The sequence below is a fragment of the Megascapheus bottae genome, chromosome 14, assembly GCF_031878675.1.
Source record: "Megascapheus bottae isolate mThoBot1 chromosome 14, mThoBot2.hap1, whole genome shotgun sequence".
Taxonomy (NCBI): domain Eukaryota; kingdom Metazoa; phylum Chordata; class Mammalia; order Rodentia; family Geomyidae; genus Megascapheus; species Megascapheus bottae.
In genome coordinates, this window is record NC_143522.1 from 3167865 (window position 1) to 3226797 (window position 58933).

The 58933-nt window shown below is 40.2% G+C and overlaps 1 protein-coding gene across 2 annotated transcripts; it reads left to right on the forward strand.

The window, feature by feature from the left end:
* Window positions 1-4480: 4480 nt before the first annotated feature.
* Hif1a (hypoxia inducible factor 1 subunit alpha) lies at window positions 4481-49384 on the forward strand. 2 transcript variants are annotated; one of them, XM_090344238.1, is made up of 15 exons: window positions 4481-4779; window positions 26955-27148; window positions 28756-28901; window positions 28985-29069; window positions 31500-31612; window positions 33123-33325; window positions 35477-35583; window positions 37173-37320; window positions 39467-39687; window positions 40336-40622; window positions 42164-42274; window positions 42394-42818; window positions 46674-46776; window positions 47340-47466; window positions 48049-49384. In XM_090344238.1, the coding sequence occupies exons 1-15, from the start codon at window positions 4745-4747 to the stop codon at window positions 48198-48200; spliced, it is 2457 nt and encodes an 818-aa protein (XP_090200364.1). In that variant the 5' UTR covers window positions 4481-4744; the 3' UTR covers window positions 48201-49384. The 2 variants fall into 2 exon arrangements, with proteins under 2 accessions (XP_090200364.1, XP_090200365.1); XM_090344239.1 differs by having other exon boundaries at window positions 26958-27148.
* The last annotated feature ends 9549 nt before the right edge of the window (window positions 49385-58933 follow it).

Consider the following 58933-nt stretch of genomic DNA (forward strand, 5'->3'; position numbering starts at 1 on the left):
ACCACTAGGCCATGTTCCCAGCTCCCACATAATATCTCCACATAAAGACTCTTTTTTCTCTAGTAAATTATATATTGCAGAAAGTTTCTTATGGTTCTCAAGCACTTTTACCATAATATGTATACAATCATAAACACACACACTCACCATGTAAGACATACTAAGCAAGTGTTCACATTATAAAACATTCAGTTAACAATTCAGTTGGGAGTCAAATATACATGAATGTGTGTGTGTGTGTGTGTGTGTGCCGTTACTGGGCTTGAATTCAGGATCTTGCTCTGTTATTTGGGGTTTTTTTGCTCAAGGCTGGTACTCTACCACTTGAGTCACATCTCTACTTCCCACTTTTACTAGTTAATTGGAGACAAGCGTCTCTGGAATTTGTCTGCTCAGGTTGGCTTTGAACCTCCATATTCAGTTTTCTGAGTAGGATTATAGTCATGAGCCACCAGCTTGCTTGCAGCTGTTGTGCATGAATTTTCCACTGGGAGGTGGAAAATACCCCAAACGCCAGCATTGTTCAACTGTCAACTGTAACAGGTAACAGCAGATACTTTTAGGAGGGATGAATAGGCAAAGGATGTCAGAAGAACTTTCCTGTATTTGTTCATCCGCTGTATTTGGGGATGTTTTTAATCAAATACATAACAAACACAAAAATGCATGAGTATGATTGTATCTCTCTATTCTCCCTTGTCCTGAAATTGACACTGCAGGAAGAGCCTGTTCTCCCTAGTACTTGTATTTGATATCATGAGCACTCCCCACACAGTTATCACAGTTTGGGCAGCGCAAATGAGTGACATCGTCTATAATCCTGCTTCCTTGCCATCTGGCATTTCTACCTCCTTAGTTATTAACTTACGATGTAGAATATGATTATAATACCTACCTCATAGGGCCGTCTTGGTGCTAAATGAAAGAGCACATCTTGTCAGGCACATTGGCTCACACCTGTAATCCTAGCTACTCAGGAGGCTGAGGATCACGGTTCAAAGCCAGTTAAACACCAGAAAACCAGAAGTGGTGCTGTGGCTCAAGGGGTAGGGTGGTAACCTTGAGCTGAAGAGCTCAGGGACAGTGCTCAGGCCCAGACTTCAAGTCCCATGACTGACAAAAAAAAAACACATCTAAAGTGCCTAACAGTGTTTAGAGCATAGCAGATGCATGAGACAGGACTGATTTGTGTGCTGGTTGCCAGATGCAGAATGCAAGGCTTCCCAGATAAAAGTATTCCTGCCCCAAGGCAGGTCATGGCGCAGCAGTATACAAACCTAAATAACCAATTATATGTCCGACACAAAATAGAATGGGTACTTAACAGCTACCCTGGCTACTCTGGTATTCCCAGATTGGTAGTTTGGTTTTTGTCATTAAATTTGGAGAAATGTCAGCTATTGTTTTGTTTTTTCAAATATATTTTCTTACCTCCATCTTCTCTGACATTCCCATCATAATTAGGTTGTACCTTTTGCCATTATCCTATACCTGTTGGTGCTGGACGTTATTTTCCATATTTTTCTTTGCAGTTTCAGTTTTAGAGATTTGTCTTGACATACCTTCAATCTCACTCTTTTTTTTTCCTGGGATGTATCCAGTTCATTGATGAGCCCATTGAAGGCATTCTTTATTTTTGTTTTTTTTTCTATTAATTCTTTTTTATTATCATAGGTTAATAGTGAAGGAGAACTTCATTGCATCACTTCTCTTTTCTTCTGTCTAAATGCTATACTGTGCTTTCAGTATTCATCTGGTTTTGTAAGCTGTCCTCTTTTGAATTTTACTAATGTATTAATTCATTCTGTAAAAACTCCTGTTCTCTGCTATATGTGGGTCTGATTCTGATGTTTGTTTTTTCTTCAGACTTTTTTTTGCCTTTGGCATATCTTATTGAAAATCGAGGTAGACGTGCCAGATGAGAGGAATGCAGTAGATAGGCCTTGAGTGTGAAGTGCCCTGTTTATCTGTGATGACTTAGATGATTACTGTTTACACTGTAGCAAACACACCAATAATTCTTTCCATTTCTTTGTTTTGGGGGGATTTTTTTTGTTTCTTGTGTTGTCTTTAGATGTTCCTCATGAATCCTGAAATAGGGTCAGAGGCTGAAGTTCTTTTAGTTGGACTACACTATCATGCAGGAACATGCTAGCTCTTTGACTATATCTCGGTCCTTTCATGAACGTGAGACCGAGCTGTTTCTCTTCTCCCATGGAGATGGCTGGAGTTTGATATTGCTCTTTGCCAAGTTGGTTAGGTTTTGGTAAACACACGTTGGTAAGTCTCTGATCAACAAAATTCTTTGAGAGCAGGTTTTACTGAGAAGCACAGACTTATAAGAACATTTGAAAATGGTTTCCCCCACTCACACACACACACACAGAGACTGTGGTCAGATTTTTATAGTGAGAAATTGAAAAGCTAGTGTTTCAAAGGTAAACTCAGAAAAGTAAAAACAGCAATAGCAAAAACTCAAGGAAAGTGTTACAGGTCCTAAGGATTGTCTACTTGGTTTTTAATTCTCAAGCTAGTCTTCACTGAGCCTCCATTAATTCCTCGATTACCACTTAACGTGTGGTTGTTATTGTTACGACTACAAAGAAGATGAAGAAGAAACAAGGAGAATATGTCAAGGATCACTTAGTGAATACGGCTCTTCCTCACATAGTCTGCTGTAGTTTAAAGTATACATGTGACAGATAGCAGTACCATAGTTTTGAGTACTAATCCAGAATTCAGGTCTTAACCTGACTCCTTCTGAATCATTGCCCAATGTCTTACTAAATCTGGGGTAAGAGTCAACAGAGTCACTTTGCAAGTAATCTGAACTACTTAGGAAGTTCTACCAAGTCAGTTGTGGAGTGAACCTTGGACACTTACACAGATTAAAAAGTGATTAAGACTTTATCAGGTTATACTTACATAGCAGTGACCTAAATGCATTTATTAATAGGAAATGATTTATTTAGTAAAGGGAGTGATTTTAAATTTTATTCCATCAGAAATTTTGCTCTTTAAGATTCTATTTTAAGGGCTGGGAGTTTAGCCTAGTGGTAGAGGGCTTTCCTAGCTTTCATGAAGACTCAGATTTGATTCTTCAGACCCACATACATAGAAAAAGGTGAGAAGGATGCTGTGGCTCTAGCCTTGAGAAAGCCCCAGGACAGTGTTCAGGCCCTGAGTTCAAGCCCCAGGACTGGCAAAAAAAAAAAAATCCACTTTAAAAGTTTGCTTGAATTAGGAGATAGTTTTGGCTTGTACTTATGTAAAACTATTTGGTTGAGCCAAGTGCCAGTGGCTCGAACCAACTACCCAGGAAGCTAAAATCTGAGGATTGTGATTCCAAACCATCCTGGTAATCCTCAGCCAGTCAGGGCAGGAAAGTCCAAGAAACTCCTCTCTCCAATTAACCACCAAAAAAAAAAAAAAAAAAAAAAAAAGCAGAAATGGAGCTGTGGCTCAAGTCGTACAACCCTAGCCTTGAGCAAGATGGCTGAGGGACAGTGCCCAGGCCCTGAGTTCAAGCCCCAGTACCAACACACACACACTCACACACCCTATCTAGTCATTTTCCGGCCCTGGAACTTGGGTACCTGACGTTTTCACCTCTTAAAAGCCTTCACTTTATATACCTATTTGCAAATGCTTAACGCAGTTTCGGATCCTAAGGTTTCCCGTGGAGAATTTTACTTCCCTTGAGACGTTTACCACGCAGGTAACCTGGTTTTTATTGACATTTGGCTCAGTAAGCAAACTTCTACACACAACTTAATGGGCAACGGAAGCGTTCCCAATGGTGTTCCAGGGCAGAAGGCAGTCGGACTGCGACTGGCCCGCGTCGGGTCACCTGGGCAGGTGAGACCCCGCCGCCACACACGCGTGCGGAGACGGAGCGGGGCTCGGCTGCCGCGGGCCGAGCCGGCTGGCTGCCACGGCCCCGCCAGAAGGGGCGGGAGACCGCCGGCGACTCGCCCGAGCGCTCCCGGAGCAGGAAAAAGTGATGCCGGCTGCGGCCTCGGCCTCCGAATCTCTTCTCAGCAGCGCCTCCCCGAGCCAGACGCCGCCTTCCGGAGCAGAAGGCGCAGAGACCCCCCAGACCCCCGCGCCTCGCACCCCCCTTTTCCTCTCTCCTCCTCCTCGGCTGCACACAGACGAGCACGTGAGCGGGGCAGCGCGTCCCAGCTGTGCCTCAGCTGACCGCCTCCTGATTGGTTGAGAGCAACGTGGGCTGGGGTGGGGCCCGGCCGCCTGCGTCGCTCGCTATTGGCTGTCCGGGCACCCGCCTCCCCCTCAGGTGAGGCGGGCCCGCGGGCGCGCGCGCCCGGCTCGGCGGGCGGGGCGTGGGCGCGCTCGAGCGCGCTCCTCCCAAGTCCCCACCTCTCCCCCCCCCTCCGTCCGTCCCCGCGCGCCGACGCGCGCCCCCGCCCTGGCCCGCCCCCCGCCGCTGCCTCCGGAGCTCAGAGCACAGAGCCGCCTCGTCTGAGGGGGACGCGCGGACCGTCCTCGCTACCGGGCCTGGCCCTGACACGCCGCGGGAGGAGAGGTTCGAGCACGGGCCCGGACCCTCGCGCCCGCCGCCCGCTCCTCCCGCCTCGGGGCGCACGAGAGGCTTCCCGCCTGGCCCCGCCGCCCGCGGACTCGCCGGTCCTTTTCTCTCGGGGTGTGGAGGGAGCCCCGGCACTTAGGCCGGAGCGAGCCCGGGGGCCGCCGGCCGCGCAGGCATCGCGGGGACCGATCCGCCATGGAGGGCGCCGGCGGCGCGAACGACAAGAAAAAGTAAGCCCCCCTCCCTCGCTCCCTCCTCGGCCGGCGGCCCGGGCCCGGTGCCCGCCCGGGCTCCGGCCCCGCCGTCCCGCGCCCCCCGGCAGGGAGCGGGGAGAGCGGCCTTTTTTTTTTTTTTGTCTCTGCCTCTTCTCCCCTCCCCTTTTTCCCCCCTAACCTTGCGGGCAGGGCTCCCCCGCTGTCCACGTCGCCATCTTGTCGTGGGGGGTGGGAGACGCCTGGAAAGTGCTTTCTGGGGTTCGGGGGGTTCCCTGCCCCGATCGCCCTCCCCCTCCTCCACAGCCCCGGGCCGCGGGGGCCTTTGCGCCCCCCACCCGGCCCTCCTCGGGTACCCAAGCCCGCTCGGGGGGTCGTCGGGGTGTAGGAGGGGGGGCTCCGCCCGGAGGGGGTTTCACCCAGCCTAGAAACCCCGGGCCGGGGAGAAGTGAGCTGGAGCCCAGGGGCCGCCGCCGAGCGCATCCGAAGCTTCCGCTCCTTCCCGCCCCCATCCTCTCCAGTTAGGCGGAAAACTCGGCCTCCGGGCAGACCCCGCGCGCCGGGGCCGGCTTCCCGGTGGGCTCTGGCGGAGTCGGCGGCGCGGGGGGCAGAGGGGAGGGGTCTCTTCCCGACCCGGGGGGCTCCGGTGCTCCGAGGAGGCGGCCCGGCTCGGCCGCTCGCCGCCTTTGTGCCAGCGGGGTTTGCCTGGACGGTCTGAAGATGCTAACTTTTTTCCCCCCCTCCCCGTCTGCACGTGCAGGTTTTGTTTCGTTTTTGTGCTGGTCTGGTGGCCTTGACAAAACTTGCCTCCGAGTCACACCGTAACGGGGATTTGAGGGGAACAGGGACCTTGCCAGCACAACTTCCAAATCCGATACTTGGAGTTTTCTTGGTTTTTTTTTTTGGGGGGGGGGGTGGAATGGATATCACCTGTCTGTCATGCAAGGGCCCAGACCTTATGAGTGACTATCTGCTTCATCCATTATCTTAAAAATACCTCCGTGAAAATGTAGATAGTGTGGGTTACATTTAGGCCATTTTCTTATGTGTGTGGGGGGGTGGAGTATGTGGGCAAGGAAAATGCAGTGCAAAAGAAAAAAACGTTGCAGCATTTTTAGGACCCTGCTTCATTTTTCTGTAGCTATATCAAAAGAATATATCCGAAGTCAACCTTCTGTTAGAACTTAATGGAAGTTTATAAAACACCTTGAAGTTTTGAGTCCAAGGAGCCCAGGTACAAAAAGCGTTAAGAATTGTGGGCACTGCCTATACAATGAAGATTCTGCCTGCTTAAAAATTTTAACTTTGAGGAAATCCTCTGAAAGAATTGGAGATTTATAGTAGGGGTTGTGGTTATTTGACTGGCTTTCATGTTAAGACCTTCTACTCTTCTGGGAGAGATTAATTTCCCTTATCAGTACCAGCAGAAGATAAACGTGTTTATTTTATTTTACTATTTTGTAGATCCAGTGTATTGGTCTTTATTCAAAGATTAAGCTCTTGGTTTGAATACCCCAGAGAAGGCACTTCAGTTTGTTTTTGTTTTTTTTTAATAACAAGTCTAAACTAAATTCCCATACTTACCAGAATTAGTTGCAATTAATTTTGCAGAAGTGATTACAAAGCTTTTGATGAACTGTTGAGTCTGGTATATTATAAACCTAAAACAGATTATACTGCCAATTTTCTGTCCTTATGTGTTGAATTATATTTAGTGCATGAAGTTACACTCAGGTTACTTCCTTTCTGTATGTAATATTATACTAAGATCTTTGCCATTTGTTAGAATATTAGAAGCTGCTTTAAAATGAATGAATGAATTAGCTACTGTGGATAAGCACCAACCCTAAATGAAATTTTAGATTTTTAAAAAATTCCTTCTGTTATTTAAAGATTTTCTCATTTGAAAATTTAGTAACAGGATCAGATGTAAAATGTATTTCTTACTACAAATATTAATTTAACCGAAAATACAAACAAGTCATTGTTACTCAACAATCTTCAGTTACTATTTACTAAAGCTGTTCTTTTGTTATTATTTTGAGTTTTCATTGAAAGGTAACAAGAAATTGGAGGGGGATCATTTTCTTCTTATGATGTTTCCATTTTAAGTAAGTTCCCCAAGTCAGGATGGAGAGAATGAGAGCTTGTTGGAGTTTTTTTCCTTTTTTTTTCTTTTTCGAGGATTGCCTACAAAACTCAAACTGAAGAATAAAATGAACAGAAAATACCTGATATATTTAACATAGGCATTTCATGTTCAGGTCTTATAGATTTTTTTTTTAAGAGTTCAAAGGGATGTCAAAAAAAATTGTTCTGGTTCAGGCTTCATTCATATCAAGTTTCCAAAATATAGTTAATGGATCATTAATGTAAATGTCTGAATAAACATTTTAGAAGTCTCCTTGTTTACCTTTATCCATTAAAAATGAACTCACGTATATTACTATACTTTCTCTTGTTTTAATTTTCCCCTCATTTGGAGAATCATCGTGTGTAGTAATTTAAAGCATAAGATGTGGCAGCGGATAGGCATGGAATTAGAGTTCCAGTGTTACTTCCTGTGAGCTTTGGGAGGTTACTGATGCTTCTGTACCCCCTCCCCATTGGAGATGATGATAATAATAACTCTCTTAGCAGTTACTGTGAAGGCTAAATGAGATCATCATTTAGAATATTTAGGTCAGTGTCTGGAATAGGAGTTCGGTTAACACTTTGAGAACTGGATGGTAGGTGTTACTACTTGTAGTTCAGCCTTCCATAGTGTTTGTAACTCTTGTTTGCAAATCCTTTCCAGCATTGCTTTGAGTTTCTCTTCTCTCTGTCTTATGTACCTTCTTTATATCCTCAAATGAAAATACTTAGCATTGGACTTGGTTTGAAAAGAAATTCTTTCCTGTTACAACAGTTTCCCTGGTCAGGTTGACATCCAGCATCAGTTTTACTGAGTTTCTGATATACCTAGTGCTCCCCCCCCATTCCCTTCACAATTCTGCCTTTTTTTTTCTTTGCCAGTCCTGGGTCTTGAACTTAGGGCCTGAGCACTGTCCCTGAACACATTTTGCTCAAGGCTAGCACTCTGCCACTTGAACCACAACACCACTTCTGGCTTTTTTTTTCTGTGTATGTGGTACCAAAGAATCGGACATAGGGCTTCATGCATGATAGGTGAGCACTCTATCATTAGGCCACGCTCCTGGGCCCTGATGGACCATTTTTTAATTTGTTCTGGACCACCCAGTTGTAAATATATATGCTGCCTCCTGCATTTTATCAAGACATATGCAAAATTTGTAGTTTTATAGAACTAGTGGTAAGACATTTCTGTCAGATAATCATGATTTCACAAGTTTAGAGTAGATAATCATGAGTATTCATTTTGAGGGGAACATAGTAGAAAAACTGTCCTTTGCTTATGAGCACTACCTGAGTTTGAACCATTAGCTTCTGCTTCAATGCAAGACTTCTATCTTGTTTTTCTGTAGCTCAGTGTGTGAAATCTGTTAGTACGGGGTTGTCCCTGTATGTTTACTGAGCTCTCAGATTGTTAAAGTGTTCCAGTTTACTTCTGTTACCTACTGCAGTTTGGAAACTATCCGGTCTTCCTGCCTGTTACTTTCCATTGTCTTTGTAGCTCTAATGGTATTAGTGCTCAGAGTTGAGATATTGTAGTTATATTCCATTATTGTATTGTCAAGAGTGATGTGTAGTGCGTTGACAAGGATTAGTCTCCATAGATTTCTTTTTCTTTTTAAAGGACTTAAAATAGTGTATAATGTTGAATAGTGAAATTAAAAAACCAAAACTAAACCGCTACCATGCATGAATGTTGGAGATTTAATTTAAACTACTGTTCTTGTATCTAAAATTGTTGTATAGATCTGCTTCTCAACCAGAAGAAAATAATCTAAATTTATATGTGTTGTTGGATTTGTTCCTGTTGAGAAACTTATTTGATTAATGGAAAAGGTTTGTTGTTGTTGTTGTTGTTGTTGCTTGTTTCCTTTTTATTTGGGAACTAGTTACCTAAGTAGTAGATTTTACCTAGCATTTGCTGCTTGTGCTATAGGTGTTTAATGTGTTTTCTGATTGATTCTAAAAGGTCAGAAAGAGAATTTGGAACTAAGATAAGCCAATTTCCTTGTTGCTCTGTATTTTTGGCATAGTGAGAATTTTATTTTATTTATTTATTTATTTATTTTTGCAGTCCTGGGGCTTGAACTCAGGGCCTGGGCACTGTCCTTGGACACATTTTGTCCAAGGTTAGCTAGCGCTCTGCCTCTTGAGCCATAGCACCAATTCTGGCTTTTCCTGTGTATGTGGTACTGAGGAATGGCTTCGTGCATGCTAGGTAAGCACTCTACCACTAGGCTACGCTCCTGGCCCTAGTGAGAATTTTCAAATAGAAGTCCTGAAATTTAAAAAAATACTTTATCCCTCTATTGAAATATCAGAAATAACTGTTTTCTTTATACATTGAGCCTGATGTTAATGTTTTATGCTCTAAATTAATAAACCCATGTCTGTTTGCCAAACATGATTCCTTAAAAAAAAAATCTAGTCTATGCAATTAAAAATTATATAAAAATGGGGCCGAGAGTTTGGCCTACTGGTAGAGTGCTTGCCTAGCATGCATGAAGAGACCCAGGTTTGATTCCTCAGTACCACATACATTAAAAAAAAAAAAAGCCAGAAGTGGTGCTGTGGCTCAGAGCTTTAGCCTTGAGAAAAACCCAAGGACAGTGCTCAGGCCCTGAGCTCAAGACCCAGGATTAGGGGGAAAAAATTATACAAAAATGTTAAGTGATTACTTCATTATCTGGGTCATTTTTAAGGTAAGTGATTGTGTGGCTCCTAGTTTAATTGTTAAAAATAACACAAACAAACAAAAAATGTAAGATGAGACTGAATGAAAGGATCTCTAGAATATGGAAACTAGAGCCTTATCTTGTGTGATTGTTGTTTTTAATGTACTGTGTTATTTCTCTTCTCTTTGGTCGTCCTTTGGTTAATTTCATGTTGTTAATGTATCTGACTTTGTTCCCTGGTATATTGTATATGGGTTTATTTGTTAATTTGAAATAGGAAAGGAAAGGAAGGGGAAAACAAGATGATTGGTACGGGGTTGGGGGAAGGAAATGGGGACAAAAAACATGAGAAGGGGTATCAGCCTGTAAGAAGTAATGCCCCTACTATCTGGAGAAAGTAACTGTAACCCCTGTATAGATTACCCCGACAATAAAAAATAAAATCAAAAAAGAAACATATTCTTCAAAGTATTGTTCTCAATGCCAGAAAAATACACTTTGAAAAATAGTTTTTAAAAAAATATTTCCCACCTGCCAGGATTACAAGTATGAGCCACTGTGCTACCCTTGATCATTTCTAAGAGTGAAGTTCAGTACTGGCAACTGTATTCAAATTGCTGTACAGTATAACCAATCTTGAGAGAACTTTTCATCTTGCAGAACTGAAACTTTACCCATTGAACAACTTCCAGTTTGTGGCAACCACTGTTCTACTTTGTCTGCAGATTCAAGTAATCTAGAATCTTCTAGAATCTTCTTATAGTAGAATCACAAATTTTTGTTTGTGACTAATTTCATATGAGCTGATGGCCATTCATGTTCACCAGTGTTGCAGCATGTCTGAATTTACCTCCTTTTAACAACTGAATAATATCCTTTGGAGGAACAGTGACACAGGTCACTTCTATCTCTCGACTGTTGTTCTGTTATTAACATGGTAATGCAAATATCTCTTCAAGGTCCTGCTTTTAGTTCTTTGGATACATATTTAGAAGTAAGGCTACTGAATCATATGAAAACTCCTTTTAAATTTTTTTTTTTTTTTTTGCCAGTCCTGGGCTTGAGCTCAGGGCCTGAGCACTGTCCTTGGACTTTCTCAAGGCTAGAGCTCTACCACTTGAGCCTCAGCACCACTTCGGGCTTTTTTCTATGTACGTGGTACCGAGGAATCGAACCCTGGTATTCGTGAATGGTAGCAAGCACTCTACCATTAGGCCAAACTCCCAGCCCCTTCTTTTCATTTTTTTTAAGGAACCACCATACTGTTTTCCAAAGCACATACACCATTTTACATTTCCCTTAGTGGTGTGCAAAGATTCTTAGGTACTTATTTGTTCATGTTCTCTCCGTGTGTGTGTGTGTGTGTGTGTGTGTGTGTGTGTGTGTGGAGAGGGGGAGGAAGAGGGAGAGAGGGAGGGAAGGAGGCCATTCTAGGGGATGTGTTAAAGTGGTGATCTCTTTAAGGGTTTGTTTGTAGATCAGCAAACTTGAAGCAGCTATAAAAATTTGCCAGTGGAATCTTTAACACAAATGATGTTAACTCTAAAGTAGGAGTTATTTTTTTCCTAGTGATTTGAAAGGAATTGGTTTACTGGTACTTTTTCAGAAAACGAAAATTTTCATTTCAAAATAGTATATGCTTTAAGGCCATATAGGATGATGCTAAAGGAAAGGACCTCCAGGATATAGAAACAAAAGCCTTATAATGAGTGATTGTTGTCCTTAGTGTACTGTGTTAACTCTCATCTCTTTTGCTGTCCCTTGGTTATCTCATATTGGTTTACTATTTTACCTTGTTATCTGATATATTGTATATATGAGTATTTGGTTATTTGAAATAGGATAGAGAAGGGGGGAAAGCAAGATGAGGGGCGAGGGTGAGGGGAGGGATATGGGGACCCAGGACATGAGAAAGAGTATCAATAAAAATATATGGAAAAAAAGAAAAAAGGATGGGAAGAAGGAAGGAAGCGACAGAGGGAGGGAGGAAGGAAGAAGGAAAGAGAATGAGAGAAGGCAAGGCGATAAAAAAAGAAAGGAAGAAAGACTATTATCTTTTCATTATTATGCCGGTGAAACATATTTGAAACCATTAAAATTTATTTTAAATAACTAAAAAAATAGCATATGCTTGTTGAATTGTTTATAAAGCCCCACTTAAATTTGTTTACAAAAGATTAATTGAAGTGACTTTATTTTTATACAAGATCTGTCTTTATTATTGTAATGATCTCACTGCTTTTTATGAGAACTTTTTTCATTTAAAAATTTTACTTAGTGTTAGACACCAGTGGCTCAGGCCTGTAATCCTAGCTGCTTAAGAAGCTGAGATCTGAGGATCCAGGCTTGAAGCCAGATTGGGCAGAAAAAACCAATGAGACTCTTATTCCAGTTAACCACCAAAAGCCAGAAAGCTCAGGGTCTAATGCCCAGTCTGAGTTAAAGCCTCAGGATAGGTTTAATTTTTTTTTTTTTTTTAAACTTGGAGGCTACACATCAGTGACTATTTCTGGTAGCTCCAATTTGTAATCCTTGCTACTTGGGTGGCTAAGATAGGACTGTGGTTTCATGCCAGATCCAGAAAAAGGAAAAAAAATCCACAAGACTCCTGGTCTCTGGAGGGAAGCCAGAAGCCAGCTGCCTGTCATCTCAAAAGGAAAGGAAGCCTAAAGCAGACAGATGGCAGTCCAGGAGCACCCCAGAGTGAGAAATGAGGACCTAGCCTAAAAATAATAGAGAAAAACAGGGCTGGATGCAAGAGGGTTTAGTACTCTTATACCAGCCTAGCAAGCTCCAAGGTCTTGAATTCAAAACTAATACTGCCAAAAATAAAAAGTAACATTTCATTTAGTTACTATGTTAAACATGAAGATTATTTCAAGGTATGATTTCTTAAATTTCCTGCCTCATTAATGGGAAAGTGTAGCAGTGTGACACAGCTTATTTTACTTCTTCACTTGGATGTTTGAAAGTCATGGTATACTTTAAGTCAAAAGTATCTAGGGCTGGGAGTTTGGCCTAGTGGTAGAGTGCTTGCCTAGCATGCACGAAGACCCGGGTTCGATTCCTCGGTACCACATACGTAGCAAAAAGCCAGAAGTGGTGCTGTGGCTCAAGTGGTGGAGCTCTAGCCTTGAGAAAACCCAGGGACAGTGCTCAAGCCCTGAGCCCAAGCCCAGGACTGGGGAAAAAAAAGAAGTATCTATTAATACAGAAGTCTTTTAGATTAAAATGCTAAGCAAATTTCTTTAAAGGAATTCTTTTCCTTTTTTCCATTATAAAATTGGGGCATATTTACTTGGACAAAATTGCACATAGACTGCATTTGAAATGTATAATAGAAAATGGAATAGTGGCACATACTGAACTCAGTGCATGTTTGAATGAAAAAAATGAGTTATTGGATAATCAAAGAGAATGCACAAAAGTATTTTCTTCTTTAAGAGTGCTTTTTAAATAAAGTATTTATTTACTTTAGGTACTGGAGTTTGAACTCTGCCTCAACTTGTTTGACTGATACTTTACTGCTTGGGCCATATGACCAGCCATACTTTTTGCTCATTATTTTGGACTTGGAGGGTAGCCTATATTTCTGTCCAGCCTACCATTTTCTGGACTTCAGCCCTCTTAAGTAGGACTACCATTATGAGCTACTTTCTCAGCTACAGGTGCTTTAAAAAAAAAAAAAGTGCTCATTATCCATGTCTTCCTTTTTGTAGAAAAGTGTGATTCAGTTCTCTATGCTCAGAACACTGAGTAAAAATGTTTGCTACAATAGGCATCTGTGTAGTTCTGGGAAGTATGCTAGATAAATGTGTGAAAAGTATATTTACCCTGTGCCACCTATAGTAAACATTTATTAAATAAGTGTGATAATCTGGTATGTCCTAGCAGTGAAGTGCATACCCTGCAGAACTGACAGGTTCCACTGTACATGACTGGATATTTCATTTCCCTGTTGTTTCCTCTGTTGTGAACCCCATGGTTGAGGTTGGGAGGAGGTCATTAAGGTTATAAATGATACCAGTCATTTTGCAGATTCTGGATGCAGGTAATACAACAATGACTGAAGTAGAAATCCTAAAAATATCTGAAGAGTCAGCTGACAGATACATTTAAATAAATAATAAGTTGACAAACTGTTACACCTTGTTAACGGCCTTAAGTAAAGCAAGGGTGTTGTAGAGAAGTCAGAAAATTCTGGAATCTCTAGAAGAAATTAGATGCACTTTTCAGATCTGCCTTTAGATTTTTATACAGTCTGTTTTCAGAGAGTGCTTGAGGGAACAAGGCACACCCTTGTTTTTAATGTCTGTAAAATAGTTAACGTTGCCATAGTAACATTTTTCTTTTTTAAAAAATTCTGCAAATAATGCACTTTCTTAAAACTTATTAAACTCTAAATACAGAGTAAAACATGAAAGTCTTCTTTACTTCCACTGTTGTATTTACCAGTGCCAGAGTGATCAAGAAATAATCTAATAGTGTATGTAGCAAGACTCTTGATAGAGACTTTTTGTTTGTTTGTTTGTTTTTGTTTGCCAGTCCTGGGCTTGAGCTCAGGGCCTGAGCACTGTCCTTGGACTTTCTCAAGGCTAGAGCTCTACCACTTGAGCCTCAGCACCACTTCTGGCTTTTTTCTATGTATGTGGTACCGAGGAATCGAACCCGGGTCTTCGTGCATGCTAGGCAAACACTTTTACCACTAGGCCAAACTCCCGGCCCCAGATAGAGACTTCTTATGGTGTAATTTACCCAGTGCTGGGTGGCTCATGCCTGTAATCCTAACTTCTCAGTAGGTTGAGATCTGAGGATTGCAGTTTCAAACCGGCCCAAGCAGGAAAGTTCATGAAACTTTTTTTTTTTTGCTTTTCCACTTTTATTTATTTTTAATTTTATTGTTGATAATGTATAGAGGGATTACAGTTAGATTCTTTAGGTAGTAGGTGCATTACTTCTCTCACATTGATACCCCTTCTCAGGTTTTTGTCCCCATTTCCCTCTCCCCCCTTTCCAATCATCTTGTTCCTTGTGTGTTTACAAGGTTAGCCCTCTACTACTTGAGCCATAGCACCACTTCCAGCTTTTTTTGTATGTTTGGTACCAAGGAATCAAACCCAGGACTTCATGCACGCTAGGCAGGCACTCTACTACTAGCCTGTGCTCCCAGCTTCCAAGTTCATGAAACTCTGATCTCCAGTTAACCATGAAAAAAACATAAAAGTAGAGCTGTGGCTCGTGTAGTAGAATGCTATACTTGGGTAAATAAAAGCTCAGGGCCAGCATTAAAAAAATGTTGCCCCTGACTGGGGGTTTTCCATGTATTGACTTCACTTAATTTTTTTCGTTTAACATTATGTCTTTCCTGCTAGTATAAGAGCTCCTTTTCTTTATGACTGTGTTACTTAATCATCCCAACTGAAGAACATTTAAGATGTTTCAAATTACTACTGTTATGAACAAGGCACATTGAATATCTCTGAATATATGTATGTATATATAATGTTTGGCTTTAAAGTTATTCAAAATAAAAACAAAACATTAGAATATATAGAAAAGTATGCTTGTTTCCACAGTTTACAGATAACAAGTGCTAACATTTTGAATTTATTTTATCCCTTTTTTTTATGTGTATCTACAGTAGGGTTGCTTCCTAGTTAAAGCCCTGGAATAGTAGAGCCCCTGGGTTTGAGCCTCAGTTCTGTCACTAACTAGTTTTTACCCAATTGTTATGTAATTACCCAGTGTTTTAGCTTTTTTTTTTTTGGTCTGCTTTTTGGTTTACACTTGCAAATTCCTGCAAACAATACAATACCCAGGCTGATATGTAAGGGTGGCTCTGGCCAGAACTCCTAGCCACTCCTGAGGCTGTTGTGAGGGTAGAGGCCCTAGCCTGGGGATTAGACAAATCTGAGAGACTCTTATCTCCAGTTAACCACAAATAGCTGGAAGTGGAGATGTGGCTCTAGTTTTAGAGCAGCAGCCTGGAATGAAAAGAAGTTAGAAGTCCCTCACTTGGAAGCACAAGTACTAATGTGCATGAACACACACACTCACATTCTTCTCCCCAAAACTACAGACATTTGCAAAATACTAGTAGGCTATTGTTCTATTTGATGGTATTCTTTAGAGTTATTTGCTTTATTAGCCAGTGTTTCTAACTTTTTATTGTAAACTTAGATAAATATCTTATTTCATAATCAGCAAAGATTTTAAAAGTCAAGGTTTTTGATACTTTATGATTGCCTAATTTATCATAGAGTTCTAAGATTGGCTTATGGAAAATGGGAAAATAAAATTCTCAAAAGAACTACTTTAGAGAAGCTGGCATGTTAACATTCTGAGGTCTATTCAGCATTTTGATCCACTGAAAATGTCTCCTCTTCCCGAATAAATTCTTTGTAATTTTGTGGATATCTTTGTGAAGAATAAGAGAGTGCTTTTAGGTAGTACAAATGAATGTCATTTAGTATCTACTATGAAATAGTGGTTTCTCTAATTTTGAGCGTGCATGTCATACAAGTTATTTAATGTTAGTTATTTGAAGCATATCTGTTGATCTTTGCTGCAGACCAAGTTCATTGTATAATAATTAAATTACATTTGGTAAACATAATCTGAGATAAGAGGCTTACAAATCTCTAGGACTTGATTTTTGAAAATCTGTTAAGTGTATACCATAACGTAATTTTGTTTTGATGCTGTGAAGAAGCCTTGCTATTGTTTAAGCACATGAGGCATTTCATTTTCAGACCTATGATTAATTTATGTAGAAGCGGGGAGGGTCCTCTGCTGCATGTTGTGATTGAACATGCCATCACTATACAAAGTCCTGGAGCCACCCTCCCTTCCCTAGGGTGGAATGCCTACTGCAGGATCTTCTGTCAGATAAACCCAGTCTTTCTCCCAAACTTGGAGCCATCTTACCCAGTCAGACTATTCTTTCTACCTCTCATTCTTACATGCCCAAGCCCTTTCTTATTTCATCTTAATTTTTCATTTTGTTTCAGTTTACTTCTTTTTTCTCCTTTAATCCAGCTGTCTTTGAAGTTTATTGATGGGGAAGAAAATTATAGGATATAAATCCTTTGGTTTTTATTGATATTTGAATTCTGATCCTTTCTAATTTTTCCTTAAAATGAACTTAGCTTTCTTTCCTAAGGGTTAAGAGCAAGTGTGATGCCATTGCTTCCTCCTACACTCATAGCAGTCATTAGCATCACTTTACATTGATACTGGGGATTCTTTTCAGAATTTTACTCAATAAAGGATTCCAGGAATTAAACCAGTCGTGGAGCTGGCCATACTTGTTTGCCACTCTAGTCATATTGTGATAGTAATATTGCTAATAATTTTAAAATGCAATGTTTAATAGGTCCAGATGTGGGTTGTAACAAATGTTATAAAGTTGGAGCATAATGGTTTCCATGGCTTTAGAATGACATCGAAGTAGACATTCCATGAGCATATTCAAAATCATTTGCTTTAGCTATTTTTCAAAAAGCTTAGTCCAGGGAGGAAATGTAATTACTAACATATAGTCTACTTTTTTAAGGCACAGTTGAATCTAGAATCTTAAGTGATGTCCTCAGAGTTTTACACCTGGCTTTGTCTTCACTATTAGGTCATTTATATTTTCCTGCTACATCTGAGGACTATTGTAACTGTCACTCCCCAGCTTCTTCATCCATACAAAAAGGAACTTGCTCTTTCTTCTAGTCTCCTGGAGGACTGGCCAATTTCCCTACTTGGACTTTTCATTATTAATCATGTGAATGGTGTTTCCTGATTACATGAGCTAAGTGTCTTACTGTAGATTGTTCGGTTGTCTTGTAGATTATTCATCATCACCTCCCACACAGAACTCTTAATCTATGTTGGCATTGTAATAATGGGCTGTGTGTTTTTGTTGCAAATGACCTGCATTCGTATTCCACAGTTTTCTATCAAGCATAGTCACACTGGAAATAACTGCTATTATTTGGGAAATTGAGAGTCTCTTCTACTTCTAGGTTAGTGTGTTAAATATCTACCACCACAAAATAAAGCCCAGTTGCCATATTCTTGGTTTGGTTATCTTTGAGCCCTAATTATGCACTTATATTTTTGAGACAGTGTTACTGTGTTTCTTTTAATTTTTTCCCCCTAGTCCTGGAGCTTGAACTCAGTGGTACTAGTAGTTCACACTTGTATCCTAGCTATACTCACAGTGCTGAGATCTGAAGATCTGGTTCAAAGCCTGCCTAGGTAGGAGAGTCTGTGAGATTCTTCTCTGCAGTTAACCCCCAGAAAATGGGAAATAGTTCTGTGTCTCAAAGTGATGGAGCACTAACCTCAAGTAAATTCTCAGGAATAACAGGTAGGCCCTGAGTTCAAGCCCCAGAACTGGTGGGACGGGGTGGGGGTGAGGGGAAGCAGGTACTCTAAGATCCATCTCAAGCCTAGATAGCATTCAGATTTTTCTGAAAAAATGTGGACACAGCATAATATCATATCAGCTTAGTAATGAATTTTTCTTAAAGTACAAAATATTCTATGATGCTATCTTGAAGCTGCTGTTGTTAATATTTGTAACACTGTCTATCATTGAATCATTTTTGTTTGTGTATTATGCATATAGATGTATATACACATGCACAAAGAAGTAGATTCATATTCTGAAGTTTTCACGTAATCTGCTCTTCTCACATCATACATTATATTTTATATGAACAAAAATTATTATTATTTTTTTGTCGGTCATAGGGCTTGAACTCTGGGTCTCGGTGTTGTCCCTGAGCTCTTCAGCTCAAGGTACCACCCTAACCCCTGAGCCATATCCAGTTTTCTGGAGGTTAATTGGAGATAAGAGTTCAAGAAGTAATGTACCCACTACTTGAAGAATGTAACTGTAACCCCTCCACTGTACCTCACCCTGACAATAAAATACAACTGAAAAAAAAAAGAGTCTCATGGACTTTCAGTGCCTGGGGGCTGGCTTTGAACTGCTCCTCAAATCTCAGCCTCCAGAGTAGCTAGGATTATAGGCATGAGCCACGAACACCTGACACAAAAACTAATTTTTGTACACTGACTTTATCCTGAAATTTGTGAGATTGCTGTTTATTTTGTTTTGAATTTCAGGGTTGAATCAATACCCTTGGATATACTAGGCACACATATTCCCATTTTAATTACACCCTAGCGGTTTTGTTTTTGAGAGTCTTGCTAGCTTTATCCTGGCTGGCCTTGTGCTCTCCTGGAAATCACAAACCTCTTGACAAATTAGCATTACAGGTTGTGCTTCACAACAGCTGGCTACTGTTGTGTCAGTTAGGAAATGACCTTAGTAACTGCTATTAAATAAAGACAAGCAAGGTGGGCAAGGTGGCTCACATAATTCTAGCAACTCAGGAGGCTGAGATCTGAGGACTGTGGTTCAAAGCCAGCCCAGGCTCTAAAGACTGTGAAACTCTTATCTCTAATTAATTACTAGAAAATAGGAAGGGGGCCTTAGCTCCAGGGGTAGGGTGGTAACCTTGAGCTGAAGAGCTCAGGAACAATGCCCAGGCTTAGGAGTAGGGCCAAACCCTTGATCTAAAGAGCCCAGGGACAGCAAGCACCTAGGCCCAGAGTTCAAACCCCATGACCCACAAAAAAGTAAAAGTAAAATAAAAGAAAGAAAGACACGCAGTGTAAAGATGGATAGCACAAGGACTCTGAGCCTTATGAATGCTGGCCTTGTACATGTTAGGCAAATGCTCTGCACCCCCAATCCTCTTTTATTTTTGTGTCATGCTGCTGCTACCTTTGTCCAAGCTGGCCTCAAACTTCTGATCTTCCTTCTTCCAGCGCCCAAGTAGCTGGGATTGATAGCACTGTGACAATATTTTCTTAGAAAAGGCGTAATTTTTTTTTTTTGCAACTTTGTATCTTTCGTACTTTTATTTATACCGAGGTTTGAATTCAGGGCCTTAAACTTGCTAGGCAGGCACTCTGCTACTTTAGCCACGCCTCTAGTCCTTGAAAAAGATTGTAGAAAACAAAATTAGTCAGCTGGCCCCAGAAGGCATACTTATAATGAAGATGTTGATTTGTCAAGAATATTATCTACAACTCATGTATCTTACTAACCACATTATAGGGCAAAACAATAAAAGACATCATAAGCTGGGCATGCCAGTGCAAACTTGTAATCTCAACATTTGGGAAGCTGAGGCAGGAAGACTGATCTCCAGGATAGCCTGTATTACCTGGGCAGACTCGTATCTGAAAAAAACAAAGGAAAAGAAAAAAAAAAGGCGTGTAGACTGTAGAAACAATGGGGCAACTCATCTAAACATTAAACCTCTTTAGCATATTGCTATTCCAGTGTATCAGCTCTCTACTAGTACATGAGTTGCTTCCTTGGCAAGATCCCTGATAACAAAGGTGTTGTTAGTCACTGGTACACTGTTAAGTGAGTTATTCTAATAGTTATTGTTGTTTTTTCACTTTAGGAAGAAGAAAACGCTCTGGTGTTAAAAGCCTATATTTGCCTACGTTCACATTTACTGAACATTGATTTGCTCTAATTGCTAGAAATTCAACTAGATAAATGAGTGCTTTGCTTCTGCATGTATTGTCATAATCAGTTACTGTTGCAGTTATTGTTATAGTCATATACATATATCTATTTCAACTGAAAGATGGGATTTCAATATATTCATACCTTCAGTAAGCGTTTTGAATAATTTATTGTTAGTGTTTGGAATATATAGTTGAACAAAATAGATAGAAGTACCTACTTTTTTTTGGTCCCTGTTGGGGCTTGAACTCAGGGCCTGGATGCTGTCCCTGCGCTCTTTTGCTCAATGCTAGCATTCAGTTACTTTGAGCTACAGCTCCACTTCCAGTTTTTGAGTAGTTGATTGGAGTTAAGAGTCTCAGAGGAACTTTTCTGTCTGGACTGGTTTCAAACTGTGATCCTCAGATCTCAGCCTCCGAGTAGCTAGGATTACGGGGTAAGCCACTGGCACCAGCTAGAAGTATTTACTTTGATCGTGTTTACACTGTACTACAAATGTGGGTTGATGGACTAGCCAGGAAACAGACAGTTGAAATAGAGCATGCCAAGAGGATCAGGATGGAGGGAATGAGTGGTCTGGAATCTCAACTCAGTGAGGTGAGATGAAAAGAGTGTCATGGTTACTATAGGAGGCAGTAGTTCAGAGGGAACAATTTATAAGGTCATAAGGAAGAAGTGGGGACCGGGAGTTTGGCCTAGTGGTAGAGTGCTTGCCTAGCATGCACAAAGACCCGAGTTCAATTCCTCGATACCACATACATAGAAAAATGCCGGAAGTGGTGCTGAGGTTCAAGTGGTAGAGCTCTAGCCTTGAGAAAGCCCAAGGACAGGGCTCATGCCCTGAGGTCAAGCCCAGGACTGGCCAAAAAAAAAAAAAAAAAAAAGGAAGAAGTGGGTCCAAAGTCTTTGAAGATCAGCAAGGTGACCTGTGTGTTGATAGCAGCACACAGAGAGGTAGTGGAGTCAAGTCAAGGAGAAACAAATTGGCTCTTCCAGTTAAGGAGTCATATGATTTGATTTGCTTGTTAAAAGGATTATTCTGGTGGATTATAGGAAAATATTATGAAGTGAGCAAAGAAACAGGGAGATAAAGGAATATACTATTTGAAGGTGCATAGTCAGATAAGCTCACTAAATCCAAAATAGAATGCCTTGTTCACTCTACCGACATTGTTACACTGTTTATTGGTGATTTATAATATTACAGGAGCACTGATGATGGGAAAAACTAATGGTTCCCCAAAAAGAATGTTGGGCAGTCAGCACTCCTTTATCTGAAGTCCAAGTTATGTACAACTCTGCTGAGAATGCCAGATTTTGTTTCCTGGATTGTTGTTGGGGTTTTTGTTGTTGTTGTTGTTTTGTTTTCTAAAGAACTCGCCCCTTAATAATTTGAGTGAGAAACTAGCAAAATAGCACTGAATAGGTCCAGGAGTTTGGCCTGGTGGTAGAGTGCTTTCCTAGCGTGCATGAAGACTGGGGTTCGATTTCTCAGTACTACATATATAAAAAAAACTGGAAATGGTGCTGTGGCTCAAGTGGTAGAGCTCTAGCCTTGAGAAAGCCCACCAGGACTGGCCAAAAAAAAAAAAAAGTAGTAAATATTTAGTGATAATCTGGTGCTTTCCAAACCTTGTACCTTGTATATCAATAGGCATCTTAGGAAAATTCTGGGGACTCAAATTGGGTCTGCCTCAAACCTATGGGATCAAAATTTTCAAAAGTAGGGTTATGATTCTTGACGTTTGTAATTAATGATATAACTAGTGAATATGGCATTAACTATTTAATAGATTTAGGGAAGCATTCAAGCTCCTCAAATGCTGTTGTGTATTACTGTATTCCTAGTCCCTTGACACTCTTGACATGGTACTAGATATATTCTCAATAAACATGTATTTAATGAAGGATCAGTTTGTGTTCTCAGGTTCAAAAGGCCACTCATCTGTTTTTGGTTTTCTTAATGAGCTAATAATATGGAAAACTCTTAACATAATATCTGATACATGAAAAGTGTTCAGTAAATGTTAGAGAGAGAAAGGGTTCATTTTTGTACTCAAAGTACTTAATTACTTTGGTAATTGGCTTATGCTTGGCCAGACCACCAGAAGAGGGCAGGCAGATTGGCTTTGCCTGAGTCCTTACCATATAAAGAATTCCACTAAGACTAAGAGTGGGTAGCGCGTGGGTAAAATGTCAACAGTGCGGAGGTGAAAACAGAAGGGACAGCAAGATTGAGACCTGAGCTATACAGCAGACTGTCTTCAAACAATAATAAAAATTTTGTTTAAGTAGTAAAAAGGATAGTAATTAGTGATGTCACATATTTCTATTATTTTAATTGTATATGTATAACAAAAATGTCTTGAAACTTAGTTGGACAGAGCTATGCAAAAAGTATCCAAAAGTGAGAATTTAAGGTTAAAATCAGATTTTTTTTTTAAATGAGAAAAGAATTTTTTTTTGGGGGGGGGGGTCAGTCTGGGTCTTGAATTCTGGGCCTGGGCTCTGTCCCTGAGCTCTTTAGCTCAAGGATACTGCTCCACCTCTTGAGCCATGTGCCACTTCTGATTTTCTGGTGGCTAATTAGAGCTAAAGTCTCACAGACTTTTATGCCTAGGCTGGCTTTGAATGGCAATCCTCATATCTCAGCCTCCTGAGTAAAGCTAGGATTACAGGCGTGAGCCACCAGTGCCTGGCAAGAATTGATTTTTTAAAGAGGTTCCTTTATATAGTCTTTAAAGACAAAAATAAGTGTATTTAATGGGAAATAAATTCTGGAAAAAATTAACTTCTCATATAACAAATGGTTTATATTTATAAGGTACAAAGAGATAAAAATAGAATGAAGATCTATCAAAGTAAATTGAGGAGATTGAAGTGAACAGTGTACAAGGAAGCTCAAGGAAGGAAATGCATCTTAATGCCACACCAATACCAAATTGTCAAATTATATTGCACCAAAAAAAGAAAAAATGTAGTTTCCCAAACTTGTAGTGCTCAGCTAGTAAACAGTCCTATACAAACAGCAACACAATGTGCATTCAGTTGTGTGAATTCTCTTAGGAAAGTGTAGTATATTATGTCAAATGTTAATTATATCACTTACAACTTTTATTAACTTGATATTTTATAAATTCCATAAAATGTGTTTTGAAGTCCAAATCAAGATACATGTTCGATTTGTTTTCCTGTGGGAAGTGGTAGAATTAATAACCCCCTGGGCTAGGAGCATAGCCTAGTGGTAGAGTGCTTCCATAGCATATACAAACCACATACACAGAAAAGGCCTGAAATGAGGCTGTGGCTCAAGTGGCAGAGTGCTAATAGCCTTGAGCAAAGTGTCCAAGGACAGTCCCAGGCCCTGAGTTCAAGCCCCAGCAAAAAATAACTCCTTGATCTGGGCACAGTGGCTCAGGCCTATAATTCTAGCTACTCAGGAGGCTGAGGTCAGGATCGAAACTCAAAGCCAGCCCAGACATTAAAGTCCGTAAGACTCATCTCCAGTTAACCACCAGAAAACTGGAAGTGGCACTGTGGATCAAGGGGTAGGGCGGTAGCCTTGAGTTGAAGAGCTCAGGGACAACACACAGGCCCAGAGTTCAAGCCCTGCCACTGACATCTTGTGCTCAAGGCTAGCACGCTTACCAGTTGAGCCACAGTTCTATTTCTGGCTTTTTTGCTGGTTAATTGGAGATAACAGTCTCATGGGCATTCCTGCCTCACTTGGTTTTGAAGCCCAACCCTCAGATCTCAGCCTCCTGAATTAACTTTAGAAACATTCTTTGGGAATTCCTAGGGAAATGCATGATTGTGTCTATTATCTTAAACTATGGATCTAATTTTTTTAACAAAGAAAGGTTTAGAAATGTAATCTTAGCTACTCAGGAAGCTGAGATCTGAGGTTCACAGGTCAAAGCCAGCCCAAGTAAAGTATGAGACTCATAACCTCCAATAAATCACCAAAAAGCAGGAAGTCACCAGGCACACTGGTGGCTCACACCTGTAATCCTAGCTTCCCAGGCTAAGATCTGAGTTCAAAGTCAAGCCTGTTAAGAAAGTCCATGAGACGGTTCAGTTAAGCACCAGAAAACCTAAATGAAGCTCAGGGAAAGCTCCCAGACCCTGGGTTCAAGCCCTAGCACACACACACACACACACACACACACACACACACACACTCATTGCATAGATTGAATTTCAAGCCTTTTGACTCTTTCCATGTAGTGGTTTGCCATCACCCTTTGAAATTGTCTAGTTTTAAAAAGCACCATAGAGAGCAATCAATCAATCCCCAGGGTAGCAGGTACCTTTTATTAGGATATTGGATTTATGAAAAAGATCCTGATCTTGAAGCCCTCTAAATAGCCTAGGGTTAAGTTCTAAATTCCAACTCCAAAGCCATCCACCTGTTCCTTACAACTTCTCCTTTATGGCTCTGGATTTGGGAAATAAAATTTTAAGCTTTATTATAATCTAGACATGAAAATTTACCTTGATGTAGTTAGAATGTGTTGTGTGGCTTTGGTTTGGTGGTGGTAGGCTTTGAGCTCAGGTAGGGCATTGCACTTGCTAGGCGCATGCTCTCATGGATCCCTGTCCCAATCTTTTTTTTTTGTTTTTTGCCAGTCCTGGGCTTGAGCTCAGGGCCTGAGCACTGTCCTTGGACTCTCTCAAGGCTAGAGCTCTACCACTTGAGCCTCAGCACCACTTCCAGCTTTTTTTGTATGTATGTGGTACCGAGGAATCGAACCCGGGTCTTCATGCATGCTAGGCAAGCACTTTAACCACTAGGCCAAACTCCCAGCCCCTGTCCCAATCTTTTTTGCTTTAAGTATTTATAGTATATACATAAATAGGATCTTGTGTTTTGCCCAAATCAGCCTCAAACCACAACCCATCTATCTAAACCTCCTATATGCTGGGCTATCCAGTGTATACTGTCACACCCAGCTAATTTTATTGAATTAGAAGAATCTCAAACATTTTGTCAGGAAAACTGGCATCAAACTGTATTAGGTAATATAATAGAGGGGATTAACTTTCTTAAAGTACACTGTATGCAATATGAAATTATTCCAGTGAAATTCACTTGTACTTTTAATGTATGCCAATAAAAAGATAAACACTTTTAAATCTAATTGGTTTCATAGTTGATGTTTTCAACCTAGAAATCCCAGTTTAATAAAGATATTATTTAATGGAGTTATATAGGTGGTTATATGGGAATAGGGACCTATAACAGTACATCTAGGCTTTTGTTAAATGCTTACTGTTAAAGAAGCAGCTAAGAACAGAACCAGGTTTTACCTTTACCTTCAACTCAAGGTAGGGAAACAGATTTTTGCTAGACAGTTAAGAAAAGAAGACGTGATTGCTTATAATTTGTGAAAATCTGATTTTATTTTTGGCAAACTTCCCTGAAGATGTACCAGTGTACCAGCTACTTGGCAAGCATAATCAGGAGAGTAGCAAATTCATGGCTAGCCCAGGCTACAGGTAGGAGACCTTATTTCCAAAACAAAAGTACAGATTAGGAACCAGTGGTTCATGCCTATAATCCCAGATAATTGGGAGGATAGCAGTTCCAGGTCAGCCTGGGCAGAAAAGCTTATGACTCTATCTCAGTGGAAGAAACTGGCCATAATGGGTATGAACTTATCATTGTAGCTAGTGTAATAGAGCTCTATCCTTGAGAAAGTCCAAGGACAGTGCTCAGGCCCTGAGCTCAATGTGTGTGTGTGTGTGTGTGTGTGTGAATACCGTTATTGTATTGACACATGTTCCTTGCTAGCCTGTCCATTTAATTTCTTAACATTTCAGCCATTTTGCTTCTTTTTTTTCTTGCTGTACTTATTTGGCACCTATTACGCTAGTAATAAAAGATAGCTAAAGAAGAAAAGAATAGCTTATTATTATAAGCCAATAGTATAAATACTTATAGCTTATGGTCAGTATTCCTTGTGTGGATAAGGAACAGAGTGGAAAGCATTTTGGTGGAGGTAACTTGTATCAAAACAAATACCCATTTGTAAGGCCAGGCATTGTGTTACACACTTCTAATCCCATCATGTGGGCGACTGATGAGGTAGGATGACTATTAGTTTGAGGCTAACCTGGATTTTAGGGAGATCATGTCTCAAATCAAAGCAAAAACAAAAGATGTGTTGTTAGTACTGTTCTACCTTTATAACAAGTCCTGTTCTCATGTTATGTACAACATTAAGTAGTTAATCCAACCTTTGGGGTTTCTCCATATAGAGACTACTTTTTGAGTGACGAGATGCCACTTTGGATATACCAGTTACTTTTTGTTTTTGTTTTGGTGGTGGTGGGGCTTGATCTCAAGGCCTCGCTGCTATCCCTGAGCTCTTTTACTCAAGGCTAGTGCTCTTGAGTCACCACCCCACTTCTGGTTTTTGAGTGATTAATTGGGAATAACAGGGACTTTTCTGCCCAGACTTGCTTTGAACCCTGATCCTCAGATCTCAGCCTCCTGAGTAGCTAGGATTACAAGAGTGAGCCAGTAAAGCCTTGCTCTACTTGAAGTCTAAAGCATTTGCCAGTCTTACATGCTAAGAAGGAGGAATAGACTGCTTTGGACAGGTTTAAAGCTGGGTCATGGGCCTCTTCTGAATGTTCTTTATGTCTGGAGTAATCCAAAATTTGTGTAACTGTCTAGTGTATAAAATATTTATCTTCTAGTCAAATATTAAAAATACATGACATTTTTGTGCTCCTGTGGTAAGCAAACACATACAAAATTTTATTCAGACTAAGGCAAATTAACTTATCTAAATTTTTTGTCTTTTCTTCCTACTTTTACTTTTTTTGTTAAGTAGGATAAGTTCTGAACGCCGAAAAGAAAAGTCTAGAGATGCAGCCAGATCTCGGCGAAGCAAAGAGTCTGAAGTATTTTACGAGCTTGCACATCAGCTGCCACTTCCCCATAATGTGAGCTCACATCTGGATAAGGCTTCTGTTATGAGGCTTACCATCAGTTACTTGCGTGTGAGAAAACTTCTTGATGCTGGTAAGTTCTTCTACAAGGGCAAAATAGACCTGGACATGAGAAAATAGATATAATTCATCATTATTTTTAGCAGATGGTTGTCATGGTTAGATTTCAATATCCAATTACATTATGGTGTTTAATTAAAATTATAATTAAAATTTTTAACAATCATTACTATTTTTAATCAAGCTTTATTTTTTTCCTAATCTGTTTAGTTGCTCTTAGAAACAGTCTTCTTTGCATTAAGTTTGTTTTATTCCCTTGAATATACTCTTGTGTTGAGTGAATTGAACCATGTTCAAAAGGACAAAGAACACATGTTTTCTTACAGGGAAATCTAGCCCAAAAGATAAATATATACACACATACAGTCATACACACACACACACACACACACACACACAGGTTCATGTACTTATATGAGCATGTATGTATGAAACTCTGATAATAATTAAAGGATGTGGGAAGGGGGAAGAGAAGAAAATGAAGGTGGTGTAATGACATTGAAATATCTACATGAAGATGTAAGGAAATTCACTGCTGAATAATAGAAGGCTTGTACAACTATGAGTGGAATATGATGGTGAAAACCCTTCATAAAATTAATATTCACTAAAGAAAACGACAGGAATGTATGGCTCTGTTAGAGGACTGGGCACAAATGGGAGGGGGAAGGTGAATTAAATATGTTACATGTACAAATATAGATAGGACAGTGAAACTTATTGATACTGCTTAAAGAAGGGGGGGTAATGAGAATGATGGGGGGAAGACTTTGGTTATTGGGCATTTCATTGCCTATATAGAAACATCATGTTAGGACTCCTGCGTGGTGTGGTCAATATATGATTTAAAAATGCTCTCAATTCTTCAGTAAGTGATCTTTTTAAGGTTACATGCTTTTAAGGTTTTGTTCTGAAATTTTTAAGAAATTAACTTAGTTTCTTTTCTCTTGTTCCTCCTACATTCCTTTGAAGATATAATCCTTAACCCCTCTTTGTTCAATGATCTGCCTGGCTATTTCAATAATTATGAAAAGCAGTTGGCAAAATCTAATTTTAGTGTACTTGCTTCTGGCCTTAACTTTTTGTGTATTAAAAGCTGGTTGCTGGTGGTTCACACCTGTAATCATAGCTTTTGAGGAGGCTGAAACTTAGAGGATTGAAGTTTGAAGCCAACCCAGGCAGAAAAGTATAAAAAAAAAAACTCCATCCCTGTGGCCAGGAGGAAAACCCAGGTTCGATTCCTTAGTACCACATACCTAGCAAAAAGCTGGAAGTGGTGCTGTGGTTCAAGTGGTAGGGATCTGTCCTTGAGAAATCCCAAGGGCAGTGCTCAGGCTCAGCCCCTGAGCTCAAGCCAAAGACTGCCCCCCACCCCCCAAAAAAAACTCCATCCCTAATTAACCAGCAAAATGCTAGGCTGTCATCATTGCTCAAGTGGTAGAGTGCTATATGAGCAAGCTAAGCAAGCGAAATCTTGAGACCTTAAGTTCCAGCTCTAATGCCAAGAACCAAAAAAGGGGGGGGGTAAAATTATACAAAAAATAGCTGCTATAGATACTAAAGAAAGTTATGTCATTTATGCACACATTCTAAATGGTTTTTCTTTTATGTCCTTTTTAGGTGATCTGGACGTTGAAGATGAGATGAAGGCGCAGATGAACTGCTTTTACCTGAAAGCCCTGGATGGCTTTGTTATGGTGCTAACAGATGATGGAGACATGATTTACATTTCCGATAATGTAAACAAATACATGGGATTAACTCAGGTAAAACACCCATATGTAAATAGTCCTTCTAGATGTTTTGTGATTTGTATCATATAGGTCTAATTTTTTTACTATGTTTACAGTTTGAACTAACTGGACACAGTGTGTTTGACTTTACTCATCCATGTGACCATGAGGAAATGAGAGAGATGCTTACACACAGAAATGGTGAGAGGAAAAGTCTGTTATTTGATTTGATAGGTAGTTTTGCCTAACCTTTAAATTCGTTACATACTATTTCAGAGAAAACATTTTATGTTTAAGAAATGCTAAGGCTATTCTTCAAAGCTTATAATGAATGGTGTTTTAGGAATTTAACCAAGGGCATAATTTTTTTTAACCCACAGCAATTTATACACATACACATAGATAACATAGAAGGAAAATCAAAATCAAGACAAAGAAACAATCAAACAATCTAATTAAAATAAAATATTAAGGCATGAAAAGACCATACTATAAATCTCAGGCAACAGGACTTTGGAGTTACTAATCTTGAGATGTCAGTTTTAAGAGTACAATGACTAGTTTGACCTCTCAGGACATTTTAACAAATTGAGACTTATGTTGTTATATTACAAAATATTATGAATACTCACACATTAGACCACTATTAATTCATAGTAATGATTTCTGACAAAATTCTAAGATTTTTGAAAAAGTACTTGGTTTGTAGTTGTGTCTTCTGAGGGTACTGAGTATAGTCAAACTTTCCTTTTATAAGTTACTACCATGAATCTTCACCCTACTCCCTGGTTTCAGCTTACTAGTTTTTCTGCTTGTGTGTGAAACAACTTCCAACTTTATAATACCTCTAAATAACTTTTAAGGTTAGTAATAATGGCCCACCTCTGTAGAGAGGACAGTCTGCCAGAACCCTATTTTCTGTATTTTACAGTTTTAAGTTTTTTATGAACCACCCTGAAAAGTTACTATTAGTGGTTTCTGTTTTGCTCTTGAAATTGAGGCACCAAGTTACTGAGTAGCTTAGCCACCATTACTTGGCTAACATGTGACATGTTTTGGGTTGAATTCTGTAGGCTGCATCACAACCCATACTTGTTTGTACCCAGAGCTTTTGTGTTCTTGAGCTCTTGATGTATTCCGTTGTCATTTTATAGCAGCACTTTGTTCTCTCCTGCCTTTTAATTTCACATTATATTTTTTACTGTGGCACTTTTTGAGAATTCTGTATGAAGAAGGAATTCTCAGTGGTTTGCCAGTGTGTTGGATGTGTTCACGTGAGATTGCTGTCAATGCTCAGTGTTTCCCTCGGAAACGGGAAACACTAGGAAGTCTTGCTTGGTTATTCTACAGCAAATGAGTGTTTTCTAAGTGTATGTTTTCAAACAAATACACCTTATTTTTTATTTTTATTTATTTATTTATTTATTTGCCAGTCCTGGGCCTTGAACTCAGGGTCTGAGCACTGTCCTTGGGCATTTCTCAAGACTAGGGCTCTACCACTTGAGCCACAGCACCATTTCTGGGTTTTTTCTGTGTACATGTGGTACCACGGAATTGAACCCAGTTCTTCGTGCATGCTAGGCAAGCACTCTTTCCACTAGGCCAAACTCCTGGCCCAAATACACCTTTTTAAAACTCATCATTTCTTGGTTTAAAAAAATTTATTTGTTTGAAAAAGCGTTTCATTGAAAAAGTATAGTTAATGAATTTGTGATGCTTTGTGGAGAAACCAGAGACTCTTGTAAAACGTCATGTTTTTATGCCCCAATCCAAGTCATTGAGTTTAGATTTTAGAGGCCTATTTGATCCAGTCTGATTATGAAGTGCCAGAAGTACCACACGAGGTCATATATGAATCTACAACTCTCACTACAGACACCACTATCCCAGGCCTGTACCCTCACTAAGTCTAGACTGGTTCTCGTGGCACCTTTTTAAAGACTCTTGATGTTTATAAGAAGAGCATATAAAGGCTGGATCTAAGTACAACTCATCTTACTCAGTAGTTGAGCTTTTCTATCTAACTACACTTGAACTCAAAGGAAAAAGAAGTAAGCCAGTAAGTTTGAGTGTTCTTCCAATATACTAGCCACAAATTTTCCAGAACTTAGCTGGGCACAGTGGCTCATGCATTTGAGTAATCTATTTGTGAGTGACCTGAGCCAGGCCCCAGTTTGTCACACTTATAATCCTAGGTACTTAGGAGTTCAAATCTGAGGATCACAATTCAAGGCTGGGACAGGCAGGAAAGTCCATGTGACTCTTATCTCTCTTATCTCCAATGCAAAGGACAGGAAGAGTTTGGTTCATTTCTTTTTGGTCCATGCTCCAAAATCTTACCATTCTCCTCTTTCCTTATGGTTTAACCTGGTTTATTGGTATGGATAATATATCTGTTACTTCATTGTTCCAAATTCTTTCTCCCAACAATCCTACGGGGTGCTTTGCTTCCAGCAATCTTGTTTACATTATTGCTGAGGAAAAGGTGTTGAATTTCTTGCATATGTTGGAATAGGTCAAAGGAATATGTATGAATCACTGAGTCAATGCTGGGACTTAAACAGCATGTAGTTGCTGGTACTGTGCTACTCTTATTGTATACTTAACTATGAGTTCTCCTGTTTTTATTAGGCCCTGTGAAAAAGGGTAAAGAACAAAATACACAACGAAGCTTTTTTCTCAGAATGAAGTGTACCCTAACAAGCCGGGGGAGAACGATGAACATAAAGTCTGCAACGTGGAAGGTAAGTAAGATAGCTTTAGAATGATGAGACGGGAGCCAGGCATAGTAGTATATACCTATAATCCCAGCTACTAGGGACCACAAATAGGAGGATCACAGTTTGAGGCCAGCCCATTCAAAAAAGAGGCAAGACCTCACGTCAGTCAAAAAGGTGGGTTCAGCCTATAATCTTAGCTGCTCAGGAGGCTAAGATCTGAGGATCAAGGTTCAAAGCCAGACCAGGCACAAAAGGACCTAAGACTCTTATCTCTAATTAACCTCTACAAAATGGGAAGTGGGGCTGTGTCTCAAGGGTAGGGGAGTAGGCTTGAGCTGAAGAACTCAGCGATAGTGTCCAGGCCGAGTCCAAGCCCATGACCCACAGTGATACATGCCTAGCGTATTAGCTACATGGGAGGCATAGGTAGAAACATCATGGTTTGAGGCCAATCCCAGGTAAAACATTTAAGACCCTACCCCTAAAACATAACTAGGCCTGGGAACATGGCCCCCCAAAACAACCTGCTTAGCAAGCATGAGACATCAAACCCCAGCACCACACCCAAAAAAATGTGTGAAGGAAATTTTTCTTTGTTCATACTTTCAGCTGAATTATGTGTGATTTTTCCCCAAAATCCAGAACCATCTAGTATTTTGCCAATTTAAGATATAAACTTAAAAGCCCGGCATGTTGGCTCATGCCTGTAATCCTAGCTACTCAGGAGGCTGAGATCTGAGGATCACGGTTCAAAGCCATCTGTGGCACTAAAAAGTCCATGAGACGCCTATCTCCAATTAACCACCAGAAAACTGGAAGTGGCACTGTGGCTCAAGGAGTATGGCAATAGCCTTGCGTTGAAGAGCTTAGGGATAGCGCCCAGGCCCAGAGGTCCAAGTCCCACAACTAACCAAAAAAAGAAAAAAACTTAAATTTTGTGCTTATTCCATTGGCTTTACTAACCATCTAGTATTTGAATCTTGGTAAGAATTCCATTTTATATTCAGCATTGTATCATTTCTTTGCTCACTGTTCAGACAGAGTCATCAGAGCAAAATATCATCAACCAACTCCAATGACCAGATGTACAAAAAAAAAAAAACGAGAATCAGTTCAGGGTTATACGAAGAGGATTAAAAAAATAATCTCTGGTACCAAGGGAATCGTGGGGAAACTATTTAGACTTTCAAAAATGCACTCAATGATAGTAAATCTTGTCAAAGCTTGTCATGTCAGAATCTACTTTTGTTCTAGTACTGATTTTTTTTTTTTTTTTAGATGGGTTGTGGAGCTCTGGCCTGGGTACTGCCCCTGAGCTCTTCAGCTCAAGGCTAACACCCTACCCCTGAACCAAAGCCTCACTTCCCATTTCATAGTGATTAATTGGAGATAAGAGTTTTAGGGTCCTTAGCGCCCAGACTGGCTTTGAACCACAATCCTCAGATCTCAGCCAGCTGATTAGCTAGGATTCCAGATGTGAGCTACCGTGCCTGGCTCTAATACTGAAATTCATTGTTTTCTTGTTTCTGAATAGGTACTTCACTGCACAGGACACATTCATGTGTATGATACCAACAGTAACCAGCCTCAGTGTGGATATAAGAAACCACCCATGACCTGCTTGGTGCTGATCTGTGAACCCATCCCTCATCCATCAAATATCGAAATTCCTTTAGACAGTAAGACTTTCCTTAGTCGACACAGCCTGGATATGAAGTTTTCTTACTGTGATGAAAGGTAAATTAGTGATACAAAGTAATGTGAAAACTGCAGCCTTTTTAAACAGCCATCATAGTTAAGACTCAACAGTAAATTTTATGTCTTCATTAGATTGAGTAGCATGATAAATCTGGAACCCAGCAATATTAACTTTGCACATTTATTAAACATTTACTGTAGACTGTGAACATTGTCAGGTGCTATACAAAAACTGTTAAAATGAGGTTGTCTACCTCATTTAAAATGAAAGTAAATTTCAAAGATATACTGTGCCTGTAGGCTAGACAGCAGTGTTGTTGGTCATTTTTTTTTTTTTTTTTTTTTTTTGCCAGTCCTGGGCTTGAGCTCAAGGCCTGAGCACTGTCCTTGGACTTTCTCAAGGCTAGAACTCTACCACTTGAGCTTCAATACCACTTCCGGCTTTTTCTATATATGTGGTACCAAGGAATCGAACCCAGGTCTTCGTGCATGCTAGGCAAGCACTTTAACCACTAGGCCAAACTCCCGGCCCCTTGGTCATTTTTTTAGCATACATTTTCTTTTTTTTTTCTTTTTGCCATTGCTGGGGCTTGAACTCAGGGCCTGAGCACTGTCTTTGGGCTTTTAGGAGTAAAGACAGCCAGCCTAAAGATAGAGGGAGATGCGTTTTCTAGTCAGAGCTCTTTATAGGAGAGCTTCTTGCATCTGTAACTCTTGATAACCATAACATGGGGGAAAAAATGTACCCGGTTTAAAAAAAATACTTCACATTAAGTTGTTAACATCCAGAATACTACTGGGATATAGAGTAAAATGAGTGATAATCATGCTACACATTTACTTGAGCATCTCTCATATTCATGACCCTGATGTATACAAGTGAAGACAGACCATTCCTCACCTTAACATGCTTACAGTGAATGAATGGTGCATTTATTTTACTTTGTTTCCTCCTACATAAATAAAGTTGACTAGGAAAACAATCTGTGTTCCTTAGTAATGAACAAGATAAAAGAGTAGTAGCACTTGTACACATCTGATTAAATTACAGCTTCATAGACAAAAACATATATGACCTTCATCTGATCCTCCCCTGTCTGCTTCTCCAGTCCATCACCCTTACTAATCACATCAGAATCTTACCAGGTTCTTTCTTTCTGAACTGGTTACTTTTAAAGCATTCCTTTGTAATGCTGCCATCTAGTGTTACTGTGTTCAGGGATATCAAATAACTGTGGATGACATGTCTTGCCTAAAAATGTGACAGCACAAACCAGTATGAATGTGATACTTAGGTCCTCCTCTAAGTAGGTATTTCTCCTTGCTTACTGTTAAGGTCCAGCACAATATATAACTTTTCATCTCAGTAAGAAGGTCCTTTAAAATCCAAAGGCTTAGAAATCTAAGCATTTGACTCATTTTTTTTCTTAGAAAGTTTTAGAAGAGAATACTGGTAGCATAAGGCTAAGAAGATAGCTTTGTCTTATGAAATGATTTCTCATTCTGTAGATACAGAAAGCTGCCAGAGAACCATGTGCCCTAGATGTACTTGCCTAGCATATGCGAAGCCCTGGGTTTAATTCCTCAGTACTACATACACAGAAAAAGCCGCAAGTGGTGCTGCGAATCAAATATCAAAGATCACTAACCTGGATGCCAGTGGGTCATATCTGTAATCCTAGCTGCTCAGATTAAGGTACAGACGACCTTAGCTGAAAGCCATCCCAGGCAGAAAAGTCTGTGAGACTCCCATCTCCAAAATAACCAGCAAGAAGCAAACCTGGCAATATGGCTGAAGTGGTAGAGAATCGGAGAGGCAAGCAAATTTCACAATTTGCAAAGCCCTGAGTTCAAACCCTAACACTACCAAATAAAAGGATGAACATAAATCTGTAATGTTTGTAATTATTTTAACATGTAAGTATATTCTAAACAATTTACTCTGGAGAAAAAAATTTTTCTTGAGCAATCTTTTTGGGGAGCCAATCTTGAACTCAGGCCTAGGCCTTTTTTGCTCAAGGCTAACACTCTACCAATTGAACAACAGTGCCACTTCTGCCTTTTTCTGTTTGTGTGGTACTGAGAAATCAAAATCAGGGCTTCATGCATACTAGGCAAGCATTCTATCACTAAGCCACATTCTTAGCCCTCTTTTTTTTTTTTAATCCATGTTTTTCTCCCCCTCAATAGAATTACTGAACTGATGGGATATGAGCCAGAAGAACTTTTGGGCCGCTCAATTTATGAGTATTATCATGCTTTGGACTCTGATCATCTGACCAAAACTCACCATGATAGTAAGTACAATGAAGGAACTGATAGTCGAATTATTTAACTCTTACAGTCCCTTCTGTTTGTGCATTTAGCTTAATAGTTTAAACTAACCACTCTTCCTAGTCTAAACATGTTTACAGACTTCTTCAGAAGGGATCTTAACCATTAAGTCTTTGCTTTGTTAAAGTAAATATCCTATAAGAGGTGACACACAAAAAACTTTTTTAATTAAAAAAAAAAAGAATGAGAAATTTTGGGCTAGGAGTTTGGCCTAGTGGCAGAGTACTTGCCTAGCATGTACAAAGGCTGGGGGTCGATTCCTTGGTACGATATACATAGAAAAAAGCCAGAAATGGTGCTGTGGCTCAAGTGATAGAGCTCTAGCCTTGAAAAAGCCCAAGGACAGTACTCAGGCCCTGAGTTCAAGCCCCAAGACTGGCAAAAAAAAAAAAAAGTGATAATATATAAAACCTCCTAACAAAGACTTTTAAAAGCCATATGATAATATTTAATCATTTGCAGAATGTCTAGATTCTGAGGTCAGTGATTAGTACATTATCAGACATTCGGGAATATTTTAGTGAATCGGTGAAGATGAGCAATACCACACACATTGGTAACAGTTCCCTCAAGCTAAGACATTCTAAATCTCACTTAGATAAACTTGGGAGTATTTTACTAGTCTGTTTATATGTACCTAACATGACTTCTTAGTATCATTAGTGATACATGAATATCCCTGGATTAGTGTGATTAGCTATGAACTTCAGAATAAGCCTCTAGTCTGCAGTCAACATCTGAATAGCATCATTATGATTTGTGTTCACTTTCTTCTCCCAAATAAGTAGATTGCCTGAGTTACCAAGACTACAATATGGTATTTATATTCAAACATGCTAAGCACAGCTCTCTGGAATGTCTTGGGTTCTCTGGAAACCAGCTAGACTTTAAGGAAATAACAGTGCCACATTCATATTTATTTATGCCAGTAGTGGGGCTTGAACTCAGGGCCTGAGCACTGTCCTTGAGCTTTCTCAAGGCTAGCATACTCTACCACTTGAGCCACAGTACCACTTCTGGCTTTTTCTATGTATGTGGAACTGAGGAATCTTAACCTGGGTATTCACGCATGCTAGGCAAGCACTCTACCACTAGGCCAAACTCCCAGCCCCAACAGTGCCAGTCCTGGGGCATGAACTCAGGGCCTGAGCACTGTCCTTGGGCTTACTCAAGGCTACAACTCTACCACCTGAGTCATGACACCACTTCCAGCCTTTTCTATGTATGTGGTACCAAGGAATCGAACCCAGGGCAAGCACTCTACCACTAGGCCAAACTCTGGCCAACAGTGCTACTTTCTTCAGTGTTCCTTATGGAATCAAGAATTGATCATTTTCTAGTCTGACACTTTCACTGTTGTAAGCCATTGAAGGAATTTCCTGCTGTCTCTCATTCCTAACTTTCACTTTATAGTGAAGATTGGTGGGAGAGGCATATTACTTTGGGGGACTTATTTAAGCTATGTTGAAATTTGAAGTCACAATTGCTTTCATTATGGTTAACAACCCTCTTCTGTTTTTCTCTGTGTGATTCTTTTTCTTCTCATCCCTAGTGTTTACTAAAGGACAAGTCACCACAGGACAGTACAGGATGCTTGCCAAAAGAGGTGGCTATGTCTGGGTTGAAACTCAAGCAACTGTCATATATAACACCAAGAATTCTCAACCACAATGTATTGTGTGTGTGAATTATGTTGTGAGGTAAGCCATAGGAAATAAACATTTTGGGGAGTGCAGTTAGTAACTTTGAGTATGCTGTTTCTTCATTGGAAGACACAGAATTATTAATGGAATTTCCTTTTACTGTTACTTTTCTTTGTAATTATGTGTTCTGATACTATGATTTGCGTTTCTAACCCAGCTATTTTAGTGATTCACTAAAAACTCACTTGTCCATCTATACATTTTCACTCCTGTTTTTAAACAAACAACAATAAAAACACCTTGGAGCCGGGCACTGTTGCTCACGCCTGTAATCCTAGCTACTCAGCAGGCTGAGATCTGAGGATCAGGGAGGGTTCAAAGCCAGCCCAGGCACAAAAGAACCTTGAGGCTCTTATCTTCAATTAACCTCTAGAAAACTGGAAGTGAGGCTTGGCTCTAAGGGAGGGAGGTAGCCTTGAGCTGAAGAGCCCAGGAACAGCACCCAGGCCAAGTTCAAGCCCCAAGACCCACAGGGGAAAAAAACTTGGAAAAAGACCAATGTATGAATTACTTTTCCCTAGCCATACATGTAGCTCTAGGTATATCTAAAGACAACCCTGTTATTGTAGTGACCTTGGGATTGTTATGTGTCAGAGCTTCATTAGTCATTAACTCTGTGACTTTGGGGGAAGTCTCACTTCTCACAATCCCATGTAGGTGAGATGATAGCACTTAGACGGTCAATAAAGAGCAAATGAAAGTCTGGGAGACTGCTACAAATGGCTGTAAAATGTAACGTGTAGCTTTGGGATCTATTTTAGTAGGCTCACCTGAGCCACTGCACCACTGTCAGTTTCCTGGTGGTTAATTGGAGATAAGAATCTCGTTTTCTTTTGAGCCTGGGGCTGGCTTTGAACCGCTGTCCTCAGATCTCAGCTTCCCGAGTAGCTTGGATTACAGACATGAGCCACTAGCAGCCGGCTCAGAGTTGGTATTTGAGAACACTAAACCTGACAAAGTTACAAGAGTGCATCTAAAGAATATTAAAAATGTTACTTATAAGTGGATGAATCTAGAGCAGATCATGTTGAGTGAGACAAGTCGAGACCAAAGGAACAAAAGGCGCATGGTATCCTTAATATGTGGCTATTAGATCCAAACAGTACAAGAGTGAGGACTCAGTATTTGTATACCCAATGCTATGGACATGGTGTTGGAAAAATAACTACATAGACATAAAAACCCATGACTCTATAGACATAAGGTTTCATTTCATAAATTAATATGTATCTATGATATACAAACCCTTAGCCTAATTTTGATTATGTTCTAAAAACTAAGTCCCAGGGCTGGGAGTTTGGCCTAGTGGTAGAGTGCTTGCCTAGCATGCTTGAATACCCAGGTTCGATTTCTCGGTACCACATACATAGTAAAAAGCCAAAAGTGGTGCTGAGGCTCAAGTGGTAGAGATCTAGCCTTGTGAAAGTCCAAGGACAATGCTCAGGCCCTGAGCCCAAGCCCAGGACTGGCAGAAAAAAAAAGAATGAAAGAGAAGGATGGATATTCTTTGGGCTGGGAGTTTGGCCTAGTGGTTAAAGTGCTTGCCTAGCATGCATGAAGACCTGGGTTCGATTCCTTGGTACCACATATATAGAAAAAGCCGGAAGTGGTGCTGAGGCTCAAGTGGTAGAGCTCTAGCCTTGAGAAAGTCCAAGGACAGGCAAAAAAAAAAAAAAAAAACTAAGTCCCAGTGATTGTATGTAGAGATTCCCTTCTTGAACAGTCGTTTGTTAAGCATGTCATTTCAAGTATGATGTAAAAATCAATGTCAATAAATTCTTTAATAAAAAAATGTTACTTTTGTCTGAGCACTGGTGACTAATGCCTATAATCCTAGCAACTCAAGAGTCTGAGATCTGTGGATCACAGTTCAAAGCCAGCCCTAGCAGCAGGAAAGTCCTTTAGACTTCTCTCCAATTAACCACCAGAAAACTGGAAGTGGCTCTGTGGCTCAGAGTAGTCAGGCAATAGCCTTAAATGAAAAAGCTCAGTGACTGCCCAGGCCTTGAGTTCAAGTCCTACTACGACAGAAAAAAAGAAAAGTTACTTTTCATAAAGCAGAATTTAAGAGACAAGTCATGACTTTGTCCATTCTCATAAATTCAAGTGTTCACTTAATTACAACTCTTTTTTTTTTTGACAGTGGTATTATTCAGCACGACTTGATTTTCTCCCTTCAACAAACAGAATGTGTCCTCAAACCAGTTGAATCTTCAGATATGAAAATGACTCAGCTGTTCATCAAAGTTGAGCCAGAGGATACAGGCAGCCTGTTTGATAAACTTAAAAAAGAGCCTGATGCTTTAACTCTGCTGGCCCCAGCTGCTGGAGACACAATTATATCTCTTGATTTTGGTGGCAGTGGTGGGTTAATCTCTTAAACTATGATTTCTCAAGTCTTCTAATTTAACTTAGACTTTTTTGTTGGTCCACATAGGCATCTTAAGCTTAAATTCTTTTTGCTCCTCTAAATAGGAATTGTTTTAGAGTATTTGTAAGGTATTTTGTTGTTCCAATTTAATGTTCCCATTTAAACTGCTATTTCTGTATCCTGCTGTCAGACTCTGCACTATTTGGTAGAGTTGCATTGCAAATAGGTATCACTGCATTAGAGGAAAAACCAGCAGTCCTATAATAGCAAACATCAAAGTAGGGCAGGTTTTAATGTGTAAAAAGGCTAGGTCCTGTTTCAGTAGTATTGCAGTTACCACATATGCCCATGTGTAAACTTCCTAGTTACCAAATAGACATACCTCTTATGGCTGACAGCCAGTAAACTCAGTTGGTTAGAGGGTAGTGCTAATAAGATTGGAATTGCAGATCTTCTATGAATGTAGGTTAACAGATGTTGTCAATACTAGACTAAAAAGATAACTCAGACTTACGGTTATGTTATGTAGCTTAAGTTTTTGTTGCTTGAGAGAATTATATAAGTCTTTTGTAAAGAGGAACCCATTTCTCTTCAATAGTTCTGACGTTTTTTTTAAGATATATTGAATTTTTCTTCTACAGACACAGACACTGAAGACCAACAAGTAGAGGAAGTTCCATTGTACAATGATGTGATGTTCCCCTCACCTAACGAAAAGCTATCAAATATAAACTTGGCAATGTCTCCATTACCTGCCTCTGAAAGTCCAAAACCACTTCGAAGTAATGCTGACCCTGCACTCAATGAAGAAGGTGCATTAAAATTAGAACCAAATACAGAGTCACTGGAACTTTCTTTTACCATGCCCCAGATTCAAGATCAGCCAGCAAGTCCTTCCAGTGGAAGCACTAGACAGAATTCACCTGAGGTAGGTGCCATGAAAGAAATATTTAATAAGTTATCTTTTCCACACACACAAAAAACTCTGTCTTGATACTAAGCTTGGACATAGGATAATAGATCATATGATTTAAACTTGCTAAATAAGGCACAAATACGTTTTAATAGATGATAAATAATCATACCGTTAAGTATTTCTTAAAACAGACTAAATTGGGTTAGAGTTGATATCTAATAGTTTTCTAGAGAATCTGTCCTTTGCTTTAAAATGTTTGGCCATTTTACTAACGTAAGTCTAATAAAGTATGAAAGAAAACAAAGACAAAGTTAAATGCTGAGGTGACTTACTGTGTGTGTGTGTGTGTGTGTGTGTGTGGTTTTTTTTTTAAGTGAGAATTCTTGCCCAGAACCCCACATTTAAAGGTGTGTGCAAGAGTAGCTATTAAGAGTTTTAGGTAGCCCACTATAAGTAGTGCCTTCTCTGTGCAGAGGTAGGTTCTATTGAGTCTCACTTAATTGTCCAATTAGGTACCATCATGGAACTAGAGTTACATAAGATTGTTTTTCTTTCATCATTCTTTTCTTTTTTGCAGTTTTGCAATTTAAGGTCAGTCTCATACTTGCTAGACAAATTCTCTGGAACTAAACTGTATCTTCAGCCTTTCTCTCTCCTACCCCATTCCCCTTTTGAGTCAGGGTCTTGCTTAATTGCAGAGGCTGGCCTCAGACTCCTGAACCCCCTGCCATAGCCTTCAAACTAGCTAGGACGCAGTTGTGTGTCACCACACCTAGCTATGTTTTGTTCTTTAGAATAACGAATAAGTGTGTTTTATTCTAATCTTAGTTTTTGTAAGCAGTGTTACAGTGAGAAATAGGTGTGCTGGCAAAATTAGTTAACAGTATAAACTGAAAGCATGTAACTTTATAAGTGAAACCAGGTGTCAATGGCTCACACCTGTAATCCTAGCTACTCAGAAAGTTTAGATCTGGGGATCATAGTTTGAAGCCAACCTGGACAGGAATGCCTGTGAGACTCTTACCTTCAGTTAACCACCAAAGGCCTGAAGGCCTTTAGTGAATCTGTGGTTCAAGTAGTAGAGCTTCTAGCATTGTCTTTAAAAAAAAAAAAAGCTCAGGAACGGCACCCAGGCTCCTAAGTTTAAACTCCAGAATATCATCAAAAAAGAAAGAGAGGAGGCAAGGGGGAAGGGAGAAGGAAAAGAAAGGAAAAACTCAATAAATGAAAAAGTATTTCCTGTGTAATTTGTAAGATCTAGTCTGAAATTTTTTACCATAAGAAAAGCATACAGAAGCCGGGAGTTTGGCCTAGTGGTTAAAGTGCTTGCCTAGCATGCATGAAGACCCGGGTTCGATTCCTTGGTACCACATACATAGAAAAAAGCCAGAAGTGGTGCTGAGGCTCAAGTGGTAGAGCTCTAGCCTTGAGAAAGTCCAAGGACATTGCTCAGACCCTGAGCTCAAGCCCAGGACTGGCAAAAAATAAAAAATAAAGAAAAGCATATGGAGACTTTTTTGAGGAAGAGTAAATACCTTTAACTCCTTTCACAGCCAAACAGTCCCAGTGAATATTGTTTTGATGTGGACAGTGAATTCAAGTTGGAATTGGTAGAGAAACTTTTTGCTGAAGACACAGAGGCAAAGAATCCATTTTCAAGTCAGGTATAAACCTGTTTATTTTTATTAATTTTTATTAACTTAAAAGTAATGGACTTTCTTTTTCTCTTACAAGGTATGTCATTGTAAAAAAAAAAATAAATAACGCCTATGTTGCTTTAAAGGACACTGACTTGGACTTGGAGATGCTGGCCCCCTATATCCCAATGGATGATGATTTCCAGTTACGTTCCTTTGATCAGCTGTCGCCATTAGAATGCAATTCTAGTATAAGCACAGCTACAGTCTTCCAGCCAAATCCACTGCAGGAACCTGCCATTAACACCACCACTGCCACTGCCACTGCCACTGATGAATTAAAAACAGTGACGAAAGAGGGTATGGAAGACATTAAAATACTGGTTATATCTCCATCTCCTACCCACGTACCTAAAGAAACTACTAGTGACACAACATCACCATCTTCATCATATAGTGATATTCAAAGTCGGACAGTCTCACCAAACAGAGCAGGAAACGGAGTCCTAGAACAGACAGAAAAATCTCATCCAAGAAGCCCTAACGTGGTATCTGTCATTTTGAGTCAAAGGTATTTATATGCAATATTAAAACTATAGCTCTTTGTGTTTTAGCAAGTATGTGTGATGTTAAATGGTTTCTAAACATGAAGTGATCTCTCTGATGTATATGCTTTAAAGAACATAAAGTTAATATTACCAAATATGAATTTAAAGAAAGCACTCAAAAACACTATTTCTATGGCTGGAAGTGTGGTTCAAGTGGTAGAGTACCTGCCTATCAAGAATGAGGCCCTGAGTTCAAACCCATTTATAAATAGTTTTCTCTAAAACAACTATGTTAACTTTCAGGATGGAGGAAGTACAAGAGGGCTTTCCTAACACCTTTAGAAACAAATTCTAGCCAGTTCTATAAAGAAGAACTGTCCCAGACATACTTCTGGAAACTGTTTTAAATCAGACCAGCTAACTATTCTCATTACTTAGATCATTCTAACTTCTGGAGCTGTTTTTAAGCTCATCTGAAGAACAGCCGAGCTTGATATCATTTTTTTGTGTCCAGGGCTGGCGTTGTACCACAACCATCCTACCTGTGGGCTCCCTGGGTAGCTGGGATTTCAAGCACGTGACATACACAGCCTGAGATTTCATCATCCTCACTCCTTAGAACTGAATTTAAATATAAATAATAGCCTCTTGTTAAAAAAATATTCTTCGTCGAACCTACCTACTCATCTCAATAATGCTTTTGTTTTTCATTTTAAATTTTACATTTATTGTAGGCTACATTCATTTTTTAATTCTGTGTTAAGAAACATAACATAAGGCCGGGCGCAGTGGGTCACACTTATTAAGCCTAGTTACTCAGGATGCTGAGATCTGAGGATCACAGTTCAGAGCCAGTCCAGCACTGAAGTCCGTGAGACTCTTATCTCCAATTAACCACTAGAAAAACCAGAAGTGGTGCTGTGGCTCAAGGAGTAGGGCAATAGCCTTGAACTGAACAGCTCAGGGGCAATGCCTGCGCCCAGAGTTCAGGCCCCACAACTGACCCAAAAAAAAAAAAAAAAAAGGAAGAAGAAAAGAGACATATGCCATGCACTGGTGGCTCATGTCTATACCTAGCTACACAGGAGATCTGAGGATTGCGGTTCAAAGCCAGCCTGGGCACAAAAAAAATCCATGAGACTTTTGAAATGGTGCTGTGGCTCTAGTGGTAGAGCATGGCCTTGAGCTGAAGAACTCAGGGATAGCACCCAAGCCCAGAGTTCAGGCCCCACAACTAAAAAAAAAAAATTGTGACATTTTTTTCCTAAGGGATGAAATAGTGTTTGAGAAAATATTTGTACTTGATCCCCATTTTTTCCTTAGCCTTTTCTGCTCCAGGTTAGTTTAGTATTCTACCCCTTGAGCCATAGTACCACTTCCAATTTGTATTTGACCCAGTTTTTAAGTTGCAATTTCTCTGTGCAATTTGTAATAGAATTTGATGTATCCTTTCTTTTTTTTTTTTTTTTTTTTTGCCAGTCCTAGGCTCGAGCCCTGTCCTTGGACTTTCTCAAGGCTAGAGCTCTACCACTTGAGCCTCAGCACCACTTCCGGCATTTTTCTATGTATGTGGTACCAAGGAATTGAACCCGGGTCTTTGTGCATGCTAGGCAAGCACTCTACCACTAGGCCAAACTCCCAGCAGGATTTGATGTATCTTAAATTTGAGGCTCTGCTTAGAGGAAGGAACTAATAGCTACTCAGAATAAAAATGATTCCTTCTCTAAACATGCCTAGACAAAGATTTCTGTCAGCAGCAACAGAAAAGAAGCAAGGCTGTAAAGGCACTGTGGCTTTCTTCCTATGCCCTACATCATTCCCTTCAACTAGAACTCTGGAGAAACTTTTCTTTAATTTGCGCTAGGAAAACATCTTACGACTTTAGATGAGTTCAGAAGTACTGTAGAAGTGGACCAAAAAAAAAGAAAGAAGAGAAAAAAAAAATATTCCAACGCTCCAGTACTCATACTAAGATATATGTATGTAACAGACTTGAGTTATGTGGGGTTTTTTTTTTTTTTTATGTCTGTCCTGGGGCTTTAACTTGGGGCCTGGACCTTGTCCCTGAGTTTTTTTGCTCAAGCTAGCATTCTTCCATTTGCCTCAACTCTACTTTCTGACTTTTGGGTGGATTACTGGAGATGAGAGTCTCACAGACTTTCCTGCCTAAGCTGGCTTTGAACCATGATCATCAGATCTCTACCTCCTGAGTAACTAAGATTACAGGCATGAGCCACCAGTACCCAGCTAGCTGAATCATATTAAAGATAATATACTTACATAAGAATTTAAAAGCCTACCCATCTACCTACTATGGATTAAAATATTTTTAGGACTTTTTTTTTCCCCAGTCCTGGGGCTTGAACTCACGGCCTGAGAATTGTTCTTGGGCTTTCTCAAAGCTAGAGCCATAGCACCATCTCCAGCTTTTTCTATGTATGTGGTACTGGGGAATCAAACCCCAGTCTTTATGCATGCTAGACAAGCACTCTACCACTAGACCAAACTCCCAGCCCCTTGTCTTAACATATTTTTAAACACAACAAAAATGAAGGGAGGGAAAGAGAGTAAAAGCCATTTATCCATTTGTTCATTTCAACTCCTCAGAACCGAGCAAGGAGCTATTATGATTATATATTAATAGATTAGGGGGAGATCTGTCTTGAAAGCCAAAATAATATACCATAATTTTTGTATTTAATACAATATTTAATCATTTTGTATTTAATATAATATTTAATATTAAATACAGTTCCTTACTGTTTAATATTAATTTTAGACATAGGTAGCTCATATTTGGTAATCACATCAGTCCTGAAGGCCAGTTCACATAATGCAAAGGTCATCAGAAGGGGAGATGGGTATCTGAAGGCCTGGAATGTTATTTTCATTTTCTGCATGTAACAAGTAATGGGACTTGAGCAACTTACCTAGTAGGCCTCAGTCTCTCCTTTATAAGAGGGATATGATACACCTATTTTACCTATCTTGGAAATTGGAGTGAGATTAAACTATAAATGAGATCTATTATTAGCTGAAAACACAGTACAAGTGGGAGGTTAATCTTATCATTAAGTAATTCCAAGAATATCAGTGTACTGTTTGTATTTGGTAACATGAAACTCTGATACTTGGCCTTCTCTATGGCTTATAGTAATACCCATTTGGGGGGGCGGGTGGAGCATTGGTTTTCTTGTATTTGACAGTGTCTTACTATGTAATGTAACCTTGCTGTTTCCAAGTTGTAAACCTCTTGCCTTAGACTCCCGAGTGTTGAGATTGCAGGTATAGTACCACTATATCCAGCAGGTTCTATTTTACAAAATGGGGGTAAAGAAGGTAGGTTTGTTGTTTTTTTTTTTTTTTTGTGGGTGGTGGGACTTGAACTCTGGGCCTGGGCACTCTCCCTGAGCTCTTCAGCTCAAGGCAAGCGCCTACCCCTAGAACCTCGGCCCTACTTCCCGTTTTGTAGAGGTTAATTGGAGGTAAGAGTCTCACTTTCTTTAGTGCCAGGGCTGGCTTTGAACAGTGATCCTCAGATCTCAGCCTCCTGGGCAGCTAGGATTACAGGCATGAACCAATGCACCTGACTTTTTTTGTTTAAATTGAGCTTTGGGGCTATAGGGTTTAGCTGAGTGGTCAAGCACTTGTCTAGCATGTGTGAGGCCCCCACATTTGTTTCCTAGCCACTCACAAAACAGTAAACTAACCTTTTGCCTTTATAGTTATAAACCTTTAACAGGCAGGAAAGTTTTTTTATGTATATAATATTGCAATATTAGAAACATTAAGGTTGGAAACTAAGACATTTTGTAATTTGCTTAAAGAATTTTTAGGAATATTTTAAAACATTAAATATAGAATTCTTTTCTTTTCAGAAACACTGAGGAAGAATTAAATCCAAAGATACTAGCATTGCAGAATGCACAAAGAAAACGAAAAATGGAACATGATGGCTCACTTTTTCAAGCAGTAGGAATTGTAAGTGTGAGAGCAATGATTTTTTCCTTTCTCCCTTTTTTTTTTAAAGCACAACATGTTGCATTTCTTCTTTAGCTAATTTGGCTGTTACTGAATAGTTAGGATGACAGGCTTTGGCTCACCGGTTCTTAAAAAATACATTGATATGCTTTTGGTATAAAATACCAAACAATACAGATGTGTTTTGAATAAAGAAATTACATTTTTCCCATTATTCTCCTAGCAACATTACCACTAGTCTCACTAAATGGAAAGTATATAGTTGCATTAATACATGGCAAATTATTTTATCAAAATATTACAAGAAAGAAAGAATTCAAAGGTAATTAGGGTGCTAGTCAAGAAACTGGTCTTTGAAAGTGGCACTGTGGCTCAAGGGGTAGGGCGCTAGCCTTGAGGTGAAGAACTTAAGGAGAACGCCCAGGCCAAAAGTTAAAGCCCCATAACCGACAAAAAAAAAAAAGGGGGGAAAGAAAGAAACTCCTCTTTACATTTTCAGAGATTTTGAAAAGAAAGTTATTTTCAAGATAATGTTGATTTTTTTAAATAAACTTTCTTTTTAGGGAACATTATTACAGCAAGCAGGTGACCAAACGACTACGACATCACTTTCCTGGAAACGTGTAAAAGGATGCAAGTCTAGTGAACCAACTGGAACGGAGCAAAAGACAATTATTTTAATACCCTCAGGTTGGTTTATTATTTCTGCCCTTGAATGTCATAACACAAATTGAAATACACAAAACATTATCTATCCCCACTGAGAGTCATTCTTGTTACTTAGCCAGATTTAAAAAGTCTGGCATTTGTGACACACATCTGTAATCTTAGCAATTCAGGAGGTTGAGATCTCAAGATCATAGTTCAAAGCCAGCCCAGGCAGGAAACTCAGTGAGACTCTTATTTGCCATTAATCATCTAAAAACTCTAAAGTAGAGCTGTGCCTCCAAGTAGTAGAGGAGCAAAAAAGCTCAGGGACAGCATCCACGCCCAGAGTTCAAGCCCCGTGAACAACCAAAATTGGGGGGGGGGGCAGGGAAGAAAGATTAAAAAGTTAAAATAAAGTTGTAGTACAGGGAAAGATAGAACTTTTATTTGTTAGTAATTCTTTTTGATATCATCAATAAACGTTGGAGCTTATAAAATTTCATGCTTTCCCTGACCTCCTACCCACAAACTTTCAGAAGATTATCTTTTATTTTCTCCAAGACATAGTACATAGTAGGTGTTGAGTCAGTTTAATGAATACTTACGTGTCTCTGTTTTTTTCAGATTTAGCATGTAGACTCCTGGGGCAATCTATGGATGAGAGTGGATTACCACAGCTGACCAGTTATGATTGTGAAGTGAACGCTCCCATACAAGGCAGCAGAAACCTTCTGCAGGGGGAAGACTTACTCAGAGCTTTGGATCAAGTTAACTGAGCTTTTTCATAATCTCATTCCTTCTCTTTTTTTTCCCCCCTTTTCTTTTTGGACACTGGTGGCTCATTACCTAAAGCATTCTATTTATATTTTCTATATCTAATTTTAGAAGCCTGGCTACAATACTGCAAAGCTCAGTTCAGTTTTGATCCCCTTCCCGACTTAATTTACGTGAATGTTCTTTTTAAAATATGTTCTTTAATGCCAGATCGCAGGCAGCACATTTTCACAGCTCCTTGGAAATTTAAACTATTGCATTGCAGTAGCATCATTTTAAAATGCACCTTTTTATTTATTTATTTTTGGCTAGGGAAATTGTCCCGTATCGAATTATTTTTAATAAAATGCCGATAATTTTTTTAAATAAAGCAGTAACCTTTCATCATGATCATAGGCTGTTGAAAATTTTTTACTGTTTTTTTTTTCACACTTTACATAAGCAATGCTTTTGCCAGCAGTACATGGTAGCCACAATTGCACAATATATTTTCTTAAAAAAATACCAGCAGTTACTCATGCAATATATTCTGCATTTATTATAAAACTAGTTTTTAAGAAGAATTTTTTTTTGGCCTATGAAATTAAACCTGGAACATGACATTGTTAATCTTATAATAATGATTCTTAAATGCTGTATGGTTTATTATTTAAAATGGGTAAAGCCATTTACATGATAGAAAGATATGCATATATCTGGAAGGTATGTGGCATTTATTTGGATAAAATTCTCAATTCAGAGAAATCATGTGTTTCTATAGTTACTTTTCAGCTCAAAAGAAAATAGTACCCTATGTAGTTGTGGAAGTTTATGCTAAATATTGTGTAATTGATATTAAACTTAAATGTTCTGCCCACCTTGTTGGTATAAAGATATTTTGAGCAGACTATAAACATGAAAAAAAAAAAATCATGTATCATTAGTAAAATTGCCTAGTATGTTGATTTGCTCAAAATACGATGTTTGGTTTTATGCACTTTGTCGCTATTAGCATCCTTTTTTTCATATAGGTTTCAATAATTGAGTAATTTTAGAAGCATTATTTTAGGAATACATAGTTGTAGTGAACATCTTGTTTTTTTCTATGTACATTGTACAAATTTTTCATTTCTTTGGTCTTTGTGGTTGGGTCTTACACTAACTGTATTGTTTTGTTACATCAAATAAACACCTTCTGTGGACCAGGCCCATTTCGGTCAGCTTTTATGTTGAAATAATACTTTCTCGAACACCTTCAGCTCATAAAATTGCTTCCCATAAATTAGGTAGTTCATGAAAATTACATTGTATCGTTTTACATTTATTGCCATGGCCCTAATGTATGCTGTGTCCTATGTTAAATAATAACAAGCACTGTAAAGAATATCTTTTTAGAAATTTGTCATTTGTAAATTTATGAGCCTATTAAAGTATAAAACAAAGTTTTAATATTAAATTTTTAGTATGAGTGAAACAAATTATGACATTATGTTTTAAGGGCTACTGGTTCCTCTCAAGATTTTAATTGTTCCCAGGTGAATAAAGTTAGAACCCGGGCCGGGAGCAGGGCCTAGTGGTAGCATGCTAGCCCTAGCATGCACAAAGCCCTGGCTGGGTTCGAATCCCTGGAAACACATACACAGAAAAAGCTGAAGTGGCAGTGCTAGTCTTGAGCAAAAAATGTCCAAAGACAGTGCTCAGGCCCCGAGTGCAGGCCCCAGGACTGGCAAAAAAAAAAAAAGACAGAGCCCAAATGATAATTTGCTCAAGCCCTAAAAGTAATAAATGACAAAGAAAACATATGTTAAAAAAAAAAAACCCTAAGGATCAATCCCTATACCTAGAAGTAACTTTTTATTACTTTTAGTGCTAGCCTTGAGAAAGCCCAAGGACAGTGCTCAGGCCCTGAGTTCAAGCCCCAGAACTGACAAAGGGGGGAGGGGTGGGGTAGCTTCTCCACTGGGTGCTACTAAGTGTTTCAATGGTGTAAATGAGTACCAGCAGGAAGCTAGAACTTGGGAAAGAGGGAGGAGTTAAAGTCAAAGCAAAGGCAGTCATAATACTCACTATACATACGTGGAAGTGGAGCCAGATAAATTTGAGTACATGGGTGAGGTTGGGAGAGATGGGAGATGGAAGGGGGTGACATTGATCAAGATGCCTTGTACTCAACTGCCATGTCAAACTGAAACCTTCGTACAGTTTCTTAAAGATCTGTAGGTCTGGGAAGCCTGGGCTACCTGAGATCCTGTCCAAAAAAACAGTGGAGTTGGAAGAAAAACAAATGCTCTCATTTGGTGAATACTAGTCACCGGGAATTTTCCAGTATTGCATATCACCACAGATTCATCCTATTTTTATCCAGGAAATATGGCCCAGCTCTCTTAATTCTGAGAGGCCGTTCCTCCATGGTGTTCCTGGCCCTCCTCACGTATGCCTGTTTGCCTCTTCTCTGGGGCCTGCCGAGAGTGAATGACTAGCTAGTATTACTTCCACCATGAAGAAGGTATAACAAAGGGTCTATTTTGTTCCTTTGTTCAAAGTGCATCACAGATAAGCTTGGAACTGAAAAAATGCTTACCCAGAGAGCTGACTGCTGCCACTTACAATGCTCACTGCCAGAGCTAAAAAGAACCTAACATCTGTTGAGCACTGTGTGCCAGACTTTATGTTAAGCATTTTGCATGCTAACTCAGTCGTCCAAGAATTAGAGCTTGTATCCCATTCCATGCCTTTGAAAGTCTTAGATGTGTGCACAAGTAGGAAGCCCAGGGTACTAACCTCCAGTCCAATAGAACCCACGCTTTGCCCCAGGCCCCCTATTTAAATAATAAAGAGAATGCCTAGGGGTGTAAAAATGGGAGAGTCCATAGTCTGGAAAGTGAGATCTCTACCTCCAGGAAGGAAGTGTCCAAAGAGGAGTAGCAAAATGGAAATGGAAATAGAAACGTATTTTAGAGAACCATCCATTGGAGTTTTGAGTATAAACTGAAAATGCAGATACATTCTCAGGTAAACTGGAACACTTGAATATAAGAGTCACAAACAAATGGTTCTCCCAGAGCTATTTGACCTTATGGCATAAATAGATGTTTACTTTCTTAAACTTTTGTGTGTAGATAGCTATAACCCCCATAAGTCACCATTCCAAATCCTGGTTCTCTCCTACAACCCTCTTAAAACAGGTTTGAAAGACAAAAAAAAAAGTTACCAGCTCGGCAGAAACGTGACCATTCTGGAAGTTCAAGGTTTTAATTAATGCCATGTCAAAAAAAATAAGCTACTAAGAATACGGAATCCTCTTTTCTTTTTCTCAACTTTTAAAGACTTGTTTCAATAAAACCTTCCCAATTATGTTACCGGCCGCGGAAGAGAAAAAAACACAACAACAAAAAAACTTTTAAGTATTCTAAGCCTATCACCACTCAACTTGGCTCATATTTCTTCCCATGTAATAGCACCAGACCTGTTGTCCCCTATCACCAGGCAGCGCATCCATTCAAGCTGTAGAACTTGATATTACAGTCCCCCCCCCCCGCCCCGTCATATAAAACCCACCCCTCACCGCAAACCTGCCTCTGCGCCTCCTGGAGACCGGTTGTATTCACACCTTTCGGGAGCCCGGACATCATTTTCATTCTTAACCTGTAACGATGCTTTTAAATCCAACACGCCGCTCAGACACCCGATCTCCGTGTGCTATTCATTCCCTTTATTCCAAGACCTCGGTTCCATTCTGCGAAGGGAGGGAAAAAACGCACACAGGATAGCCCGAGAGCTGCGGTGAGCAGACCCTCTGCGGGCCCCGTTCCTTTCTACTGGCGGCGCCGCCGGTCCCTCATGGTGAGGGTGCGAAACCTTCCCCGGCCACGCCCCCCACGCGGCAGGACACGCCCCTCGCGCGGCAGGACACGCCCCGCTACGTGCTGGGGCGCAGCATCCCAGCGCAGGCCCCCAGGCTCTGGCCCGGTGCGTGCTAGCCGCGTGTGCTGGGCGCGGTGGCCTCCCGCCTACGTGTGGGAGCGCATGTGCGAGGCCTGGGCTTACCTCAGGGGGCCTCCAGGCCTTTGTCCTCCCCCTCTAGGTCCGTGACAGCGCTTTTGGATGTAGGTGGGGGGGTGGGACGAGGGATGTCGCTGGAAAGCTCGCCTCTCTCTGAGTGTCCAAGCAAATTCTTTGGTATGGGACGCTGTCCTTCGTGGATCGGTGAACTTTCAGAAGCCTCTGACTCTGTTAGACCTTGGTGAACTACTCTGCATTTCTTTTACATTAGTCTTAAACTAATCTAATCAAAAGGATGGAGGAGCTGATCATTTCAATTCGCCACTCCCAGAAGGCACTCCAAGACTCGGTTTATTTTAAATAAGGCATTTTGAGATATGCCTAATTCAGTATGTAGAAGCTTGCTATCTGTCCCAAGTGGTGAGTGTTTTGTTTGATTGAGTTTGTTTATTGTGGGTCAACAATTGAAAATCAGTTGGAGAAGATAATCCTATCTTACAGGAAGAAGGTGAGTTCACGGAATAAAGAAAAGATCAGGGCCTTAAATAGAAGCTCCTTTAATCAAGTACAAGGTCAAGTATTGTTCGGAGCAACTTTCTCTGGCATGTCCGTAGTTCACTATATTTTACACTCTGTTTCCTAAAGGAAAATTCACTGTGTATGAATTGTTAAATAAATTTTATAGAAAGAATCCACTACTGTGTTAGAAGTGACTGGAATGTTTTCCTACTTTTTGCTAATGAAAACTTCCCCAATGGTGGGTGTTTAATTAGAGAGGTGTCATTTAAGAAGCGTGAAAGGGGGCCGGAAGTTTGGCCTAGTGGTTAAAGTGCTTGCCTAGCATGCATGAAGACCCGGGTTCGATTCCTTGGTACCACATACACAGAAAAAAGCCGGAAGTGGTGCTGAGGCTCAAGTGGTAGAGCTCTAACCTTGAGAAAGTCCAAGGACAGTGCTCAGGCCCTGAGCTCAAGCCCAGAACTGGCAAACAAAAAAAAGAAAAAAAAAAAAAAAGCGTGAAAGGGTGCTAACTAACATCCTGTTGGGCCATTGATGCATAAATCATTAGAGCAGGTGATTTCTGCTGAGCAGAACAGGCTTAGAGGGTCATACAATGTTTACCAAAAAACTTACATTTCTTTGGAGTTCTTGTTCTGTTTCCAGGTTGCACAGATGTTTGAACTCAGAACTTCACACTTGCTAGGCAGATGGTTTACCACTAATTCACCTCCAGCCCCAACAGATGGACTTTTTTAAAGCTGAGAAATGTTATGAATATAGAGCCTAACTAAATAGAGTAGGGTTCTGTCAAGTCAAATCTGTCATTAGAGGTTGTTGATATAATAAGCACTGTTTTAGGTAGAGAAGCTTTCTAAATACTTCTAGCTATTATTGGCTCTTTTGGCTCTTTGAAATGTATTTTTTAAAACAGGATCTGTATGTAATGCCATGGCAAAAACTCTTATAGGAGTACTAAATACACTTGAGAATCATCCCTCATAAACCAGCCTTACTCCTGATCTCCTAGTAGAGTGTGCTACCCAAAGGAAGAGAGAGACAGAGAGAGAGAGAGAGAGAGAGAGAGAGAGAGAGAGAGAGAGAGAGAGAGAGAGAGAGAGAGAGAGAGAGAGCGCAGCCAGCTCTCAGCAGATTGAATGGATACTTTGCCTCAGCCCTTACTGCTTCTGAGTCTTGCAGACTGCAAACATTTGTCACCTTTGTGAGCTGCCTTCACATTTGGTGCTTGTTTTTCTCAGTTGTTTACCTTCGATATTAACTTATAGATGTCTTATTTTTCCTCCTAAACACTTAACTTCTTCCAAACACAGTGTTCCATTGTGAGTCTTCCTTGTTTTGGTCCAAAACCTTTCCTCTCTGCACAAATACTGCACACATGTGATTGAAGGTGGAAGAGGATTTCAAGTGTAACACGGAGACTGGAAAGAATTATGATCAGAGCAAACTGAATGGGGAAAATGAACTGTTTTTCCCAGGGAATGAATTCATTTGATGATTAATGAGGTCTGAGGGAATGCAAGATGTCATAAATACTGTAGAACACAGTTCATGTCATGAAGATCGTTGTTCACTCTGATTTTGTGAGACACTGTAATTTTGCAAATACTGTTGAAGGCTAAATGTGTATATTGATGGATCATCACCTTTTGCTTTTCGTGCAGACATGCAGCTAGATCGCCAGTCCAGGTTGCTCCTATGTAGCATGCCAAAAATCACTCCTTAATCTGAATGCCCTAGTTCCTCAGGGAGTTGAGATCTGAGGATCATGGTTCAATAGCAGCCTAGGCGGGAAACTGTGAGACTCTTAACTCCAGTCAGTCAGCAAAAGGCTAGAAAGGGAACTGTGGCTCGGTGGTAGAGCTCTGTCCTTATACAAAAAAGCTAAGGGGTGGGGGGTGGGATTATTCTTTAGTGGTAGAGTGAGTGCTTGCCTAGCATGCATGAGGTCCTGTGTTCAGTTCCTTAGTACCATATAAACAACAATAACAGCCACATACACACACACTTAAGAACAAAGACAAAGCCAAGGGACAAGAGCCCAAACCTTGAGCTCAAGCCCCAGTACTCAGTACTGGCACCAAAACAAAACCAAAGTGCGTACCACCTACTGGTATTCACTTCACCAAGACATCTATGAGGACTGAGCATGGCATTAGTGATGCATGTCTGTAATCCTACTCAGGAAGTTGAGATCAGAGGATTGAAATTTGAAGCCAGCCCAGGCAGGAAATGCCACGAGACTCTTATCTCCAAGTAACTACCAGAAAACTGGATATGGAACTGTGACTCACAGTGGTGAAGTGCTAGCTTTGCATAGCACTGCTTGGGGACAGCACCCAGGCCCTGAGTTCAAGCCCCATGACCATCACCAACCAAAAAGACTTGGGATGACACAGAGAAAACTCACAGTTCTTGCTTGCATCAGGGTAGACGTCATGCAAATTCATAAAGTATCCTATATCTTGAAAAGTACATTCCAAATGCGCCTCCTCCTGCATCCTCTCCTGGGGGAAGGGTAGCCTCAGAAACCAGGATGTTAGAAATCACCTGCCAACGCCCCTTTCCTTCTACCTCCAGCCTGGCTCCATCCTTTTCTGTCCTTACACTACCATTTATGGAAACTTGAACATGTCCGACAGTAAAGGGAATAATGATGTAGAGGCGTGATGGTTTAGGTTCCCTAAACCAAGGATGGATTAGAGAAGGGAACAGCATTTGTGGAAGGGAAGAAGAGGGAGAAACAGCTAATACCCAAATCTACTGCAGCCTTCAGCCACAAGGGGAACTGGGATAGCCCTTGAGACTCAGTTCCCTGAGTGTACCAGAGGGCTGGGGCTTTTCAGCCATGCTGCTCGGGTGCTGCATCAGCGTCTTCAGCTGAGACAAATCTCCAGAGCACCAACAAAAACCAGATGGGTCATTTTCCCACACCATGAATGCCTGAGATGTTGGGCAGTGGGGTACCCCTAGTACCAGCACGTCCAGTTTCAATCTCTCCTTTTTCATTTACCTTCCTACACGCACATATATTATTTTGAAAGGAATTCAAGAAATCATACAATGTTACTTGGAAGTAATATAATATGTATTGGATGATATTATTATTATTTTGTCAGTTGTGGGGCTTGAACTCTGGGTCTGGGCTTTGTCCCTGAGCTCTTCAGCTCAAGGCTACCTATGCTCTACCACTTGAGCCACAGCACCACTTCCAGTTTTCTGGTGGTTAACTGGAGACAAGAGTCTCAGAGACTTTTGTACTCAGGCTGGCTTTGAACTGTGATTCTCAAACCTCAGCCTCCTGAGTAGCTAGGATTACAGGTCTGAGCTACTAGTGCCCAGGGAATGTTATTCTTTTGATATAGCCAAACTGCTATGATAACATTTAAGAAATTAACAGTAATTCCCTTAATAGTATCAAAACATCCGATCAGTGATTTTCTTTTTTCTTTTTTTCTTTTGCCAGTCCTGGGCTTGAGCTCAGGGCCTGAGCACTGTCCTTGTGCTTTCCTCAAGGCTAGCGCTCTACCACTTGAGCCTCAGCACCACTTGCGGCTTTTTTCTATGAATGCGGTACCGAGGAATTGAACCAGGGACGTCGTGCATGCTAGGCAAGCACTCTACCACTAGGCCAAACAGTGACATTTTGGGCTTTGTTTCTAGACATTCCTTACCCATCTTTTACTTACCTTGGTTTTCCCTACTTCCACTCATCAAGCCCCTTCCCTACTACTACTGTGTCAGTCTCTCTAAAGCAAAACTTTCACGAGGTTATTTATGTACTAGTGTCTTGGCGAGAAAAGTAGACTAATGAATGTAAAACAGCTGTGGGCCTTAGGGGTTTCTTTGTTATGTTTCATAGTGAATATGATTACTTCACACAGACATAGGTTTTTATTAGCATCAATTAAACTAATTGATGCTAACAAGAGGGTTTCATTTTTACATGCCCATATGTGCATATAACATACCTGCATCAGACTCACTCCATTCCCACTTTCCAAACTTCTTCCAACAAACTTCATATGTATGTTTTCACACTGAACATTATTTTTGACATCTTCATTCTCTTGATTACTCTTTGTTAATAGGAGAAATAATAACTTTAAAGTGAGTAGCATTGGTCACATTCAGAGAGAGGAATAAACTAACATTGAGGCTAAAACTGAAGCATTTACTATATTTGTACACACACATGCATACACACACATATATACACACATATATATACACACACTTACACAAACATGATTTGATTACAATCAGAGCATGCTTAACACCAGTTTTACATGGCAGTACATCTACTGATCCCCCAAAGAGAGGGATGGCTACAGGATGCTAACAGATTTTCTCCTGTGAGGAAGAAGATAAGGTTTGGTTTTTTGTTGTTGTTCTTTTGTTTTGTTTTTTGTAATTTTGTGTCTGTTTTGAACCACACTGGAATGTAAACAAGTCTTTTTTTTTTTTTTTTTTTTTGCCAGTCCTGGACTTGGCCTGAGCACTATCCTTGAGTTTTTTCAAGACTAGAGCTCTACCACTTGAGCCACAGCACCACTTCTGGCTTTTTTCTATGTATGTGGTACCGAGGAATTGAACCCAGGTCTTCATGCAGGCTAGGCAAGCACTTTACCACTAGACCAAACTCCTGAGCCCTTAAGAAAGTGATTTCAAAGGGGTTAACTCTTAAATCTCTTCAGAGCTCTTTCTCTTCAGGACTGAGGTGCAAACACCCTTCACTGAGAAGGCTCAGCCTGAACAGGAACACTGAGAAATCAGAGGAAATCCTCCAACTCCTGGCCTGGAAGGACCCGGAGCTCCTATCTATTGATCCAAATTCTTTTTCTAGAGTCTCCCTCTCCAGTAATTGAGTCTTCTAATTTTCCTGCCTTCGTTTCCACCCTTTGTCTGTGAACTTCCCTTTCTCATCTCCATCTCAATGATTTTCCTCAGAATTTAGCTTATTCTCACAGGACAAGGTTAGAAGGTCTCATATTGCTTTGTACTTAACTCTTACACAGAACTTGGCACATTGTAATTGTACTTACCTACTGGAAGTGTTGTTCACAAGATAAGGGTGAAGGTCCTGTCTTAAAGTACTTCCTTAGAAAATTGGCCATATAATAATCTCCATGGATAGCCGGGCATGGGAGCTCACGCCTGGAATCCTACCTACTCAGGAGGCAGATATCTGAGAATCTCGGTTCAAAGCCAGCCTAGGCACTACAGGCCCAGGCCTAGAGCTGAAGAGCTCAGGAACAATGCCCAGGCCCAGGGTAGGGTGGTAGCCTTGAGCTTAAGAGCTGTGGGACAGCACACAGGCCCAGAGTTCAAGCCCCATGACCCACACACATACACAAAAATCTCCATGGACTTACTCTACCAGTAGAAGTTATAACTAATAAAAATAAGTAAGTTAGGCATTGCTAGGAAAATGGAGGAGAATGGAAAAGGAATAGTCTAGATTTGGTCATCAGCAGGCCAGTGTTATTTATTGAGGAATGGCAAGGGTCACAGACCTTTCCGGGGGATTGGAGGTGGTTCGTCTAAGCTAGGATAGAAGCTAGGATTTTATGGAGTCTAGGGAAGCAGTGGTGCAGAAGTTAATGCAAAAGCCATTGGGTCAAAGGAGGTAGGGGCTTCTGGGTTGGGCCACGATGGAGTGTTTACAGTTAGGTTTAGGTAGATGACCCTGCTGGAACCAGGTATCTGTCTTTGGTGGCTTGCCTGGTATCTGTATGCTCCTGGGAAAACAGGATGAGAATCCTTCAGGCACTGCTAACTCATGCCTGTAATCTTTGCTCCTGAGGTAGATGAGATCTGAGGATCACAATTCAAAGCCAGTTTAGTCAGCAAAGTCTTCGAGACTCTTCTCTCCAGTTAACTACCAAAAAGCTGGACATAGAGTTGTGACTCGAGTTGTAGAGTGCTTACCTTGAACAAAAATGCTCAGGGATGGCACCCAGACCCTGAGTTCAAGCCACAGGACCAGCACACACACGAACCCTGAAAACAAATCCAATTTTTGTTGTTGTTGTTGTTGGTCATGGGATTGAACTCAGGGCCTGAGCGCTATCTCTGAACTCTTTTTCTCAAAGCTAATGCCCTGCCACTTTGAGTCACAGCTCCATGGACTTCCTTGTTGGGGTGGCTTTGAACCATGATCCTCAGATCTCAACCTCCTGAGTAGCTAGAATTACAAGCATGAGCCACCAGCACCCAGCAATAAACAGTTTTTTTT

Coding starts and splice junctions, on each gene's coding strand:
- Hif1a (XM_090344238.1), top strand. CDS start 4,745: ATGGAGGGCGCCGGCGGCGCGAACGACAAGAAAAA. Junction 4,780..26,954: donor GGCGCGAACGACAAGAAAAA/GTAAGCCCCCCT, acceptor TTTTTTGTTAAG/TAGGATAAGTTCTGAACGCC. Junction 37,321..39,466: donor TGTGTGAATTATGTTGTGAG/GTAAGCCATAGG, acceptor TTTTTTTGACAG/TGGTATTATTCAGCACGACT.